Raw genomic sequence first — 72089 nt, 5'->3', positions numbered from 1 at the left:
AAGAAAGAAGGAAACAGTTATAGAATATACCACTGGGGACAGCTATAGACCTATTTATGTGCTATTTTTAGCCACGGATGATGAAAATATAATTCGGTTTATGTAAAAAACTTATTCTACTGGAGTGGTTCTCAACAGAGAGTGGTTTTGTCCTCTAGGGGATGACAATTTTGATTTGGGTAATCCGTTTGCATCTAGTGGGCAGAGACCAGGGATTCTGTGTGCTATGCACAGAACAGCCCTCTACAAAAATAAATAAATAATAAATAAATAATAAAAAAGAAATTTCCTAAGCCCCAGGGTCAGTGGTGCTGAGGTTTCGGCACACCGCTTTGATGTACCATAGAAGAACACAAGCATGTTGTTACCAGTAGGGCTTTCTGGACTTTCAACAATCTCTCCTCTAACTTGAAGGAAGGAGAAAGGGAAGTGTAAGAAAACACTCTCCAAGCCAGATGTGTGGCTGCCCGGGGGAGGGAGCAGGTGTGGCTCCATCACATTGGCCATGTCATGTGTGATGTCATGAGCTTGTCATGCAGCAGTGGTCCACTCTATAAGAGGATGAATCTTCTGGATGGAGATGGAGGATGAATCACCAAGATGCAGATCATGTGGGAGCGCAGGCATCTCGCTAAGGTACCATTTTCTAGTTCATCTTCCCTTAGAGTTTGGAAGGTAAGTATCACACAGAGCCACATTACCCTCAGATTTTTGTTGTTGTTGTTGTTTTTGCAGAAAGATGTGTGCAAATAAAAAGCAATCAGATAGGTGTCCTATATTTACCATTAACCTTCATAAATGAGGGGGAAATTTTCTGCAAGATTAACTGACTTAAAAATTCCCCTTTATTTAGTCTGAGGCCTTCTTATCTTTGCAAACTAAATTCAGTAAATGAACATTTGTTGAACCAGGTTACAAATAACTCTATTTGAGAGGGAGAGAGATGGAGCTGAATGTGATTCCAGGGTAGGATGGGTCATTTGATAACTCCAGAGGAGAAATAAAAGGTGGAACTGGCCAAGGTGTGCTCACTGTGGGTATAGTTCTTACTTTGGCCCCAGAGCCTCTGCTTTTGCTGTTCCCTTCAGAGAAGACAAACATGTCTGTCCACCTTTGCAAATGCTCTGTGTGTAGATGTAGGAGTGTGCTCAGCTCTGTAAGTGTACACGAGCCAGCAAGTATGTGGAGCACACTTGTGTTGTTCTTCAGACTCTGCCAACCTTGCTTTTTGAGACAGGGTCACCAGGTAGGCTAGGCTGCTTGGCCAGTCAGCCCCGGAGTTCTACCTGTCTCTGCCCTCCCATCGCTGGGAGAACAGGCATGTGCCACCCTGTCAGGCTTTCTCCTCTTCATGTCTGCATGGTGAGCAATTAGCTAAGACCCCCTGTCCTGACTGGAAAAATCCTCTTGCCATGTTTCTGCTGTTATTCTCCTCCTCCCCTGAATTCCAGTCACGCCATGGACAAATACTGATCGAATCCCTACTAATTCTGGGCTCCCCTTTGGGTACCACAGACACACAGAGGAAATGAATCAGCTAAGTTTCCTGATCTCCTGGGTTTGCCCTGTGTCAGGTGAGCGCAATGATAAAGCCAATACAGGACGAAATCACTCACATCCGAGAAGAAAGGAAGGGCAGAAAGGGTAGGCAGAGCTGGTGGGCAGTGTGGGGAGCAGACTTGCTTCCGATAACCCGGTTTAGAGGGCTGCACTGAGAGGTGGCCTTTGTGGAAAGGCTGGAAGGGGATGGGAGGCTAGCATGGGGGTGTCCAGGGAGGCGAGCATTGGGGTGTCCAGGAGAAAGGGCGCACAGCATGAATTGGTGCTTGGAGAAGGATCTACAGGCAATGTTTAGGAAGCTCTACATGTCTGCATCATGTGCCTGGTCAAAGTAAAGTGGTGACAGGTGGGTAGTGGGTGTCCCGGTCCTCCAGGTTTCTATGATCATTGTGGGTTGGTGGAGTATAGTAGAGTAACAGAAACCATCGCTGAGCAGAGGAGTAGCTTGATGTGACTTGTGTTGATCCTGCGGAGGGGCAGCTGAGTGCAGAGTTCACAGTCACAGCCCAGCGAGAGTCACTGCAGCCAGGGAGGCTCCAAGATAAGACATCATCTTGATGGATTCTTCTTCTTTTGTCTGCTCACTTGGGCTTTTTCTATGCTAGCTAGGTTGTTTGTTTGTTTGTTTTCCAACCAGACACAAACTAGAACCATCTGAAAAGAACGAACTGCAGCTGAGAGAATGCCTCCATTAAATTGGTAGGTAAGCAAGCCTGTGGGGGCATTTACTGAATTAACGATTTGTGTAGAAAAGCCCAGCCATAGTGGTTGGTGCCACACATGGTGCTGGAGCATATGAAAAAGCAAGCTGAGCAAAGCCACTGAACAGTGTTTCTCCGTGGTTTTTGCTTCAGTTTCTACCTTCGGGTTCCAGCCCTGATTTGCCTCAGTGACCTGAAGCAAACTCAATTCTTTCTTCTCTAAACTGTTTCTGGTCATGATCTCCATTCTGGCAACAGAAGCTGTTCCTAGCAATAGTTGCTGATTTATTATTGTCACTGATTGTGTGTGTGTGTGTGTGTATGTATTACTTCAGTGAGCTTCCTGAGTCCTGTCTGTCGCTCCAGGTTCATTACACTCAAGCACTGTAGCTCCCATAAACAGCTGCTCTTTACTTTCCTTCTTCAAGGCATCACCCCTCCTTCCATGATGAGTCCTTTGTGAGAGGGGCTTTTCGTTATGGGGGTTAGAGCTGGATGCAACTTGATGTAGGTAGAATGCCTGCTCAGTTCAGATTTGTGCTCCCTCACAAAATGGGTTAGATGGGTTTCTTGGAGCCCAAACACTGGGAGGATAATTACAACACTGTTTCTCTTGTTTTACATGGGAAATGTAACTCTAGCCATCACTATATTACTACTTCTAAGTGATAAAATGTCTACCTTCCATTGTCATTATATGGCACACCTGTTGTGGACTGGGGGACCTTTGTCCCTTGATTCTGAGTTCCAGTGTGGGTAGGAAGAAGTTCCCTGACTCTGGCTAGACCTATATTAGCTAGTGGGCTCTCTCACAGGAGTTACAGATTCCATTTCCTCCTGAAATTTCAGGTTGCTATTTTTCTAACTGCTCACTTGACATAGCCTAGAATCATTTGGGAAGGGATTTGATGAGGAATTACCTACATTAGGCTGTCTTGTTGACTGTTGATTTGTGTGAGAAGACCCAGCCCACTCTGGGTGGCACCATTCCCTAGGCTGGATCCTGAACTATTATGAAAGTGAAAGTTTGGTGGGCATAAGGAGCAAGCAGACAATGTTTGTTTACTTTTCCCTGTTCTTCACTGTGTACTAGATGTGACCAGCTGCTGGAGTTGCTGCCTTGTCTTCCCCATAACCATGAAGCAGGAACTATAAGCCAAATAAGTCCCTTCTCTAATTGCTTTTAATCTGGATGTTTTATCATAGTGACAGAAATGCAACTAGGATGTCTCATTAATGTAACCAGGTAAATCAAACAAGGAAGAATATGGGTAGAGACTCTGTCACCCTGGCTGTCCACAGAAAAGCCAGAGTTGGATCATCTATTTCCCATCCTATCTGAATATTGATTGATGTGGGAAGACCCAGCCCATTTGTCTTTATATTGAGCAATTCCCTTAAGAGAAGTCAAACACCTCCCTTATTTGGGACATTTTTATTTTACTGCTTTTTCTCTTTCAGAGCAACAAAATAAACTTCATCAGGTCTTAGTTGCTTATTTTGTAACTTCTACCTCCTAGGACACTTTTGCCCCCTGTGTTTAACATGTGGCTGGTACATGCTCTCAGCAAAGATGTCTTATGGGACATAACACAGTCCAGATGTGTCACCATGAACAGAAAGGGGTCTTAGTTGGCTAGTGTCTTTTTTCAGGATGTTAAACATAACAGTGCTAACTAAGCAACTTATCAAGCACAGAAACTTATTCCTTATATCCTGGAAGCTTTTAAGTCAAAGATTAAAGTACCAGTAGATTTTATGTTTGGATCCACTTGTTACCAGGCTTGGGGACACAGCTTATATAGCAAGCCAGGTTGGCAACTTGTTTTCCGTAATCCAATTAAGCAAACCAAATTAATCGTGAAAAGCAGACAAAAGGAGATTTATTCAGTGTAGCTACAATGGGAAATGAACCAAAGTACCCAGTAGAAAAAGTTCCAATCCATCTTTAGAGTCCTGATTTGAGGGTGCCACCCAATCACTATATGAGCTCCAAGATCTTCCTGTAACAACCTGACAAGTTGTAACTCTTGCTGTGTAGATCAAGCTAGCCCAGAACTTACAGAGATCTGCCTCTTGAGTGCTGGGATAGAAGGTATAGGGAAATACATGTTTGTGAAAAATGTTCCCAGCACAGTGACTTCGGGAGGACCGACTGCCAGTGCCCATGTGCCTGTCAGTGAAATACAGTGGTATCTGAAGGATCTGGGATCTTCCTTTCTTGTCTCTGAGTCAAAACCCTTCATTGGACTCCAGGCTCTGTCTCTTCCATATTCCACAAAGACTTCTGTTCACCTCCTCCCTCAGTTTCCTCAAACATTTCTCTATTATCTGTGTTTGTCTTGACCTAAATCTCTACCATCTAACACATATGTCTCTTGGCTATATATTTATTTGCCTACAAGACATTTTCCCCCACAGTAATTATTGTGAACTATGAATGTTCATAAGTTTTAAACCATTCACAAATGAATCTCAACCTTAAAAAATTGTTAACTGAATATTCACATTGTCACATTTCTATCTTTTGTGCAGAGTGCAGATTTATTGCTTTAACTTAAATTTAGGCACATTTATGTGTGTATGCCTGTGTGTATACCTACCTGTTTGCCTGCAGAGGCCAGAAGAGGTGGTTGAATCCTGTAGAGCTGGAGTTTCAATAGTTGTGAGCTGCCCAGTATAGATGCCAGGAACTGAACCCAGGTCCTCTGAAGAGCAAATGCTCCTCACTGCTGAGTTATCTCTCCAGCCCATGAATTGCCTCTCAATCTTCCACCCTGCTTTACATTGTAAACACAGAGTAGCCAAGACTCTACCTTATCTGTTTGTTTACTTGATGCCCAGCCTGTGGCATTCTGTTTAGGCTTACAAATAACTTTGTGGATTTTGAAAACTAGATTGAGTATGGTTGCTTTGAGTGATCATATAAATCGACGGCCTGGCTTTGTCCGGTGCACAGAGAAGGCACTTAGAAAACCCAGGGAGTAATTTAGACACTGGAAGCTATTCTCACTTGTGTCTCTTGGTCTTCACTGGTTAAACTCCAGACTGCAATCAACCCTTTCTCAGAGGAGTAGGTTGGAAGCTAGTGGCAGCTTGGTGGCTTTGGGTCTGCAGATGTTCGCTTGCAAATTCAATTTAAGACAACAATGACAGTGACAAAAACAATGACAACAACAACAACAACAACAAAAATGTACCTTGGATGTTTTCTGTCTCTCTATTTATTTACTGTGATTTATTCGAAATGCATTTCATGTTGCCAAAATAGGGGCCTTGCCCACCACCTGCATCTTGTCTGAGAAAGAAAGAAGACCCCTCCCATCCGATGAGTTAATTGCGCTGACATGCCTACTCCTCCCCAGAGATCTGATAAACTAAAATGCCGCAGAGCTTTAATGCAAGCAAGCAGGCAGGAAACAAGAGCATGCGCACTTGTATAACAAAAGTTCTGCACAGGCCAGATCTGAGAGGGCAAAGCGGCTCGCATTCATCAGTCGGAGGCTCATCCTGGGTCAGATCTGTGCACCGAGCTTGAACCCATTTCTCAATACTCTGGCAGTGTTTCCCAACCTTTGTGCTCCTAAGCACCGTGTGGTCATTTTCCTTACCTGTTCCATCCAGTAATGTTTTTCCTTCTTCTTCACATGTGGATGGGTGATGACTGCAGACAGAACACCGATGCAGGTGATGTGTCGTTCCTTTTGTCCTTGCAAGAGACAGTGGCAGCCACAGCCACTTTTCTAGAGGGACCTAACCAAAGCTGAGAACGGAGCCTGTTGCCAGGTTTTTAGGTCAGATTCTCCAAAGCAGAGCTTGTGAGGATGGGTTATTGGCAAGGGATTTATGGAGAACTTTCTCCAGAGGAAACGGATGAACTGGGAGGAGCAGGGGAAGAGGAGGGTAGGAAGCCCGTGCGGGATCAACTACCACAGCAAATACACGGAATCCATGTATCATGACACCACAGAAGCCCCACAGTGAAAACCACACCACGGATGCTGTCGTGGTTTGAATGTGAAATGTTTCCCAAACGCTTATAGTTTGCAACCCTTGGTCCCCAGTGAGTGGTGCTGTTTGGGGAAGGTATTGAACCTTTAGGAGGCGGAGCCTTGAAGGAGGAAGTACGTCACAGGGGGTGGGCTTTGAGGTTTTATAATAAAGACTTTACCCTCCCTTTGTCTCACCGGAACTGTGATACAGTATACTCCCCTCCCCCCCTTTTTAAAGAAGTCTCTGAAAAAGAGCTGCTCAGTGGTGGAACACAACCCCATGGCACACTTGGTATCTTCCCCGTGAGCAATAACCACACACTCCCACCAATCCACCCCCAAATCCCGTGGTAGGTGCTTGAAACAAGTACAAAAAAGACAGTTCCACTGTAGGAAGATCCGACCCATCATCTCCTCTTTGTGTGAATACCTGGGGTGGGGGTGGTGATGAGGGAACGTCCTCTTTAGTACTGAAAGACCGAGATAAATCCTGACCCCCTAACAGGCAAAGTAGAAGATCCCCAGCAGGTAGAGTAGAGCCAAAAATGTATGATAGCAGGTTCAGTGACTCTGTTTCAGGGACTGGCTGACCATAAAACCATAAAAGTTAAAATAACACATCATAAACAATCTTGAGATTCTTCACTGGTATTTTTGGCATTTTCCAATGACGTACTCCCTCCCCCCTTGGGTTGTGGTATTTTCCTTTAAAAACCCCTTCTCCCAGCCACCCGGGTTGAATTCCTCTACCCTTGCATGGGATACGAGTCTTGACCCAAGTGCACTGGTTTTGTTAATAAACCTTGTGTAATTGCAGCAAAGAGGGGTTCTCATGAGTTCTTGGAGGGTGTGTTATCCCAATACTTGAGTGAGGGTCTCCCCTCTGCGGGGTCTTTCAGTACCAGACTTCCCTGTCCTCACTGTAAGTGGCAGGTACTCCTTTGAGATGTCAAGTAGTGAGCACAGCCCACACTGTTTGGATGGAGAAAAGATGCTATACTTCTCTGTACTGTACTTTGTGGCTTCTCTGCTGGGATGCTGGTGTGTGCTATGGGGTGTACGAGGCTTTAAGAGAAGGAGCACGTGAGAGGAATGGCAGATGGAGATAGTAACCAGGATTCAAGAGGGACGAATACATTGGGAAACAAGGCGTATCATGCCTACAGGGTCAGAGCTAAGAAAGGACGGACCTTCTGGTCTCCCACATTCTGGGGACTACTGAACACATCCAACATTATCTGCAGAGGGGTCTCAGTTGATACAGCTTGTAAGAAGGATATCTGAGTCCCAGGTTTTGTTTGTTTTTAATTTTGTGTGTGAGGTATGGGCATGCGTATTGAGGTTGGAGGTAGACATCAGGTGTCTTTCCCCAATCCCCACCCCCAGCCCCATCGTTCGAGGCAGTGCTTCTCCCTGAATACAGCGCTCACTGATTCGGCTAGACCTCGGGCTGGTGCTTGTACACACTTTACGTAAGCTGTCACTGCTTCAAATGTTTGACTAAAAGCCAATGAAGCAAGTGGCTCAGAATGACATGGCCAGACTCACTAACGAACTCCCTACTTATTTAAAAAAAAATAATGCACTCTGTTTACCACGTGGAGGAACCAGGGCTACCCACTATTCAGTTCCAGTGAGCCCCATCCACAGCATCTCCAACACAATAACCCGATGATTGAGCGTCTTTGGATCTACTTAATGTAATTTGAGTGGGACCATGTTTAAGAGAGTCATCTTTATAAATTGTCACATAAAATTGCACGTGATCTGAGTAAGACTGAACCTCACACCATCAGTCACCTCACGGAGTGGGGAAGGGCTCACGAAGCCACACCCCTTTCTGGGAATTTTCATGGGGGAAGGGAAAGACATTGTCTTTAATGAGGGATCACTGTTAAGGCACTCCTGTGTTTGCAAACAAACCTTTGTCCATGTTGCCATAAGAGACACTAATGAGACTCATTGGGTCGTGAGAGTAAGGCCGGATGAGTGTAATGGCTGTCAATAAGATCGAAATATATGTATGAAAATGGGTTACAACAGACCCATTAATGTGTATAATTAATAGATGCTAGCGGAGCAAAAATGGTTGCTTTTGGTAATGTTTTGATACATGCATAAAGAAAGCCTTAAATGAGCCTGGCTTAGAAGTGAGGGGGCGGCTATTTTCCACACAAACGCGAGGACCCGGGTCCACATCTCCCGCACCCATGTAAAAGCCCGGGACTGTCTTCCAGCACCAGCAGCCTGGAAACAGGAGGCAGAGCCAGGAGCATCTCTGTGGCTTGCAGAAAATTCCTGAGTTCGGGAGGAGACAGTGTCTCAAGGAAATAGCATGAAAGACAGAGAGGAGGGCTCCCAAGTGTCTGTCGCACGTACAGGAGCATGCGCACATGATGCACGTGGAAAAGAGAGAAGAAAGGGGCAAAGCCCAGCTTGCTCTGCTCCTGAAGGTCTGCAAGTGAGATGGCCACACCCCAGGAGGTGCGACGTTCACACTGACTCTCCTCTGGCAGCAGATTGTTAAATCCCCAAGCTGGTCTTCTTACTCACAGCAGGCAACATGGCTGCCACAGTAACTCAGCTGGTCTCTTTCCCCGGTATTGACTTTACCTAAGAAACCAAATTAATTATCAGAAGGTTGCTCTGCTAAGTATGGAATTAGAAAGAAAGGAAATTGGATGGTCTTAAGGGATTGCTCTCACAGGCTTGGATAAGTCCCGATAAATTGCCTCTAAAAGGGAAGAAATGTACTGCTGTCGGAGACACTAGCTTTGTCCTAAGCACCTTCGCCTTGAACCTGGATGTTGACCCAGGTTTATCATCTAAGGCTTTGGTTTACGCTTGTCGTGATCATATTACCCGGTTTTGAAAAATCTAAATTGTATTTTACATCAAGGCCGTTTTAAGTGTGCCGTGTGGCTGTGTCTAGGGAAGTCACTTAAGCTCATGGATAACAGATAATCTTCCGTTAGAAATAAGTTCTTATTTTTGCCTTTCTCCTTATTCCCAGGTCTGTTTCTTTCTTTCTTTTTTTGTTCTTCTTCCTATTTTCTATTTTTTTCTCCTAATTGCAGTCTTCCTCAAAATGATGATAAACACATAGTGGTAAAATACATCTTATATCATTATGGCGACATAAGCCGGCACTGCAGACAACACTGGGTCTTTTCCCTTTCAATTATTGGCTACATTAATTAAAGCAGTCTGGCTCTTCCTCATCTTACAATGTAGAAAATGGGGACAGCACAGACACCCTGCCACAGACTTTCTGCAATGGTCACCAGAGTGTGCAGGCAGTTTGCCCATAGTGTCACTCAGAGAACGGGTACACGTTCTGAAGAGGCTCAGAGGCCCATGCTTCGTCAAATCAAGAACATTTCAAACATAAAGGCGTATTTTGCTTTTCTAATGAGTTGATTTTTGCACTTACTTTTCAACAACAACGTCCTGTAGAAATGTTGGTGCCTTGATCTGAAGCCAAGTGGAACCAGCAACTGTAACAGAAGTTGCTTGTCACGTACTTACAGGGAGGGACAGAAAATGCCAGTATCGAATAGACAGCTTTAATTACATTGGATGGGAAAATATGCACGTTCATGTACACCTGTCTTCCTGTCTCATACAGAATCATGGCCTTGTGTTGGGGTTTTCTAGAGGAACAGAATCTATAGGCTGAAAAGAGAAGAATTTTCAAAATCAACTTTCATTGTGATAGGAACGACAGTTAACTCATAACCAAGAGAGGCTGAGAGACTGTGGTGTGCAAGTGGAGGCCAGGGGTCAACATCTAGTGGCTTCCACAATCATTTTTCACCATTTTCTTTTCCGACAGGGCCTATCACGGAGTCTGGGCCTTACCTATTGTCTCCTGCCCAGACTAGCTGGCCAGCAAGATCCAGAGTCCACCCGTCTTTGTGTAGTCCCACAGTGGCTGCTTCAAACTATAAAAGCCAATGATTTGGATGTTGTTTGGTCCATGGAGCTGAGTGAGCGCCTCAGTTGTTCCAGTCTGGTGCCGCAAACCTGAAAGGTTTCTGGGGGGGTGGGGGCTACAGGTCTTTAGTCCACAATGGAAGCCTGGAAATGCTATTTCTGGTGTAAGCAAAGGAACCATCAGCAGGAACCACAAGGGAATCAACTTAGCAACAAGAGGCAAGGCCAAGCCCACAAAAGGCAAAGGAGCGTCCATCCAAAATGTCCTTTTCTGGGCAGCTCCCTCGAGGTACCGCCCACTTGTGGAGTCCCATGTCAATCAGGGCAATCAGGATTTATTTCATATTAAAACTAAAAATCACAGTGTTTGTCTCCAGGGAAAGTAATTGGGAAGTTGATTTGGGACCTGAGATTTCCCAAGACACTGTTTTTAGTTTAGAAGAATGACTGAAAAATTATAGCCATTCAAACTTGATTGCCTATCTATTAGTTCTCTCTCTCTCTCTCTCTCTCTCTCTCTCTCTCTCTCACTCTCTCTCTCTCTTTCTCTCTCTTGCTCTCACCCTCTTTCTCAAATAAAATGAGTCAGAAGAACTACAACTGGTGGTACTTTTGCCTATGACCAAAGTTCTTATTTTCTTGCAAAAATAGCAACTTTGAAAAAAACAGAATTCATCTCTTTGATTTTCACTATAGTTATATAAATAAACCAACAAGCTGCCCAGCCCTGGATTTGAACCTCCAAACTGTGAGTCATCCAGACCTTTTGTACCTTTAAGTTAGTTGCCTCCGGCATTTCATTGTCTTAATGTAAAGCTAGACTGGAACATCTTCATAACTTGGCAAGATGATGTAATGAGCAAAATGCTTTTGTTAAAAAGAGGAAAGATTTTTCATAATGATTTCAGATTTGATAGTGCAACCAAGCTCCCCAAAACATGTTGGTCTGAGTATGCTACCAAAAATAATAAAAAATAAAAAATAAATAAATAAAGGTTGTTTTTAATGTTAGACTTACCTGAAATACTTCTTGAAGCCTTCTCTACTTTCTAAACTATACATACATGCAAGACAGGATTTTCCTCACTGCTCAGCTGGAGCACATGTGAACAGTCTGAATGTGCAAGATCCAAGAAGCCAGCTCTTTGCTGCACAACAACTTAAAATACATTATATTATATATCTTACTAACTCTGCTGTTGTTTGGGAACTAGGATTATGTTTATGCACACATATGCTATACATGTCACTGTGAAGCAGATCTGACATTGTCTATTATTGACTTATTATCATTTAACATGATTTTATAAATACCCATATTTTAAAAATTCCCAGTTTCAGTTTCTACCCTGACCAATATTGATCAATATGAGCCAGGTAAATCAAAACTCTATAAAGCTCATAAAGTCTTAAAATGTTTTTGCTTCCCATTCTGCATAGTATTTGGGACTTTAAAGATTTATTTTTATTTTCTAATGATGTGCATGCTCATGTTTCTGGTTTGGGGTAATGCATGTGCGTGAAGCCAGAGGTGCTGGGTCTCTTGGGACTGGAGTTAGATGGGGGTTGTGAGCTGCTCTATGTGGGTGCTAGGGACTGAATTCAGGTCCTCTGTAAGAGCATCCAATGTTCTTAAGTAGTGAGCCATCTCTCCACCTTAGCTCATGAATCTTTTAGAGGGTAAAGAAACCCTGAGAGCTAAAATCTTAAGAGTTGCTGCTCTCTGACATTGTTTAACACTGAGAAGGTCCACAGTCCTTAATCCTGTCAGGCAGTTACTCCGATGACTGCAACTATTCGCTCCTCCATTATAACTTTAAATATCAGTTAACTAAATTCATTAATTGAAATTTGAAGTCTTGTGTGCCCAGCACCAAACCACTATGTTCTTTGCATGCAGTATGTAACATAAATAAGACACAGTTGTAACTGTTAGATTCCTTTTTACAGAAAATAAAACACTGTAAAGACACTTTAGGCTTTTAAGCAGTCACATAGCTACACAGTAGCAAAAATGAAGCCCCTTCCCCAGGCTGGCTTTTACAAGTCTTCTCTTAATGACTTTTTCTCCTATGCATATGTGATAGTTAATACTGACTACAAACTCAGCAGCCTCTAGAGGCATCCGAGAGACAAAGTTTAGAAGGAGTTATTTGAGGTGAGAAGATCCACTTTGAACTCAAGTGGTACTTTCTCTTGAGGTAGGGTCCTGGACTGAGAAGAAGGCAGACAGCGAGCTGAGCACCAGTGTCCATCTCTCTCTGCTTCATGACTGCACGTGCAGCATGAGCAGCTATCACAGGCTCCTGCTGCCTTGGTTTCCCCACCATGATGAACAGGACCCTTTTCTTCCTTAAGTTACTTTGCTCAGGGAAAGGAGCCGAGAGAGTGTGGGACATTGGTATCTAGCATTTCTCATTGGAGAGTTTTGGATCCCCATGAACTTGGAGTCAGAACTTCAACCTTCCCCGCCCTAGGCAACCCAAGAAAGTTTCTTTATTATTTTCTAGAACCCCCCCCCCACCAAAAGAGTTCTCACAGAACCATATCCCCTTCCATTGGTGGCCACCTTCAGCACTCTTGACTCTGTTTACTGATTACAAAACCTGTGTTTGGACCTTTCTCAACATAGAATGATGCCTCGGATGTGGGAGCTTCTTCACCATCTACTGAATCATTTCCGCATGGGCCCTGGGATGCCAGCAACCACTAAGTTCTATCAAAATTGGCTAACTAATGTCCAGGACCCACCACAACGCAAAACTTCTTTAAACCAAGACTGCCATACTTTGATAGAGCAATTTCTCCGGAAGGATACTGTCAGTCATGTGCTCAGAGAACTTACCTGGCTTCCCATGCACCCAGAGGAATAGCTCCAGCTTTCTGAAACTATCCCATGTTATAGCCTCTGGTTACAATGGCAGGTCTAGCAGCCTGTGGCCTTACACACTTCCTTCATAAAAAGGGTTCTTAGCACCTATCATCACAGAAGGATAGGTGGGTGCAGGGATTTGATGAACTAGTCTGAACCTTCAGAAGTACTGGGCACAGGACCATCTCTAGATCCATGCATGGCCAAGGGATCTCCTGGAAGCATCAGCACACTTTGTACCTTTCTTATGTGTCAGGAGGAATGAAGAGGCCCCTCCTGCCTCTCAGCAGAACCAGAGAGGGAGGGTCATAGTCCCAGCATGTGATCACTATTCCAGACAGAACATTTTCGGCAAAGCCATGGTTTCTCCCAAACATTTCCTCTTGTGGGAAACACAAATCTAAATACTGACAAACATTTAGCACATTGAGGGTAAGGTATGGATTTAATTTGGGGAGATCTACTGATCCTTAGGAGTAGGCAATGAGTAAGCTCTGATGTTTAAATACACCAACAGTAGAATCTGGAAGTCCAAGAAAAGGAAATATATAAGTGGTCTAGCCTGAGATATCAGGTCACACTCATGGTGGGTGTGGGGTTTAGGAGTCTCTTGCACATATTTCAGTGCCAAGGTGCCCGGAGACACATTTTTATTTCTGGATTTAGAGCACAGTTTTGGCCAAAATAAAGATTCAAGCAAACCATGGCCCTGATAGCTCATTGGTCAGACCACTATAGTGCTTGGTTGTTTATTGTATAAGTACACCCAGTGTCAAAGCAATCATGTAAACAAAACTTACAGAAAAAGCAAACCCCTGTCCTCAATCCGGGGGCAAGGAGGGGGGTGCTTGTGAATGGTGGTCCCAGGAGGGAGTCCACGGGCTTCTATTTGCATGTGACCTTTTTAAAACCCAAAGGTAGCATTTCTCAGAAAGCATGTGTTCATTTCCCCAGCATCTAAAATGGAGGGAATGGATCAATTATCGATCAAGGTAACTAGGGTCACTTTCCTTAGGTGGCTTCCACCAATGGGAAGCTGCCACTTTTCAGTGTCCCAGAGAGGCTGACCTACTTCTGATTCCATGAGCCTGTAGTCTGAAAGGCCATTAATCTAGCCTTGGCTCATGTTAGAATCTTGAGTCTTCGATTTCTTAAATGCCAAAGGTGTGTCAGGTTGTCTTTCGAGATGTTGGCTATCTCTATCCATGTGTGCAGTGGTGGTCAGGAGAGAGCTACATCAGTAATTTACTTTTTCATGGAGACATTCATCTATCCAAAGGCGCCATGATCCATATACAATAACACACACACACACACACACACACACACACACACACACACACACACCACCTATATTTGGATCTTTGCTGTGGATTAAAGACACAATCTCCCCACTTCCTCTCTTCTTGTCAAGTTCAGGGACAAACAGGTCTGTGTTTGCTGCGATGTTGACAGTGTCGGATGTACTTGCTGGGAGTAGAGTTGGAGAAAAACATGAAAGTAGCAATTTCTGCTTGTCATTCTTTGCTGTGTGTCCTCCTCATCTAGCGGATGAAATCTGATCTCTTTGTTGTCACAGCCGAAGTTCTTTCCAGCACCTCCAGTTTCTTTTTCCAGTCTTGCTTCTTATCTTTCTCCAGATTCACCCTTGACCTAGGAGAACAAGCCTCTCTGCATCTCCCTTTATGGCCTTTGTGGATGCCCAGTCTCCCCTGGCTCATCCCTCCCAGCCTTTCCGTGTTTGACTTGGACATTCCTTCTTCAGGTAGTCCGACTTGACTCTCCTCTGCTGCTGGAGGGGCTCTTCTTTGATATTACTATAGGAGCTTGCTCGCCTCAGCTACTTAACTTCCTTCCCTTCCTGTAGTTGCCTCCCTGGCTCACCCATTCCCCCTTCTCCATCAAGGCCCTCATTTGGATGAATTGCCCTTGTGAAAAACGCATTACCAGAGATAAAAAGATGCGATTCTCTTGGACCACTGGTTGGATGTCTTCTGTGTCCCCCCCAGCTACTCCACAGTGTCCTAGACACCCAGCTGTGGGTTCTTTGTTCTTTAAGCTTCCTGTTGACTGTAGCTATTGAAGACATCCAATACCAGAGGTGGCTGTGAGACTTTGGGACATTCGCTCCCCCTACCTCCTTCCCAGGTGCATGCCCAGACATGGCTGTGTCACTCCTGGTGATGCCCACGGGTCTTTTATTTTCAGTCACCTGTCCACGCTTTGATGGGATTTGTTACTGTTACTCAGGCCTAGGTTATTGATCACTTTCCTACTCCTGATACACAGCCATGTCTTCTTGTTGATGTCCCTAAAGATTCAAGTCTGGGTACATAGCCCTTCCACACTTGCACATATGTGTGTGTGTGTGTGTGTGTGTGTGTGTGTGTGTGAGTGTGTGTATTGTTCCTGCTGAGACCCTAAGGACAACCATTACTTTTAATTCTCAGACTCTTGAGACAATTACATCTTTATCTCCTAAACCATAAACACCCCTATATCTTCGTGAACCGTACCACACACAAAGAACAGGGTCCAAGTTTCCCTAAAAGCCACTGTTGAATTTTGTCTTTTCAGGAGAAGGCAGCTCAAAAGTTGCTAATTCCAGGAAAGCACTTATTTTCTTTGCACATCCTAGAGATGAGACAGGACTGTAACTATCAGGGTGGAAAATTTCCTTCTTGTCATGGCTGCAGATAGCCATTATCTGTTCCAAGGAAAGAATCCTGAACTGTCTAAGGAATCCACTGTACACTGTCAAATGTCGGAAATGTGCTCTTCAGCTTTGGCGTGAGATCATCTGCTCCTGGAAGCTCCCACTTCAACACCCATCTGTCTAGACCTTCTCTCCAGGACACAGGTAAAATGCAAGTTGTCTTTTAATAAGCCTTGGGACTTTTGTTTAAAGATGTGATTACCCAGAAGGCAACAGGAACTGTCTACAATTTCATCTGTCTCAAGAGTATCCTACCCCCAAAGACAGAGAACAAGACTTCTACAGGAAATCCTGGCCTGTAAATTAGACAGAAAATAGAAGTTGTATGCGTCTGGGATCCATCCAGGACTGGAATTCATTCCAGTTAGAGTGAAATTGGGGCTTCCATCAGAAATCTCCACCTATCTTTCAGATCAGTAGCAGGCCAAGACGTGAGTAACATTTCTTCTGCCTGGGTTTTGTTATTGGATGCCTGAACCAAGATAAAGCTGGAACATCAAGGCTTGTTGTGAATTCTGTTGTGGTCACTTTCTCATGAACCTTGTAGTCTTCTCAGCTGTTCTCCACACCTTATCCTTTCTAGTCACCTGGTCCCTCTTAGACATCTAGCTCCCTAGTTACTCATCCTGCCGCCCAATCACCCTGTTCCCCTAGTCACCCCATCTCCCCTAGTCACACTGTCCTCCTAAACAGCCTTAAGGTGATATACATGGTATCTTTATAGCAGAGCAGACACCAAGGCTAGTGACATCAGAATTTCTTCAGCCTAGTGGTGAAGCCATCATGTGTGATTTCTAGGTCCTTCCAGACCCTGTCCATTGCCTTCTAACCCCTCTACACCCACGTGGGTGGAAGAAATCAAGTCAATGGAGGCTGGCACTCTGTCCAACACCCCTGCTCTACTTTCATATATATCTTAATTGAATTGGTTAAAACTCGAAGGTCCAAAAGTTGCCCATTCAGTCACCTTTGGTTCACTAATGGCCGTCCCTCTAAGGTCCCTGAAGAACATACAACCTCACTGAATCACAATTCTATGACTAGGACTTTCAAAGACACATAAAGTAAAGATTGATTTGGCAGCTTGTAGCATGCCTGGAAGGAGCTGGGTTCTTTAAAAGATGGGGTCTGGGTAGAGGAAGCTAGGTCACTGGGTGGCCCATGAATTAGAAGCCCAGCACCCCTTTCTCTGTCTTTGCACTCTGGAGCAATCATTCCTGCACCTTCTTTCTGCCATCATGTGATGCCTCACTCCAGGCCTAAGGGCCACACGAAAGAGACCATGGACCAAAATCTCTGAACATGAGCCACAAACTACCTTTCCTCCTTACAAGAGGATTATCTCTTTTTTTTTTTGTCCCAGTCACGGAGAATCAATTGACACACATACTGGGGTGTCACTTACGTAATCTCTGATGGCATCTAATCCCTTCTGCGGTGTACAGGGTTTCATGAACGTGAAGGAAGAGGGACGAGTTCCACCAGCACACATCCCTTCCCGCCATCCTTTGTGGATGTAGGGGTGAGCTTAGCAACGATCTTTCCCGTTACAAAAGGATACCATTCCCTTTCCGAGTCCCCTCTCTTCTTGTGTCTTTGTTACCTTCATTCACATCAGCTGCGTTCTTTAGAATGTGGGTATCCTGCATAAGCAGCCCAGGGCCCAAGTTCACCACCAGGCACTGGTTCTGTGAAAATGTCCTTATTCATATTACATTCTGACATGGTGCCCCGATGGCTTGCATCTGTGTCGGGGAGGGTCGAGTGACTTCTCTGAAAGCTGGCAATAGTCTCCACCCTGTCAGGACAACTGGTGACAGCTCCCGACATACTCTAATGCTCCCAACAGGCCAAATGAATCCCTAGTGAAGAGACCCTGACTCAGTGACAGAACTTTCATCTGTGTAGAGATGAAGTCATCAGCAAGAAACACAGCGAATCCTCCTCTTCAAGACCCATGGAGTATGCTCAGTAGTGGCTCTTCTTCAGGAACAAGATGCTCTGGAGCCCCAAGGCCAAGATAGCCATGTGTTTATTTTTCCCAAAGCCATATCACCTTTTCCCTCGTGGGAGCTCAGGGTCTTACCAGACCCACTTCTGCATGCCTGGAGCATCCAGGATTTATGAATGCTGCAGGGACACACATGTCTTTGGTTACTTGGTGCTCAAAGCTCAGCGCCCTGTCTCATGTGCTCACAAGACAAGTTGTTGCATTAGGATCCATAAATGAAGAAGCCAGGGAGTCAGATGTCTAGATGGTGCCAGTGATAGGTGAGAGAGATGTGATTCAAAGGGGTGTTCTTTGGATTTCAGACACTGGTGGGCTGATCATTATTGCTTCGCTAGTCATGAAGCATAGGTCTGAAGCTCTCCTGGGAAGAAAAAAAAACAGAGACCACCAGCCAGAGCTCATATCTTTGAGTGATGTACTCAGGAAGCTGACATGACTCCACTCGGCCAACCAAGGACAGGAACTCTGGAGGTGACCGATCTTGAAAGCACAACACAGAGACCACACAGTGACCTCTCCTTTGGCGCATCTCCCTGACAGTCTAACGTCTTCGCTCCATGTAAGAGCAGAAAGGCTTGATTTGAGATGGTTCCATTACTACTGTGGCACTGCAGCCGCCTTGCTTAGCCATGGCCACAACAATGGTTCATTTCTCAACACTTGTGGCTTTTTAATGAGTGTTCATCACGTGGAGAAATCTATGGACCGATGAACAAATATATCTTGACAATGACGAGATTGGGAAGATGGTGTTGTGGGTAGAGCATTTGCTGTGCAAGGCTGGGGGACCTGAATTTGAATTCCCAGCACCCACATAAAAAGGCTGAGCATGGAAATTTAAGTCTGTAATCCTAGTTCCAGGGAGGTGGAGACAGGTGATCCCAGACAGTCCAAATAAATGAGCCCCAGGTTCAGTGAGAGGCCCTGCCTAAAAATAATGTAGAGGGTGACAGAGGAGGAGCCTTGTCAGCAATCCCTGTCTTTGGCAGACAACATGTGCATGTGAGTGCCTACACCCACATGAGTAAGTGTATGTACACACAGGGAAGTAAATTGTAACTCGTGTTACCTTTTTCAGAGCTTTTTGCCTGTGATCAGAACTTAGTGATGGGTTTTGGATTTGCTCAGAGCCCAGTGCATTTCTAGATTATTGACAAAGAGCCTCAGAAACATTCGGACTGCACACACTGTACAAATACTTCTCCTGGTGTCTGTGGAGTGAGGGCAGAGCTCATGACAAATCACATGTGAAAAGGAGAATCGGATGGGGGAGACATGGTGACAAGCCTGAAACTCCCACAGAATCTTTCCTCTTGGGATGGGATGAAAGGCCAGTGTTGCTTCCCACATGGCTTTTTTATTTATCAACCCGAGAGCAGACTTAGGCTAGATGCTTCACTGGGCAAGTCAGCATGGATTTCCTAGCTCCATTCTCCCTGTACCAGGATGCGCCTCTGGTGGTTATTCGGTTGCACCCCAGGTGGTCATCTCCACATAATATTTCTCTGTAGATAAGGTTAGCTAAGCCAAAGCAAGAACACTAACTAGAAGAAATGCGTATGCTCTAGTTATTATGTTTGCTACATAGATGTGGGGGTGTTGCAGTAAGTATTAAAAAATAAAATAATGGTTCTCTCTTTATCATCCCCGAGGTCCCACTCTGCGGGCCTGATTTTAGCTCGCTCGGTGTAAGCCGCCCCTACGATCTCATTTTGTCTGTGTGACTCTCTGGCAGTTTTACACTGCCTGTTTACCGCCTCCATCCTGGGTGTTTCTTTATCCCAAATCTCCACAGTAACACCACTCTAGTGCCCAACAACTTTTCATACAGGTTTATATATTTAATTCTCAATCCACAAACCCTCTACATAACAAGATTCCATCAAATAGACAAAGATACAAACTGCCCTTCTATATGAGACATTAGACCTGTAAAATCCTTAATGTTCATAGTGATTTAATGCCAATTAAGCCCACCTGGGTCTAGTTCATCCTTCTGGATCTCCATCTTAGAATATCTCCTCCCGGTCCTCCTCCTTCCTCTGACCTCTGACCCTCTCACTCCACCTCTCTTACCCAGTCATTGGTTCTCCTTTATTTCACTAATTAAAATGGGAAAGTTCAGATGGAATCACCTCACCAGTACATGACCAGGGACCCTTCTTGGGGAAGTGAAATCAGCATCAAAATTCGAACAGCTTCAAAACGATCTACATGGGGGAAATGGCATATGCGATACACACATGGGCCGAGAGTGAGAAATGCTACTGTCCTTGCTAAGAACAAAGATGGAAGCGGCTTTGAATTCTGAATTCATCCTTTCCCGCTAGGCTGGCCTTCTATGTGCTCTTCGGATCTTGTGAGCCCAGGTTCTTCCCAGGTGGAAATGAGGGCAGTGTGGGATTAGCTTTAATGAGATAATTCGTGAGAACTCTTCCTTTGTTCCCTGACATGTAGGAAACACTTCAAACAGCGCTGCCATTGGCTGTTACACTTCTGCCTCGTTTCCTGTTGGCTGATGTCACTATTAGTTGAGTTGTTGACAAGCTCTGGTAACAATGCCAGAACTGAAGAGTCAGCCTTCTCTTTTCGAACGGTCTGGTTTCATTATCTCCACCCTTAGTGGCCTTGACCAGACAAGGACTCCTGCTGGCCAATTATTGTCTGATGGCTGGGCAAGCAGACCGACTCGTCTAAGATGATTTTTCATGGCAGGTGTTCCTCAACATTCTCCTGGTCTACAAATAATGATCCCATGTGAGAAGTCAGTTCCTTTGGTGTCCGGCTCAGAAGAGGTCGGATGCAGTGAGCTGTGGAAAATCATGCTGTCATAGTTACAGATGGCTTATTCACATTCTGCTTGGTCAAGAAGGGTATCTGGTTGTCTGCCATGACCAGTTCTGGGCTACGACTATTAAGGAGGTGTTAGAATCCATTGTATCTCAACGGATCTAAAGTTTAGGACAGCGGCAGAGAAGGGCTCTAAGTAAAATCTGGGCTTCAGAGTTCTGTTGTTTCTGATCCCTCTTCTTCTTTATCCTCTCCCTTTATAAATTACTTTAGAGGCTTACTTGTTTGTATTTTACTGCTTTCTATGTGTGAGTATTTGTCTATATGTATCTGTGTGGCACATCTGTGCCCGGTACCCACAGAGTCCAGCAAAGGGCATCAGATCCCCCTGAAACTGGAGTAATGGATGGCATAAGTTACAAATTGGAGGCTGGCTTGCATGCAGTATGTCTTTCAAGCTGGTCTCCAGATTACAGTGATCTTCCTGCTTGAAGCCCCTGAATTCTGGGATTATAGGCATTACCAATATTCCCAGAAACCTCACTGTCTTATTGACTTCAGTCTCCTCTGCCCCTCTGATACTCCAAGACCAAAGTTAGGCCAACCCCATCATGCTATTTCAAAAGTGGCAACATGCTGGGTGTTGTTGTTTTTTTGGAGGAAGAGAAGGGATTTGGAGAGGAACCCTGGTCCCACAGATCTTCTCTGTAGCGTTTATCAGTCCATTTTCCAATGCTATATCCAAAAATACCCGAGACCAAGTGATTTGTGAACCAAAAAGTAGATGTTTTGTTAACTTGTGCTTCCGGAGGCTGGTAAGTCTAAGGACACTAGGACATCTGTGCAACCTCTGGGGAAGCTCTTTCAGCTGCATCAGAGTGTGATGGAAGCCTTACACTGAGAGAGAGAGAGAGAGAGAGAGAGAGAGAGAGAGAGAGAGAGAGAGAAAGAAACAGATGCTCACCCTGGCTTCTGTCTCACTCACAACATCCCAGAACAACCCCACCCATGACCTCATCTAACATAATTACCTCCCAAAGCCGCACCTCCAAATACCAACATGCAAAATAGGGGGAAACTTTGAACACAAGACTTGGGGTACATGTTCACACCCACACATCATGGTGGGTGTCAGAAAGGAAAGTGGAGTCAGAGGCCTTCTTGATGATCAGGCATGTCTCTGTGGGAACAAAAGTCTCTCTGCTTCCCCTGGGATCCAACAAACAATCTCTGTTCAGGAGCTTAGGAACTTGACCACCTTTGACTTAGACAAGAGAGAAGACTGTTCTGTTTCCTTGTTCTCCAACCACAATGGCCTCCGCATAGACCCAGCACTTGGCGTCTCTCTGGCTTTTTGTCTGTGATGGCAACTCTTTTGTGTGACTTACGATGTCATGTGTGTGTTTCAGCTAAGAAAAAGGAGTGATCGGACAAGGGTGAGCAGGTGATGACTCCCCACGGCCCAGAACCCCACATCACTCCTCCATCACAGCCCTGGTATTCATTTTCTAGGCACCGCCATGCTGAGGACCATGAGGAAGACTGTAGGTAGAGTTTCCAGTACCTAACATCAAGAGAAAGCTTACCTAATTTTCTTGCCCATGAATATCAATTTTTGAGAAAAATACATTCATTGGCTTACGTATGTGCTTGTACATGTATTTTGTGTATTTTGGTGTTTTGTGCTTATGGAGACGGAGTAGCCCAAAATAGTCTCCAGCCTGAGGTATAGACCAGGGTGGCTTTTCCTCATGACCACTGGTCATGTCTTCGAGTTAAATATTGGGATTACAGGTACCACCACACTGTTTTTATTTTATTTATTGTTACATGTGAAGCCCACTATTGAGTGCTGATAGACAGCCGCCCCACCTTGGGGGAATTTACAGTTTAGAAGGACAGCCATGGGTAATGAGAAAATGTAGAATGCCAGCAAGTAGGCAGTGTTGAAGCTGAGAAACCTAGCTGTTCACTAGTCAGCCATCAGGAGCCGTATTCTCTGGAACGATAATTTCCGAGCCCCGTTGAGACAGGATTCTTTCAGCCTGACTCTTGAGAGACAAACGCTAGAGTACTAGACAGCAGGAGAAACGGAAGAAGCCGGAACTGTGCGCAAGTGCGTGGGAGGGACTTAGAGGCGAAGCGCAAACCTTCCATGATGTCATTTTAATAAAATCAAACCCAAGAAAAACAAATAATGCATGATTTTAAATTGCATACAGAAGGAATAGAAGCACATGCCAAAAAGGGGGGGGGCAGGATATGAGATCAGATCCATCTGCATCACTGAATAGAACACATTTTAATCCCAGGGTCTCTAAGCCAGGCACATCCAAAGGGGACTTGGGCTGGGTGGGTCCCTGGTGAGCTGCAGAGCACCTGTCTGCCTTTAGGGGTCGCCCCAACCTGGCTGCAGCTTGGATTGGCTCGCAGGCCCAACAACCACGTTTCTTAAGAAGCCTGACACCTGTGCTTATATAAGCAATATCTTAAATTTCAAATGTTGGCGGTGGTTTCCAACTTTAAAGACTCTGGAGAGGCGAACAGTACTTTGGGGGGACATGTTCAACCCCTGAAAGGAAGCACTAGGAGCAAACCGTGATTCTGAGCCCACACGAACGGAGAATGTCTAATTTTACTTCTACCATATTGCCCGCTCTGAAGTCAGGCAGGAAACCCATCCATCCTCTTTGCTTCGCCATCCCGGGAGTGAGCTATTTCCAATCTGCCGCCGCCCTCAGGGCGGCTGCGCAACTCTCACCTGCACTTCGCACCTCTAAGTTTGGAATGTGTGAAGGTGGTGTGAGCCCAGGGGAGGTGGGGGCTGCAGCCAGCCTAGGCCTCTACCCTGGCAGACTCTCCATGCCCCCTGCCAGCTTGCAGGGATGGTGGCAACACCCTCATAAAGACTCCATGGGAGGAATGGGTGTTCTTAGCTGTCTAAGGTCAATGTGGTAAGATCCGTGCTGTGCTGACCGCTGCTGGGATGGATTTCCACAGAGAAAATATGTTATGCAGAATCTCGACGCACATGAATGGTGTGAAAGCAGAAGGCAGATTGGGGGGCAGGGGGGAGACTCCTAAAGTACTGGGGAACAAAAGAAACTCTTAGGTGGAATCTAGATTTAGCTAGGTATTTGTGGGTATAAGCACATATATGTATATGCATGTGTATACATACATATGTGTGTACCTACATGTCTATTTATGACATGAAAGCACAAAGGGGCTATTTAGAAGGAGGAGAGGGGACCAAGAACAGAGAGGGAAACGTGCTGAGGCAAAGTAGAATTAGTAGGGTCTGGGGAGACAGCTCAGCTAGTGAGGTGCTCTCTGAGGAATCATTCCATGAAAATGTGGAGTAAGTCCATCCTCAGAGTCCTGGTGATAAAGCCAGGGGCAGCGCTCTCTGCAGCTAGAAGACTGGGGCTGGGGAGATGGAGATAGGAGTCTGCTAACAGTTCCTGGTTCAGTGAGAGACTCCGTGTCAGACATAGACACACGCACACACACGCACACTCACATACACACACTCTCACACACACACACACATATACACACCAGCTATACTTGTGTGTTCATAACTAAAACATTAAATACAGAGTAAATGGAAAATAATTCAATAGCATGCTGTCTACTCCACAGTATGGTTGTGGCATTTCTGTGCATGCAGAGGGTCTCAGCTGCCGTCTACCCCTTGCCCCAGTCACCTGGAGCTATCTGAAGGTATTCTGGGTCACTTCACCTGGAACAAATACATGATTCAAGATTTGAGGAACATGCCTCAGATCGCTGATGGTGGGCTGAGCTCAGTGGCACAGATAAACATCTGCTATTATACAGAATAGCATCTTTTCTTATCCCAACACTCCAGTGAAGAATTATCCCACATAACAGCGAAACTGCCCCTACCACTCACCCCCGCCAAAAGATAAATAAAGCTACAAGCTGCCCAACCACTGTGAGTTATGAAAGGTGTGTGTTGGGGGCAGGGCACAGAGAGGGATGTAAGGAACATGAATTTACAAGACATGCCCTTTAGCTCGAGCTGGGATTTGTGGCCACTCTTTTTGGTTTTATTAAAGCATAGTGCTCGCGAGCAGAAGAGGAGATTTGTTATTCTAAGACAGTTGCAAACCAAGGCACACTATTGTATAATCTGGCATTCTCCCCACTGGGGAGCTATGGCGCATTACTCAGGAGTGACAGAACCAACGAGCTTCATCTCCCAGGAGGCCCCTGCATCTGTTATAGGGAGCGGGCACCATGGAGATCCGCCCCCGCCCCGCCCCCCGCTCCCTGCCCTACCCCCATGGAGGAAAGCCGGTGGAAGGTAAGTAAGCTGCAGGTCCATCCTGAGGATCAGGTAGGATGAACCAGGCACTAATTCTACTGGTGCTGGAATAAGGATCAGAGCGTTTCCATCTGTGTGCCAAGAGCAGTATCACAAGACACGAGGCAGGCATTTGATTGGAAGTCAAAGATTCAACTCAGTAACTACTATTAGGGGAGTTCCAGCTGTGCCTCGGTTTCTCACCACATCTGTAATATTGGCTAAGAGCTTGGCTTGGGTCTGGGACTTACAATATGACCCTCTTAGACCTTGGTTTCTCCTCTCTGAACCTCAGTTTTTTTACCTAAATAGTGGGCTTATGGTGATGGAATGATCAATGGTTTAAGAGCTAAGAGAGTGTGCTACTCTTACAGAGAATCTGTTCCGTTCCCTGCAACCATGTGACGTGATTTACAATTACTAGTAACTCTAGCTTCAGGGAAACTGATGCCCTCTTCTGCCATTTGAGGGCCTATTCATTTCTGTGTTCACACACACACACACACACACACACACACACACACACATACACACGCACACCATTTTAAAGTCTTTGGCTTATTAATCAACTCAAAATTCCACTGTAATGATCAAAGGGACGAGACTTGTCCAGCAGATGTGAAGGACCCAATGGCCTCTGGCAATCAATGCCCCTTTTTAGCATCCAAGAGTCAAAGAATCTGTTCTATTGTGGGAGCTCACAGATGGGTTTCTGTTGAAGTGGTATCATGGATAGAGAAACACTGTAAAAATCCAATCTGTTTTATCAATATCACATCATGAAACCAATGTGACCATCAACCAAAATTTATTGTGCAGATCCTTAGAAAACAGAAAAATGTTACTCCCAGCTTGTAATGCCTCCTGCTTAGATAAGGTATTTGCAAGTTGCTTTAGTTCAAACCCTTCATTTTACCAAAAGGGGAGAAACCAAAGTAAGTGGTCAAATGTCCAGGACTCTGCCTATTCTTTGTACTAACAGGTGAACTTGCTAGAGTTCGACAACAGAGGCACAACATCTCTGATGTGATCATCAGCCTTTCTTTCCCTCTAAATAAGGCTGAAAACAAAGTGAAAAGGAAATAAAACCAGTCAGGGGAAAATGCTTAGCAGGGACACGCAACATGTGGGAAATCCTGCTGCAGTGTAAGAGTTGTCAGTCTTTAGTTAGAAAAAACTGGTTGAGGTGATGTGTTTCCATATATTCCTCCAACGCTTTGGCACATATGGGGACATATATATCACTTCCATGTTACTTGTAAAATACCCTGGCCGCCTGAGAGTCATGATGGGGAGTCCGGAGATTTCCAAAAGTCATCACCATACCATTGTATTCCTGGGGACACATGAACAAATATCTAATTACTGTCAGACAGAAGATTGATGACAGACCAAACATAATGACACCAAAGTCCTACTTGGTGAGCTAATGAGTTTATTTTGGAGTTACTTGCAGGGGCAGGGATGATGCAAAGTCATCTGTATCATTGAAAGGTCACTGCAGGCTGGCAGGGTGGGTGTCAACTCTAGGAAAATGCAGCCATGGAGCTTTCTGCACAATTGGCAGGCACTTTGACAGGTCAGAGTCTCCTTTCCTCATCAGTCCTTACTTTGTATATAAAGTTAAGGGTCCCTGTACATCTGTTAAGTTTCAGGGGCTTCCTGAGACTTGTGAATTGTTTTTGCTTTCTGAGTCTTTAGAGGCTTTCCTTTGGGGCAGGATAGGACTATATAGTAACCATCTGTTTCTGGACATCACGGGGAAGTCCTGGACAGGCAAGTATCATCCCTTGTGGTTTCAGAAAATAGGCTATCTGGTTATCTAGAACTTTGGAAGAGATATGATCCCACAAGTCAGATGCTCCGTGGTTAATTTTGATTTGAACTCCTCATATTTCTGGGATAAGTACAGGAGACATAGCTCCCGTGCTCTGATGGCACTGGACCAGTTGTTCTTAACCTCTGAGCTGCACCAGAATTCCCTAGAGGGCTGATCTATAGACAGGAGAACACATAAACTGCTGGTCCCAATTCTTAGGGGTCTAGTCTCTAGCTCTGTAATTTGCATCTTTGATGTAAGATCACTGCTGCTGTTGTGACAAATGCCTGTGGTTCAGGAACCATAATTTGGCATTGCTATCATAGGTGGGTAGGACTTGATTTGGTTTGATGGCTTTGGGGGCTAGATGATACTCAGTTTTGGAAGGTACCATACTATAGCAAGCAGCATCTCTGAGTTGGAATAAACCAAAGTGTCTGCTAACATCTCTCTGTGCTTTTCATGAGCTGCAGCCAGCCCTCACCGAGGGCTCTTATTTGGGGATGGAATGACCCAGAATCCAATCCTAGTCTCATAGTGTTACCCAAAAGACCAAGGAAGAAGAACTGTAACTGTGAATTTCAGGGCAGCTGAGGCTATACAAAATCTTGTCTCAAATAAAAGATAATACAACAAAGTATAAGACGGCAATCTGCCATTCCCATTCCAGCTGTGTTCTTGCAGCCACTGTTGGAGTCCGGAGAGCTGCTTCATGCCCAAACAGCTGCTGTTGGAGAGTGATAGGTGCTGGCACACACGAGGGATCACAGATTTTTCTCTGCCTGTCAGCTTTTGAAATTACCCAGCAATCCCAAAATGAATTTCCACTAATCTGACAGTTTTGCCTCGCCTGACATGACGTACTGTATATTCAGTGGTCAGTGGGGACTATTTAATTGTAGTTAAGTCTGTACTGCTCACTGCGGCATTGAAAATGGAGCTGTGTGGAATCTGGTTAAACTTCCTGACTCTCCAGGCCCAGATGGGTGGGTGGAACACAATCCTGTTTCTTGAAGCCTTCTACCTGGAAGCACTCACTAATTAAATTTTACTGGCTAGCTGCTCTGATTCATTCGCTTTCGAGATTCATAAATAGCAGAATCAAAACTCAAGTTGAAGTGCTCTGTCGTCGGTGGAAGGTTCTGGACAGCAGACGTAACCAGGGCAGACTTACAAACAGACTAAAATGAAAGGCAAGCCGGAGTGACACAGCGGAGTACCGTCTGCCTGACTGACAGTTTTCAAGTATCGTTTGACTTTCTTCTTACAACATTCCAAAGAGAAAGGGACAATTTCTGCCTCCCTTTGACAGCCGTGGAAGCAGCAGAGAGTGAAAAAAAAAATGTTGCAGATATGTAGCAGGGCAGGCCAAGATGTGGAGTCAGGTCTGTGCCCTAGCAGAACACATTTTAGAGGACCATACAACTTCCCAAAGATGCTACCCAATGTTAGATGAGAGCATTTACATTTTTACAGGTAGCAAAACTGGAATCTAGATGCCCTCGAAGGATCTCTCCTTCTGAATGAAGTCCTTCCAAACTCAAGGAATTTTCTAACAACGATTCTTAAGTCACAGGCTGCTATAACGTTCCATTGTGTCATATTTAATCGGGGGCCTTCTGATACCTCTGCTGCGTGACACAGATAACTCAAGAACAATTTTGATAAGTGTTCTGGAGTGCAGTCAAATCTAGAAGACAGTCGAAAATGTCCCCAGGAGGTGTAGACACCAGAGCTGTGCAGAAGTGTATAGATCCGCCCACTCACTATTAACTTTCTCCTGTGGCGGCCATTTTTCCAGGGCCTGGAAATATAGGCATAAATCAATCAGTGCCCGTGTTCACCAAGCTTCCGTTCTAGAGGGCAGGAGGGGTTGATTGACTAGATAAACAGGTGGAATCCTCCATACATCAGGTGGTGAGTTGAACCAATAAAATAAAACTGAGAAGGGAAAAGGAAGGGCTGGAACGCAGACAAGTTTATGGACGGAGCAGGCAATACCTGAACAAAGATATACAGGATACAAGGAACATGTCTTTTGAGGGTATGGAGGGAGGGCGTTCCAGGGAGTAGGATCCACCCCTGTGAAATGTCTTTGCTTGATTATGGAAGACAAAACCTGATGCTTCTGTGCTACTGTCCTTAAAACATTAACAACCCATGGTACAGTTGACACGCCATTAATTGCATGTATAAAATGCATGATTTTGTGTTATAGGAGGGTGCCCATGAAATCGTCTCCACTGTCAGAATAATGTATAAATTCTTCGCTTCCAGAAGTTTCTGTGGTGACCGCTCACTCCCATTCATTTCTGCTCAGGCCCCTAGTCCCATGCATCTTCTGTTCAGCGACATAACTGCGACTCGGTTTTCATTTCACAGACTCTTGTATAACTCTATCCTGTCCGCCTACCATCCTTACTTGCTTGGCTTCCATCACTCTGTGCCATCCTTTGTAAGCTTTTTCTCTGCTGTGGGCATCCAGACTTCCTTTTGTCTTCATTGCTAAGTATTCTTACATCATGTGGACATTCCACAAGGTGTCTGCCCACTCGTGTGTGGCTGGATGTCTGAGTCATTTCTGATTGAGGCTTTTGGACACAGAGTTCTGTGAATGTTCACCACCAGATCTTTTTCTGTACGTGTGTCTTCCTCCGTCCTGAAAAGGCAAATCTGGACCAGAAGATGTAGGTTTAATGTTTCTCTAAGATGAAAAGTTGTTTCCCAAAATGCATGGACCATTTTACACTCCCTCAGCCTGGTGTGAGTCACGCAGCTGATTCTCCTTGTCTTCAGAGCCTGGAAGAGTCAGCCTTACCATTTCTAATACTGTGGAATTGTGGGAATTGAAGAAATGACTCAGTTGATTATAGTGCCTACAGTGTCCCCTCAAGAACCTGAATTTAGAACCATGAGGAATAAACCATATGAAAAGGCAAGTAAGCCTAAGTCAGAGGCAGAGCAGTCTCTCTGTCAGTCTAGCTGACTTGGTGGCTTCCAGGTTTACTGAGCAGGCTTGTCTTCAAAAATGGGCTGAGGTGGGGTGGGGAGGAAACAAGGAAGATACTCCTGGCCCCTGTATCCAGTTATGCACATTAAGACACACACAGAGACACAAACATACATACACAGATATACACAGACATTCAGACACATAGACACACACAGAGACAGACACATACATACAAACATACACACACACAGGCATGCACACACACTTGCATGCACATACAAACAATACAGCACAAGGACACACTCCCAAAATAATAACTGTACAGCCTCATCCCCCCTCTTTCTCGTGACCATCAGCAGTGATGTGTGAGCCCATTGTCCTCCACATAACATATTTGTTCAAATCCTTTCTCCAATGTTGTCGTCTGTGACATTCTTCTCATTAAGTCTTAAGCATTCTTTGCATGATCTGCTGCCATGGCTTTTATCAGATGTACAGCTTACAAATTCTTTTCCATATTAGGTTTGTCTTCATCTCCCTAACACTGTCTTTTAAGTCTGACCAAATGTGATTTGGCGCTGTTTGCCCCCATTTTAATCCACACCTTTAGTATTGCACATAAGAATTCTCTGCCTTGGTCTCTTTTTAAAAAATGATGTTTTCCTCTCACCCAGCAGAAGAGAATGAAGTTCTTTGCATAAACTGTTTGCTTATGCAATCAAGTTTATTCACAAGTGATGGCCATGGGTAATAATTTGCTGATAAATGGATTAGAAAGAACAGGTTCATTGTTGACTTCCTAGACCTCAGTCTTCGAAGTAGATAAAGCTGGACCCTTAGGCTGGTGTGGGGATTACAGCTACTTTAGTGGGGACACTTGGTGACTCACAGATTCTATTCTCTGATGGCCAGCTCATTAGAAGATCAAGTCTAGACCATTCCTTTCGGTCTTTTGAATTTCCTACTGCAAGTGCAAGGAGTTCTGTTAGGTCTATCTAGACTCCTGCCCAGTCCTTACACAAGGTAGTGGGGACGTGAATAGCAATGTATTCTCTTCAACAGTGTTGAGGCTAGACTTAGACCAGAATTACAGGCAGGGCACAGACTTTGAAGGGAAACATGCTCAGGAATGTACAAGTGTTAAGAATCCATTTAAGTGGAGCAGTGATCGGGGCTCTCCTTACCTGCCCCGTCTCACCCTAGTCCTGGCTTTAATCTTCACTCCGATCAGGGGTGTGGCCCAGATAGAGACTGCTTGGAACCAGCTCTGAGCCTCTTCCCTTTGAGCATGTGTCCAAATCACCTGGATTCAGAGGGTCTGGGATAATACTTGAGAGTCTGCCATTGTGACAATTCCAGGTGACGTTGACATGGCTAGTTCATATGGCACTGTTTTGTGAGAGAGAAACAGTGTATGGACTTTGCCCAAAGGAATAGCACAACTCCATCCCTGTCCCAGTGGGAATTCATTCCTATGATACAAAGTCTCAACTCATTTAAAAAAGATAGGAAAATCTGTGAAGGGAGACAGCCTTTTTATTCTCTAGCGTTGCATAGCTTTATAAAGTTGTTTTTTTGATTATTTGTTTGTTTGTTTTAAACAGGGATCATAGAGTCAAACAAGGCCATTTGAGACCCAGAATGCTCCCTGCAAAACCAGATTACTTGTAGATCACGTCTCAGGAATTTACTTATAGCTTTGCACAGAGGAAACAGAGATGAAACTAGAAAGGTCTTGGAACAAATTTAACAGTCAAGATGACCACCCTGTTTCCCATCTAAAATCTGGCCTACATCAAAGATGCCGTAGGACTTGTCTTCACTTCATAGTATTCCATTTCTTGGTGAATGCTTGCGTGAGATGAGGGATCACTCAGCTCCTATAACTGCTTCTCCCATTCATTTCTCCCGTTCTGTCTCCACTGTCCATTTTAAAAAGCACACTGTCCCCTCTCTCCCAGCCCCTTATGCATCTGGACATCTCTGGTGTAAAGGCCAGTTCTCTTGCTTTCAGTTTATAATATTCAAAATAGGCTTTATCCATCTCTGTAGTAGTTTGCATAAGAATGTCCTCCACACTACAAGGAAATTGTGCTGAAAACTGCATGGTACTGGTACAGAAATAGGCATGTGGATCAATGGAATAGAATAGAAGATCCAGAAATGAGCCCTCATGTATATGGTCACCTGATTTTTGACAAAGGAGCAGTAAACATTCAATGGAAAAAGGACAGCCTATTCAACAAATGGTGCTGGTCCAACTGGCACTCAGCATGCAAAAGAATGAAAATAGACCCGTTCTTATCTCCTTGTACAAAGCTCAAGTGTAAGTGGATCAAAGATATCCACATTAAACCAGATACACCGAAACTATTAGATGAGAAAGTAGGGAAAACCTTAGAACACATAGGTACAGGAGAAAATTTCCTGAACAAAACACCAATGGCTCAAGCTCTAAGGTCAAAGATTAACAAATGGGACTTAATGAGATTGCAAAGTTTCTGTAAGGCTAAAGACATCGTCAAGAAAACAAAACGGCAACCAACAGAATGGGAAAAGATCTTTACCAACCCCACATCAGATAGAGGCCTAATATCCAAGGTGTACAAGGAACTCAAAAAGCTAGACACCAGAGAATCAAATAACCCTATTAAAAAATGGGGTACAGAGCTTAACAAAACGTTTTCAGTTGAGGAACACCGAATGGCCGAGAAACACCTGAGGAAGTGCTCGACATCCTTAGCCATCAGGGAAATGCAAATCAAAACAACCCTGAGATTCCACCTCACACCAGTCAGATTGGCCAAGATCCAAAACTTAGATGACAGCAGATGATGGCGAGGCTGTGGAGAAAGAGGAACACTTCTCCACTGTTGGTGGGGTTGCAAGCTAATACAACCACTCTGGAAATCTGTCTGGCGATACCTCAGAAAATTGGATATAGTACTACCTGAAGACCCAGCTATTCCACTTCTGGGCATATACCCCAGAGACACTTTAACACACAACAAAGATATATGCACCACAATGTTCATAGCGGCTCTATTTATAATAGCCAGAAGCTGGAAGGAACCCAGATGTCCTTCAGAAGATGAATGGATACAAAAATTGTGGTACATATATACAATGGAATACTACTCAGCCACCAGAAACAATGACTTAACCAAATTCTTAAGAAAATGGCTGCATCTAGAGAATATCATCCTGAGTGAGATAACCCAGTCACAAAAGAACAGACATAATATGCAGTCACTGATAGTGGGATGCTAACCCCAGAGGCTTGCACTCCCCCAGAAACAACTCACAGACTGTATGAAGTCCAAGAAATAAAGAAAACAAAAAAATATACATATATTTACAAAACAAGAAGAATTTTACTATTTCCATGTTGCGTTTTGTTTTGCATGTACTCTACGCTTATTGTAACTATTAGGTTTTCAATGCATACTGTCAAGCCCTTGAAAAAAATCAAGTACTGACTAAAAAAATATATTCACATGGTTTTATGTAAAAATTATTTCAATGTCTGAAAAAACAGTACTGACAAAAATGTATAATTTTAAGCAAAAAATGTTTAAAATTTGTACATTTATCTTTGTTTTGTAAAATAAAGTCGTTTAAAAAAAAAAAAAAAGAATGTCCTCCACAGGCTCCTGTATCTGAATACTTGGTCCCCAGTTGGTAGCATTGTTTGGAGAGATTCAGGTCTGGTCTGTGGGAGAAAACCTTCCCAGGATTCCCTGTTCAGAGTTTGTCCCTCTGCTTTGTGTTTGTGTTCCAGATGTGAGCACTCAGCTTCCCGTTCCTGCCATCAGGGCTCCTCTCAGCCATCATAGAATCTGGAAGCAGACGTCCAAATGAACTCTCCCTTAAGTGGCCTCTAGTCATGATGTCTTATCAGAGCATTAGAAAGTAGCTTACAGAACTTTTCTACCCCCTTTGGCTCCCACAGGGATCCTGACATCTTCCTGGATAATCAGAATGCTTTATTATGCAGACCCCAATGATACGTGGAAAAGTGTACACCTCCCACCACCCACCACCCACTGCCCACCGCCCACTACCCAGCCTACTCTGAGTGGCTGAGCAGAGAAAGCAGCAACACTAAAGGCTAACAACACTCACCCTGTGTCTACTGTCTCCAGCACAGGGCTTTAAGAGTCAGCTTTGCTGAGTTATCTAAATCCCAAGAGTGAGAGGCACAGAGACGCTGAAGGAATATACGGGGAAGTCATACCGCCTTCCGGTGGTGAGTCTGGAGCCACAGAGCTCATAGAGTGAGCATCCAAACTCGAAGCCAGTGGAAGGGGCAAAAAAGCAGAAACTAGGGAGAGCCAGGGTCCCGTAAGTAACAAATGAGGTCTTGGGTCTTTTCATCACGTGCTAAGACTGGACCTGCTGATCATAGAGCCCATTTTGGGGGGATTGGGCTGAAATGACTTGTGTGTGTATGTTTGTGTGCGTGTGTGTTACATGCATACATTGTGTGTACACTCATTAGAGCATGTACATCTAGAAGCAAGAGGCCCATCTTTTCTCTCCTCCTCTATCATTTACTTACCTTATTTTTTTCTCACTGAACCTAGAATCTGATGATTTGTTAGACCAACTGGTCAGTGAGATCTCAGGATGTCTCTGCCTCTGCTTCCCCAGAGCCAGGACTGTAGCTGTGTGCCAGTGTATCAGGAATTCTGCATGTGAGCCAAGGAAATGAACCCTGGTCCTTGTGCTTGTGTGCGAAGGACATTGTCAGCTGAGCTGTCTTCCTCGGCCCCAACTTCTCCATATTTTGAACTGTGTGTAACTACAAAATGCAAAGATAAGCATATTCCTACGTGCATATATAAATGGATGGGTGAATCCATGCATAGCTTTAGAAGAGACAAATTCTCAGTTATGTCTGTAGGTGATTGGTGGCGGCATTTGCGGCCATCTGCCTCATGAAGCCCTCCTCCGTCTTGGACTAGGTAGATAGAGAAATAATAGATCCTGATCATCCTCTGCATACAACACCGGCTTTTAGTGCTCCTGCGAGCCTGTAATGCATTGTCATATCTAAACTCACAGTAAGCAGTTAAGTTCTCACGACGGACGGATGATTTCCAGTTCAAATGGTAGACGAGATGGCCCCGTTTGAACTTCCTTCTTACTTTACTTGCATTTCCATATCTTGGTAGAGCTGTTACGTGAAATTGATCCCTCAGCTTTAGGGAACAGGGCGGTTTTGGCACCGTTTTGTGCCATTATCGGATGCACTGTTATTTGTCACTTTGTCGTGACATCCAGCCCCAGCTCCTCTCTTGCTAATAAACCTCGATTTGGTTCTGGGCGGCAATGCGCTCAGACCCACAGTAGTGACAGTGATGGCTGTAACTCACGTATTTCTCACCATGTCCCAGATGCTCACTGAGAGTGTATGTAATGGATTTGGTTGCTGCTACATGCTTCGTGTCACCACTGCCCCTGGATTCTGTGCAAATAAGGGTGAACACGATGCTCCCCTGCCTGGCAGGAGGTACGGTATCAGGTGAACAGCGTAGGGAGGTGTTTCTGGGCCAACTTTGCAAATGTGGAGAATTAACTCCATGTCTCAGTGACCATGAATTTTTTTCCCCTCTGGATTCCTGGAATGAGGTCAATGGTGACCACTACACCGGATTGGTCACCAGGTAAGAGAGCTAAGACCTACAACACACTTAAGAGCAATGCTTTTATCAGTACTCAATAGAGAGATGTCTGACCCCACCCCCAGGGGAAACCTGGCAATGTTGGTAGATATCCTTGATGGGGGAAGGGAGGCATTCCAGTGCCCAGTGAGCAGAGCCTAGTGATGCTGTTGATTTTCTCCCGATGCACTCACATCCGTGGTACAGGGCTCAGGAAACCTGGGTTAGTCTTTCAACTATGTTACTCAGGAGATGTGAGCTTTTGGAAGACCATAAACTCCAGGAAGGTGTGTAGAATGTCTTCCCAGCTTCCTGTTGGATCCTTGGACTTCAGGTCACTGTTGGCACTTGGTAGACTCAATGAATATGTGTTACATAAACAAGTAACAAAGGACATGGCTCTGGGGACTTTAGTTTGTGATTACTCATTCCCTCTCTGGCTGTGTGTGTGTGTGTGTGTGTGTGTGTGTGTGTGTGTGTGTGTGTGATTAACCCCTTCTCTGCCGGCCTAGCATGTGTGATCCCATTCTCTCTTCTCTGGGTCAGTGTGTGTGATGGCTTCTTTTCCTGTCTTGTTTCTCTCTGTTTGAATCTCACTCCCCATCAGAGGAAAACTACAGAAACCGTTTGTCACTGTGGCGTCCCCTGTGCTGGTGGAAGAGAGACAATCCAGATGCAATCCATGTCTCTGAATGTTTTGGCCATTGCACCAGCCTGGATAACCTGATGCTAACACAATGTCCTATTTAAAATGGCTCTGGGAGCTGAAGCAATTCCTCGGTGTCGGTGCTCAGAAACACCAGTTGCTCTTCCAGAGGATTCTCTTAGGTTCCCAGCACTCGTTTGGCAATCACAACTGTTTGTAACTCAGCTTTCAGGGGAACTGATAGTGTCCCCTCACCCCTACAGGGGCTTACATAAATGTGACACAATGCATCCATACATGAATAGATACATACATACATAAACACAGGTACACAAATGTTTCACATACAGAAACCTAAAAAAATGATTGTGTTAAGGTAATCTTGGTTAGTTTCCTGTAACCACCAGGCAAACCCATTCTTAGCCGATCTCAAGGAAAACCAATCCCTCTTTAGCTCAGTGATATTCTTTGACAGCGCAAGTCCATTGAGGAAAGGAATCCCACTGTTTGGTTAATTTGCCTCCAAGAGCTCTGCTTATCACAGATACACCAAAATTTCCAACATGGGATGAAAATATTTTGTTCTATTGGAGCACAGGTACCAAATGGACAGACTCAAACGACACAATGGATCACGTTTTGGAAGTGTGAAGTGACTCACAATCTTATCGTAGAAGAACTGTTAAGACTTATCCATATCATGGTCTTCTAAGCTATGTTTGTCGAATGCCTGTCAAACATTTGAGAGGGAGCTCGGCTAATGTCTGCCAGAGAAGGAGACAAGGGCTAGGCCTGGTTATCAATCTTCAAGGAATCCAACCCTCTGAAAGAAATGTGGTTGTCAGCTGCTGGTTACCAGGCAGTGACAGAAGGCACATGCCTCTGGTGCACTTACTAGGCATTTCTAAGCTGCCTGGGATCAGGAAATGGATTTTCAGGAGGTTTGGAGCCTCTGTTCCACAGTAGCCAAGCACTCAGACTACTTGGTGTGTTCCTGCCGGGCATCACCCAAAAGCTTGGCTTGTTTACTACTGAGAAGATGCTGATGTGGTGTTAGCTTTCTGGATTATTTGAGGAAATGAAATGAAGTTATAAATGTGAGCTAAAGTCAGCCTCAAATATTTGAAGACCTTTGTCAACAACAGGAAAATGTGGGGAAATTACTTTTTCTGCAGGTAAAACTTTATCTTTTGATGCCTCATAATTTTTGGAAAGTTGGACCTTTTTATGTTCTTTGTTGGTCCAAGTACCTGAAACCCTGTATTTTCTGAGTAATCAGAACGCCTCCCCCACACCCCCTCTGTACCCATGCACCTCCAGCAACTTCCTAGCAGCTGAGATGTATATGTTTGATTTGTGGTTGAAATAGAAACAACCTGCTAGTTAGGTCCCCCTTATTAAACAAAACACCAAAGACTATTAAATGTTAAGGATAGAAGAAACACGGAGCTCACAGTTTGGAGCTTTTGATCATTTGGGCCAGCAATGGCAGTTTGCTTCAGAAGAAGCATTTGGTGGCTCAAGTCTACTTACCTCATGACCAGGAAGCAAATGAGGATGTAAGATTCCATCACCCCTCTCAAAGGTACATGAGGCCCTCTCGATAGGCATCTCACAAGTTCCGTTGCCTCCCAGCAGTACCTACTTGGGGACAGAGCCTTTAAGTACTTGTATAGCCTACATATTTGTCACCAGGGAGTAGATGGGTCAGTCATGTTTACATAGGCTAAGAAACCAAGGTTACAAAAGGAAAGACATGCTGATACATGGGACTACATGGTTAAGTCCCAGACCATCATGTTAAGTGATAGAAGTCACATGTAAGTGACCATACATTGTAGGGTTCTATTTCTACACATTGTCCCCAGAAGGCAGATTCATACAGACATAAGGTGGGTCAGTGGCTGCTGTGAGTGCTGCCTAGCTCTCAGCATGACAGAAACTGGATTCACCTGTGTAGAAGAACTTCAACAAAGATGCTCCGTCACACCGGCCAGTAGGCCAGTCTATGGGATGCTTTCTATGTGAGAGGGCCCAACCCAATGAGCTGCGGGGTTGTATAAGAAGCACACTGGGCGAACAACGAGGAGCAAGTCAGTAAGCAGCATCCCTCCACAGCCTCAGCCTCAGCTCCTGCCTCCAGGTTCCTGCCTTTGTGTTCTTCAGTGATGGAGGAGTGTGACCTGGAAGCCCAACAAGCCCTTTTCTTCCCAAACTGATTTTAGTCAGTGTTTTAATCACAGCAAGCAGAGATGCTAACTACAACATATGGGTTTGTGTGTGATGGAAAAAAGTCCCACTGTCAGAGATGTGAGAGATATTTTCGAGGTGCTATTACCAATCTTTTGTACACATATTATTATTACTATATGTAAAACTATATATTTAACCGTATATAAACATTATATATATGTATATGTATATATATGTGTATATGTATACTATGTGTATACATATACATATACGTATATGTATATATATGTATATGTATATATATCATGATGTTTATTTTTAGATGGCTGTGCACATTTACTGAAAAAAAAATAAGTGTGATCAGTGAATTTTATCTTATGTAAATTGTACCTCAAAAGGTTAAAAAAGAATGAGCTTCAGAGTTAAATATACTTTCAAGCACGTAAGTTTTCAAGCAGGGTGTGGCTCCCGTCAGCCATTTGGTCCATAAAGACGGTGTTCTAGTTTCACCCCATTGCCTGTAACACCACACCAACCAATAGTAACTTAGGGGAGGAGGTGGTTGATTTGGCTTCCGGGACACAGTTTATCACTGAAGAACACCAGGGCAAGAACCCAAGAGAACGGAAGCAGAAGCCACAGAGGAATGCTACTTACTGGCTCACACTCATGAGCCTTCACGTACAGCATAGGGCACCATGCCTAGGAACGGTGCCAAGGACAGTGGATGAGCCCCTTTACACAATCATCAGCCAAATAGTGTTTAACAGATGTGGGCACAGCTCAGTGGGCTCTGGGTGACCCCTCAGTTGATGTTGCCTCTCCCCAGGTAACAAGAGATTGTGTCAAGTTGGCCATGAATAAACAACCTTGACAGATAGTTTCTGGCTGAGTCAAATGGAGCGTTCGTTCAACTAAGCTGAAGAATAACACTGACAGATCCTCTAGGGATTCTGGGTATCAGAGAGGGGCGTTGGATGTGTTTGAACATTAGGTATGCCAAGGGCTCTGCCTTCTGGCCTCTTAGTAAAGTGGGAGTCATAATTTGTACAGCATAACTTCATCTACTTGCAGACGTTTTTTGCAGCTTTTATTGCAAAGATTATCCAAGTGCAAACTCACTGTGGTAGTTTGAACGGAAGACGGCACCAATAGGCACATATATTTGAATACTTAATTGCCAGTTTGTGGAACTGTTTTGGCTAGGAGGTGTGGCCTTGTTGGAAGGGTGTGGCCTTGTTAAAAGAGGCGTGCCCTTGTTGGAGTAGCTATGTTATTGAGAGTGGGCTTCGAGGTTTGAAAAGCCCACAGCATTCTCAGTTATAGCTCTGTCTGTCTCGCAGTTGTGCTCAGTATTGGGAGCATGCAATACCAGTACCTGCCTGCTGCCACACTTCCCACTAGGATGCCACGCACCCTCTGGAACTGTACTCCCCAATGATCTCCTCCTCCTCTCCGTCATGGAGTCTTCGCACATCAATAGAAAAGTAACTAAGACACCCACCACACAACTGCATTTTTTCCCCTATAGCAACTGGATTTGAAGATTGGCTATTAGGTTATTCTAAGTCTGTAAACTAAAGATTCCTGAAAATTTTCCTTGGGAGTTCATATAAAAGGTTTTCTACAGGTGGGTTTGTACATTTTAACCTTTGACAGGCTGCGAGAATCCACGTTCTGCGACCCCATGTATAACGTTTTCTTTTTGGTCTCAGCCATCAGGGTTAGAAAGTTCCATTCACTGGCATATATACATACAACCCTGACACAGGCTTGTGGTGGGTAGGAGGAGGCTCAAGTATTGCAACACTTGGTTCCCTGGTGGCGGTGCTGTTTGTGCAGGTCGTACAACTTTGCAGGAAGAGGTTATGGGGGCGGGGTTTGAGGTAGGTCATGGGGGCGGGGTTTGAGGTAGGTCATGGGGGCAGGCTTTGAGGTACAACACAAGGATAGGCTTTGAGGCTCCACCACACTTCACCTCACTCTCTGACTAATGTTTGCAGGTGAAGGTGCAAACCTCTTAGCTTTCTTCTCTCACCACCTGCCACCCTGCCTCCCTGTCATGACGGACCCGTAACCCTCTGCCAAATAAACCATTCCCTCTGTATGTCACCTTGGACCTGGTGCTTTACTACAGCAATAGCACATTAACTACAGAGGCATGATATTAGCTTTATTTCCACTTTAACTGATTTTCCCCCGTGATCTGGTATATGGTTATCCCATTTATAGTACGCTTAATTTAGTAAGCTTTCTCACGAGTTAGACAATAGATGGGTTGGGGATAAAAAAGCACAATGAACGCAGTTTACTGTACCTGCCACAGTGCTTCTGTGATTTAAAAATTAACCAACACAGGCGGTGTTGCTGGGGTGGCTGTCATAAATATATGTACACAAGCAGGCACCCGCACGTTTGATGTATGAGGCACACACATATAGGTGTAAGCATGAATCCTCAGCTGAAAACTGGAAGCAGCTAGTGAAAATTTGTTGCCAGATTTAAATCTCTAGAAACAGGTCTTTAGAAGGGACACATTAATGCAAGGTAGGTTTTACCAGGAAACACTTGGCGATAATTCTTCTGTTATCAGCCATACATTACCAGGTTAGGTTTCTAAAGAGTTGTGGTTGAGGTTCCATGATTCATATGCAATTGTTTCTTTGCAAATGATTCCTCATGACCTTGGTCAAGCTTCAATGACATTTAAGGCATAAAGGAGGATCCCATCAAAAATGCCCCTTGGAGTTCCAAATTATGATTGGTTAGGCACTGTATTACTGCCTCCTGGTACCCAGTACCCAAGTCGTGCGTCTGTCTTTGAAAACCCGTCTTGCCATCATTGAGATCAGAGTAAAATTGAACTTGCAATTAAAAAATAAGCTTCATTTTCCCCTCCCCTCCTGCCCAGCAACCTCTCGACACAACCAAATTGAGGGTCATCAGGAAACAGGAGAAGAGGTGCTTGCAGGATTTTAAAGATGCCTGGTAGGAGCATTTCTTAATTGAGCCGTGCTTTCGAGCTGAGCGGAATTGTTCTTATTAAAAATTCAGTAAGAACAGCAGAGAAGAGCATGGGAGGCTCTTCAAGATCAGAGCAGTGTGAGATTCTCTTAAAAGGCTTACATTAGGCCCCGCGGCTCTGCAGCCAGCGTCTGCAGACCTCACCTGTACAAAATGCCGCATGCTTCCCGCTTTCAGCCCCTTCCCTAATGTGTTGCTGAGGAGACGTGGGCTATTAAAGGCGGGGCAGCAGCGGGTTGTTCTCCCCGTGTTCTTTGAGTGGTGGCTGGCATTTCTACAGGTTATCTGACCAGCCCCGTTACTCTCTCAGCTCCGCCCTCCTTGGTCTTCCCTTGGTTTGTCACTGGGGTTAACAGGTTCCATGTGTCACTGTCTCTCCCACTTCGCCACGACCTTGCTCTGTGTCTTGGGTGAATGGAGAAGTTCTTGTCTTATTTCGGCTTCTCAGACATGAAGGTGCACACTTACCACCTGGAGGTGGTATCAGGAAATCACTTCAATTCAGGCATCTGGGGTGGAGTCTGATGGTCCGTGTTTCTAAAAGCATTGTTGCGGTTGACCTCTGAACTCTTCTAAAGACTCACAGTCGCCTTCAATGTACTCCTCTGTCCCCCAAAACAATAGATACTAAACTCCTTTGTTGTTCTTGTCTTGAGACAAGTTTTCCATGGCTGCCCTTGAACTCATGTAGACCAGGCTGGCCTTCAACTCACAGAGATCCACCTGCCTCTACCTTCTGGGTGCTGGGATAAAAGGTACTTTTCAAGTATGCCATGTTTGGGGTGGGGTGGCAGGGGCAACACATAAGCTGAAAGTAAATCAAGACAAGTCAAAGTAAGTCAAGCAAACACACAAGACCACAAACAGCCTTACTATGCACATTGAGTTGGTTCAGTCTGGTGACTTGTCACTCCTGATATTGTTCACAACACAGGTTTGTTGTGCCTTTATAATGCAACTTGGGTTTTGAAAAACCAGTGAGATCAAAATGGAGGAAAAAGTTAAGACACTGGGAGACAGTCGTCTGCCAACTTGACACAGTTTAAAATCACCATAGAAACAAGCCTCTGGCCATGTCTTTGTGATATTATCTGGATATTAAAGTGCGGAGACACACTCTAAATATAACTGGGCTGAAGGCATCAGGCTGGATATAAAGGAGAAGGCAAGCTAAGTACCATCTCCATCTCTCCAACGCAGCCCTGTTGTCCACCGTGAGGACTGTGTCCCCTAAAAGCATGAGCCACTTCCTTCAGCTACTCTTCTAGGCTATTTTGCTACAGCAGGAAGATGAATGACTAAAATAGAATATGAACCCCACACGCACATGTGTGCACACATGAATGCACACATACACAAAAGGGAGGGAAAGAGACTGAGAGAGATGGAGAGAGGCACAGAGAGGTGCTTGCAGCCACAACAGTCTTCTCATCTGCATCCTGGCAACCCTCCTGAGCCGCCATAGAAAGAGTCTCCTAGTGAATCAGGAGGATTGTTTTAGTTTTGCCATTGTGACACAGAATCTCTCCTGTCTTTACCTCCCTCCCGCTAGGATCACAAGCCTGTGTCACCTTTGCTCTCCATCAGAAATCGTAGTATAGGCTGGGCAGTGATGAAAGGCACCAAACAAAACAGCATTTCTTTCTTTTTAAAATACGGGGTGCGACTGCCTTATTTTGGAACCCAGGATTAGAAAGGGATTTCTTTAACAAGGTCACAGGATGAGACTTTATTGAAAAGCATCAAAGGTTTTTTTGTTTGTTTTGTTTAGTTTTTTCAAACAATGGTGCCTTGGATAACAACTCCTGGTTATTGATAGAATCCCAGTTGTATTTTCCTTTCCAATATAGTGTATGATTTAAAACCATTCTTTTGAGTAGGTATGCCTGGATAGGATATGTATACAATCCCAACACCTGAGAAACAGAAGCAGGACTGTGAGTCCCAGGTCCACCTGGGTCGCACATCATGAGTTGCCTGGGCTGCATATTGAGAACTGGTCACTGAAAGTAAACTTTATGTTGCTAATGGCGCTCAGAATTCATGTTATTCTGCATCCAAAATAGCATTTGAAATGAGTGCTGCCTCTCTGCTGCAAACCCACCACCAACAGGAAGACATTTTACTGAAATGTTTGTGCAAGTGTGAGAAAGGAAACACATGAGAAAGGCCACCACCGTATTGCTTAAACAGAAAACGGTCTTATCCACCTGGCAGAGGAGATCTGGACAAGGATGGTTTCTGCTTTAGGAAGCCCCACTGAACCAGATCTGAGGTTCCAGAACAGAAAGACATCCTCTATGGTGGTGTGGCAGTTCTTATAAAGGGAAATAAATTTATTTGGTCTGTCTGTCTTGACAGTCCATCTGCCTGTGCAATTTTCTTTCCCTGAGGCAGTAAAAGTTAACAACAGTCTTACTGAATAATAAAAAACAGTGACTCCTTGTTCGGTCTTGTTCTACAAAAGAGGAAGATGCAAGAGTAGGGGTTTTAGAGCCACATGCTTGGTCCCAGTCTGAGACTCGGGAATCATGATTCCTGGAGTCCCTGAAATTGCTTACCGTATTGTTTACTGTGAGTCACAATGACATCAGCTGGCCAGGCAATGTGAGCAGTCTGCATCACTTCCTACAGGGCTTAAAGAACATCTTGGGAGTCAGGTAAGCAGGAACTCAAGAGATGGAAGACTTGTGATGGGTGTGAGATGGAGATGTCTGGGCAGGGCAAGGCTGTTGTATTCCTGAACTCAAAGCAGTTGAGATAAGAGCTTCATAAGATGAGGTTATTACGGGCAATGGGAAGGCTCATGGGGCCTTACCCCTTCCCTGAGTACTTACTTATTTGATGTTGATGGTTGATAGGAGATGGAGAGACACATTATTCAGTGATGTAGCCACTGGTAAGGTGCCCATACTGCTATGAGCAAGCTCTCACCAGCACTACCACAGAGAACCCCAATAAAGCTCATTGGCTACACAGACAGACAGACAGACAGACACACACACACACACACACACACACACACACACACACACACACAAACACATAAAGAGATAGACAGAGAAAGAAAGGAAGAGGAAGGAAGGACCTTGGCACAACTGACTCCATGTTGGCAGTACCATTTAGGACATAAAACTCAGCATGTTGACAGAACCACCTGCTAAAGTAAAAACAAAGCCTACTTCACCAAAGGCCATATTTCTGGGGAAAAAAATCTCTAAATGACTTAACTTTGACTTTTGGCTTCCGTAGCTCTGCTTCTGGCTAACTTCTTGCTAACTGCGTGTCAACCTAGGGTGTGGTGTTTGTGCTTAACAGCTTACCCCAAGAAAGGCTCAAGGCTCCACGGGGATCCTAAACATCCAGTGTAGTTTCTGGTTGGCTAATAAAGACTTCCTATTGGCTTAAACCTGTGTCTGAATAGTCTTCTCTGGTGGATACTCAGAAGGAGACGTGGTTAAGGGGACGAAGATGACCAGTGTGAAAAAAGAAAAGGCAACAAAGGTGGACATGACTGGAGTATTTTTTATATGCCTGTGTGGAGATGCTACAGTGCAGCTATTATTATGTATAATTCATGTATGTTAATGAAACATCGAAGACTCTTCTATGTCAACATTAAAGGTCTACTTCAGCCGATGACATGTACATAAAGCTCACATTGGTTTAAAAAAATAAAGAATATACAAGTCACAGAATTTCAAAACCTTCTTCTGCAATGCTTAATACTTAGGGCCACACAGCCTGGAGAGCCCGGCATCTCATTTTTGGGATAAACATCTCCAGGGTCCTCCGATGAGTCACGTTCCTCTTCGGGCTTTCTTGGTGGGCAAGAGGTCCAGTCGTGAGACGCTTAATGGATTATAGCAGCAGAACCACCCTGCCAGACTGCTGTGGTAGTCTCCTCACAGATGGACCACATGCCCTGTGCCCTCTTGTGTCTCACGGCTGGGTGACCAGCAGGGAGCGGACAAGCACAGGGGAGCGAATGACGTGTTCTTTTCTGATTTTGTGTCAGTGCTTTGGAAAACAGACTTCTCAGTTTGTGTTGGGGGGGGGAAATCAACACTCCCTTGTCATATGTGACAGTCCTTTGACCATTTCAGAATATCCCTCCTTTGATAAAACTCTGAATTGGATGATGCCATTGTTCCCGGACGTGAGTTTTCGATGAGGACGGAGGAGGAGATGGGGCCGCAGCCCAGGCAGAGGTGAGAACCGTAAGGGGTGAGAAGGGCCATGTGTCCTATAGATCTTTGCAGGAGCATTTGCAGTGGCGGTGGCTGCTCTCAGTTAATGGGGTAGTGTCTGCCTCTCTAAAGTGAGAGGCAGAGACATCACTGCTGGACAACCAAAGGACTTGGATCCCAGCATTCTGTGCACTGTCTGATTGCAGAATACCATGGCATCTCATTGCTGGTCCCTGCCAGTCTCCACCGGGGATTTTAAAACTAGATTAGCTTGGATCTAAGACCAGGGATAAATAGCAATGTACCTATGCACATATATTTGCATATTCAGATTTACACAGATAATAGACTCGATGTCCTAGGAACCATACCTACATATTACGGTTGGCAATGAATTTGTAGAATACTGGATTGTAAGTTACCAAGTATTCAGGATTCCAATATTATAATCCTTTTCTTAGTGTAACTGACATAATTATTGTTTTCAATGAAATCAGAGATTTTTCTTTATGCAATCTATTTTTAAGGAGATAGATATGTGCAAGCTTACTGCACACAAGCACCTATCATATAATTACGTTCTACTTTCATATCTCATGCTGTGGTTTCCTTTATGTCGTATTGGGGCTTTCATCCAGAAGCTGGGGGATGAGAGGAAAAAAATAAAAATTTTCTGTCTGTCATAAACATTAGTGTAGTTGTGTTATAGCTGCCTTATATATAAGTCAGACCCTTTGTGCACTTTAAGTCTGGGTTTTTTCCCCCCACATTTTAACCATATTCACACATCTGGTGACTGCAGGTGTGTAACTTGTAGTTTCTATGCTGCTTAATTTTTAAAGCATAAGGTGCTTAGAAAGGTTGTGTGTATGTGTATATTTGCATGTGATGTGAGTGCATGTGTGTGTGCATATGTATCTACACATGTGTGATGTGGTGTGTATATATGAGTGAATGTGTGTGCATATATGTTTATGCATCAATGTTTAAATGAATGCATACATGTGTGTATGAGTATGCATGTATATGTGAGTGTGTATTTGTGAATACATGTATTTGTGCATGTATGTTTTTGTATTATGTGGCTGTATATGTATGCATCTGTGTTTATATTTGTATGTGTGTGATTCTGGGGTCTATGCCCATTTGTGTGTACATATATGTGTGTGTCTATGTGATACATGTACATGTGTGTATGAATGTCATGTAGATGTGGATATTCGTGTGTCTGTGCATGTATGTATATGTATGTGTATTCGTGTGTATACATTTGTGTGTAAGGCATGTGCATGTGTGCATATATGTGATGGGAAGATGGCGATTGGAAGATCAGTAGTTCAAGATCATTCTCATCTACATATGAGTTGGAGATAGGCCTGTGTTATCTCCAGGAATCTTTGATAACCTTTCTCAAAACAAAAATCCACCAATACATTAATTCCTTGGCTCATGGTTTCTTTCCTTGAATGCATCAAGTGTAACGTCCTACTTCCTTCTGGCATGAATTGCACTTCACAGATAGTTAAATGCTAGGAAAGTTTTCTTAAATTATACATTTTCTTGAATCATCTTGATTCCCTTCCAGTTGGCCCCCTCCATTGGACAATCTTGTTCTATAACCAGCGTTGCTGCTTCCCTCCTGACCCTCAGCATCCAACTCTTCACACCTTCATCTTTGGGTTTTCTCCTCATTTTTATTTTTTTCTTGTTCTAATGGCACATTTTATTATGTGTCTTTGTGTCTATGTACATGTATGTCATGTCTGAATGCAGTGCCTATGGAGGCCAGAAGAGGGCGTTAGCCCTCCGGAGCTGGAGTCAGCTCTGTGGTCTTTCCGATGAGCAGCAATTGCCCAGTTGTCTTTGCAGCCCCAACCTCTCAGGGCTGTTTTTAATTTTCCATTTAAAACACAGTTTGTTGGGATTATAGTATGATGACATCATTTCCCCTTCCTTTTCCTCCCTCCAAGCTCTCCCTGATACCCCTTTCTGCTCTCTTCCAAATCTGTGGCCTCTTTTCCCATTAAATGCTGTTACATGCATATGGTTACATGCATGTGTGTGTGTGTGTGTGTGTGTAAATATATATTGTTAAATATGTAAGCATACCTTGCTTATTTATACTAGGGATATGTACCCAGTTTATATAATATTTTCATGACACAGTCTCAAATCAGACTCCATGTTCTGGTTGTCACAGCCTTTCCCTCTCTCCTCCACCATGTTCCCTGAGCCTAAGATCCAAGAGTCACGTGTGAATGTCAGCTGTCTCTGGGCTCCACAACTCTGCATTTTGATTGGCTGTGGATTTCTGGAAAGACCTTCATCTCCAACCTCTTAATTTTTAAAAATGTTCATTTGTAGATTTTCACGTTAAGGCCTTTATGTGTTGCGTTAACTCTTCTGTTTACTGCTATTCTAACCGTGTGCATTTCCTTACTTTGCACTCCACTTTAAGCAGTACTTTAGCCTTTTAAACATCATACTCTCTCCCTCACCTTTGAGGGATCTAATTCTGATTTGTGGTTCCAGACCTTGGATCATTCTGTCGTATGGCAGAGTAGGCCACAGTTTTGCTCTGTCTGTGGCTCACCACCCCTAACACCTTTATTATTATAAACATGTTATTGTATATTATACTACATTGTATTATATATTATTATATATTATACTATATCATATATTATAACACACACACACACACACACACACACACACACACACACACACACATATATATATATATATATATATATATATATATATATATATATACATTCCTGTCATTGTTCTTGGCTCTCTCTTTTTCCTCCTGTAATGTTGCATGGGATCTGATCTCAATATTTTTCTGTTGTCATCCCTATGTGAAATTACTGTCTCTGAACCTCTAGAAGGTTGCTTGAAGAATGCCTCTGGTCTCTTACTTCACATGCAGTGTGTACACATGTGCTAGTTTCTCTCAGAGATATCCGGGGCTCTTATGCTAAACTCACTAACTACCGCCCTTAAGTAGACTCGTGATTCCTCTTCCTTCTGGGTCAATTCTACGTAACACTTTGGAAGTTGCCTCTGAAGGCTCCAGTGGCCCAGACAGCCCCCTCCTCTTCTAGAACCAACACCAAGGCCAGTGAGACACTTACCTCAGTAGGTAAAGACTCTTGCCACTAAGCCTGACAGCTACGAGTTCAATACCTGGGTGACAGAAGACAAGGGGCCAACTATCTCTAGCTACCCTCCAAGTTCCATACACACAACAGGGCATGTCTATGATCATGTGCATAAATACATACAAAAACACAAAATAAAACAAACAAAATAACTAAGGGAATAACAGAACTTTAAAGACCTACCCCAGCCTCTTGATTTCATTAGTTTTTGAAAGGCCTTAGGGATCCTGGTTTTTGTCTATGTCTTTAAACTTGCCCCTGGTCTTCCAGTGAGGTCCTGTGAGCCATCTAGGGCACAGACATTTCATGTGCTATCTTTGTACACCATCTGATCCATAGAGAACCCAAGCTTCCATTCACACGAGTCCACTTGAAATATGGAGTTTGTGGCCAGGCCTGATTCCTCCCCTTTTAGTTATATGTGGCCATGAGGCTGTCTCTGTGCTGTTTAGTTACCTCATTTCTTCTTATAGGAAGGTTTCGGGTGACAGAAATGTCACATTGTTACTGCGATCCCTATCTCACCCAAAGCATCTTAAGACTGCTTAACTGTCTGGCTGACACCTGTGAGCTTAGTGATTTCAATGAGCACATACTTACTTCCTTGCATCTCTGTAGGGCACAGGTCCTAAAGAGTTTCTGCAGGTTTAAAGCTAGCCCCCAGTGACATTCTTTCTCCAGCAAGGCTGCATCCCCTGAAGGTATCATCATCACCCACTAGGGGCCAAATGTTTAAAAAGTGAGTCGTGGGGGCCAGTTTTTGTTTAATAGTAGATTTATTTCTATTCTTTACTTTCTAAATGGGCTCTAATCTCATAATCTTCCCCTAATAAATCAGAGCACAAGTGATCAGTTTCACAATAGGCACTGCTCCTCATGGGACCCCATTTATTTATTCAGAAATATATGTCATAACGAGTGAATGAGACACTAACACTCAGAGCTAGGAAAAGTAATACTGTCTATTAGGCAGAATCAGCATTTGTTAGCATAAGTAAGACTCGGAGCCTTGATTATAAGTGTCACTGTGTTAAAAAACATTGACTGAACCCAGTGTGAAATTACAAGTCTGCAATGCAAACACGTTTGGGGAAACGCAAACACATTTATCCATGCATTAATTCACTCGCTCAACAGCGATTCAGAGAGTGCCTAGCTGGGACCGAGTCTGCTAAACAGCAGGGATCCCAGGGCAGCTACAGACAGCACTGGCCTTTGGGAGCTTATGTTCTGGTACAGGGGGTTAGAAGAACATAGAATACTAAGGATGATGGCCCTTCATTATTGCAAACCAATAGAGGTAGAGACTTTAATACTAAGAAGGCAATGCCATCAAAAGAAACCTTTAGAGAGTTGGTAACAGAAACCTACAGACATTCCCATGGCTGGATCCCATACCCACATTGTTCTGTGGTTGTTTGTAAGAGTCACCTCCTCTTTCATCACCTCCTCTTTCATGGCTTATACTTTTTTTCTGTTTCAAAGAGGTGAATGTATTTGCATTGATACTTACCAAATGTTTACCAAATGAATAGATATTACTGAGTTTCATTTTGGTCCATTTTATTCAAATTATGTACTGGTGATTTTACCATATATATTTGGGTCATTATTATTATATTTTGATTATTACTGAGCGATTGATTGATTATATTTTGGGTGACTATTCATGGTGCTACTACTACTAATGGCTACAATATAATAAGTTTTAAAAGAATTTAATTACATGAATCCATTTATTTAGAGTGCGTGTGTGTGTTTGTGTGAATGTGCTCGTGTGTGAAGGTCAGTGGGCAGCTTACTTGAGACTGCTTTTTCCTGTAGCCATGTGGGTCCCGGGGGTGGGGGGAACAAGCCATCAGTTGACAGAAGATGCCTCTACCCACTGAGCCACCCCAGCGGCCCCTACCGAAGGCCACCATCTTCAAACTTCAGGAGTTTGTTCACCTGTCACTCATTAGGGAGGTTTCCTTGGCTGCTCTGTGTACTAAGGACACGGATTGCTGTCTAACAGGGCTTCCCTGCAGTGTTCTTAATGTGTATGTCAGGGCACGCACGCGTCTTCGACTCTCTGCGCCCCTGTCTGTCATTTTCTTCCCTTGCTGTGCCATAGCCTCAGAAGCAAGATGTTAAACCAGTGTTACCCATGTTCCTCCCTTCCTGTTGCCGGGTAGGGTAAAGAATGGTACTGGATGTATTGGCTGGATGCATTGGTTGAATCCACTCCCATCCCTTTCTTCATCCAGGCTCCCTTTCTTCTCTTGATTCCTAATTATTTCTGTATTCTGAGAACATTTACAGAACCAGCCGAGACACCAACTAATTGATTTACAATGTGCCAGACATCACACCGCAGAACAATGGGGACATGAAGTAATGGGGACGGCCCCTTCTTAGGAAGCGCCCATTCTTGTAAGCAATCAGCTATGTCTACTCCATACAGTGTCCTCTGATTCTCACATCAGCCTACCGATGGGCAAGGTGTCCCCAGTCGACTAAGCATCCCAGGTCCAGAGAGGAGAGGCTAGTCACCTGTGATCACACAGCTAAGCACGGGCGGGCAGAACGAGGTGATAAAAATATTTCTGCAAATCAACCTCTCTGACGTCTCAAGTACACTCGTAGCTGTAAAACTAAACAAACAAACAGACAAACAAATAGATAAATAAATCTGAGTGCTGAAAATCAGCTGCTATGCTTGGACAAACAGGAGCACTGGAGTTTAAGTTGGTAATTTTGTAAAAATTTAAAATTTTAACACAGCCTTGAAAATAAGAACATTAATAAGAACGTTGACTAATCACAGGGACTCCCCATCCTTTAAAAGTAGAGGCACGAATGTCCCAGAGGTGTTCTAGAATCTTGTTTTTGAGCTGCAACTGAACACACACAACTGTGTCCCCTTACTGTTGGTTGGGGATCGCTTCACCCCCCTGGGGATTGCTCCACCCCCTCCCCGAGATCACTCCATCCCCAGTGAGGATCGCTCCACCCCATAGCTCCATTCCCCTGAGGATCGCTCCACTCCCCATCGCTCCACTCACCATTGCTCCACCCCCTCATTGCTCCACCTCTTCCAGCCTGGGGGCTCGTTCTTTCCCCAATCTCAGTGCACATGCTCCAGAGATGGTGTCTCTCCACTTCAGGGCCAGAGCACATGACCCCAGCTCTAAATTGAAGCCACATTTCCCCCATATCCCTTCCCTCACAAGATGAACACTCGTTCCGAATGAGCTACAACTGTCTGGACAAGAATAAATCCTGTGATATTTGTGGGTTGTGGGTGTTAAACAAATTATTATTTCCTCAAGGAGTTTCCTTGGGAGGTGTCATGGTTTGGGGATGAAGTCTTCGACGGCTGAGGTATGAAAAGCTTGGCTTCCCATTGGCTGAGCTACTTCAAAGAGTTCAGGAGACTTCAGTGGGCTTCCTTTTCACCCCCTTTCACTGTTTCTTTCATCTTTTTTCCTGCTCCCTCCCTTCCCTTTCCCTCCCCCTCCTTCCCTCCCCCTCTTCTCTCCATCTCTTCACTGCAGTCTTTCCCTTCCCTTCATTTCTATGGTCAGTATTTAAAAAAATAAAATGCTTTGATCAATTTCACATGTCCATATAATGCATTTAATCATATTCTTCTTCCTACTCCTCCCCCTAACTCCTCCCAGAGCTACCACTACCCCACCCTCCCAAAGTTTATATCTCCATATATATCTGTGTGTGTATCTATCTATCTATCCATCTATCTATCCATCTATCTATCTGTCTGTCTGTCTGTCTGTCTGTCTGTCTGTCTGTCTATCTATCTATCTATCTATCTATCTATCTATTTATCTATCTATCCATCCATCCATCCATCCATCCATCCATCCATCTATCCATCCATCCATCCATCCATCTATCCATCTATCCATCCATCCATCCATCCATCCATCCATCCATCTATCTATCTATCTATCTATCTATCTATCTATCTATCTATCTCAATTCAGAGTGCAATCTGTGATGCTCATATACTCACAGGTATTGGTAGCCACTGGCTGGAGTGTGGTCGGCATACAGTGACCACACCCTTGTAGAAAACCGATCCCCCCCCCCAGAAGACATTCACCGTACATAGCTCTTCAGCTAAGGGTGGGGTCTCCCGAGCCCTTTCCCCCTCTGGACATCTCAATTTTAACTCATAATCGATTTCAACACCCAGCTTGCTCCAAGAGTTTAGCATTCCCTCCAGCCATGCCTTCCTGCTCTCCTGGCCTCTGGCTGCTAGGGCCATATACTTTATTTGATGGTGAATGGAAATTTATCAAATGGTATCCTGAAACAGGTTCCAGGAGAAACCTCAGCTCCAGCTTTGTGCCTCCAGGCTGTCTGCCCACAGACTCCCTCTTCAGGAGCCATCTTCTCTGGCTTTCTAATTGTGTATGCAGCCTTCTCACTGTTCTCTCTCCCCCCTGCATCCCATTTGGAGATCTCTAACAGCAATTGACTGGGTTTTTATTAGTTCTTTGGGTACATTTCCCATTTCTCAAGGATCTCTCATCAGGGGTGCTTTGCCAGTAATTACTGCAGGGCTGACGACTTGGAGGAGCTTCCTCTCAGCGTTGAGTGATGGGGGTTCTTAATAGTGCTGCTTTTTATTTTTGAAGGAGAAAAATTAAATCAAATGTGCTGTTCATACCGGGCTTATTTAGTCAGTGAAAACACAGGAATCATTTTGTTCAAATGAGCCGGCTTCTCCATTACTCTGTCGAGTCATAGGGAAATGAACAGGCCCTGTGTGTATTTATCACTTCCCGGCGGGCCCTCAGCAAGATGGGGTTCTAGATGGCCTGAGATCCAGACAGGATGAGAGCCAACAAGATGGAAAAGAAGACATTCATCGGAGTATTACCTCAGCCTGGGTTCAGAAAGCCAGGGCTTGGAGCCAGAGGCAACTGGCTGTGTTCTTATAAATAAAGCTTTACTGGAAGTCAGTTTGTACCTCTTTTTTTACATATCACCCCTGGCTGCTATGCTAGCTCAACAGCCAAGCCAATAGGCATATATAATATACATATAATATGTGCGTATAAAGTTTGCGCACACGCATATATACTACATATAATATATGGTATATATCTCTGCAGTGTCTGGCCCTTTACAGAACTGTCTATCCTTAATCTACTAGACAGATGGATTTGGGACATGTACCTTTTAGTATCCCTCCATGGCTGGTAAATTTTCCATGGCCAGTTCGCCTGCATCACTCTGTCACTATGGAAGCATACTTGACTGCAGCGCTCATATTTGAGGAGGGCAGGGAGCCCCTCACATTTCCTCCACCAACATCCCTTACTCGGTTACAGAGAATGGGCCAGCAAGATGGTTTTAGAAGAAGTGGCATCTGCTGCCAGATCAACATTCTGAGTTCATTCCTTGGGGCTCACATGGTAAAAAGGGAGACCAGGCTCAGGAAAGCTGTCCTCTGATTGCCACAAGAGGGACAGGACGTGTGTGTGTGTGTGTGTGTGTGTGTGTGTGTGTGTGTTGTTTAGATCATCCACACAATGGGTGGCTCTAACACAAAGGTTGGGGACTAGTCGGGGCCAACCCAACACTGAGGGTCTGTCTTAGTGGACTTGATGTGACTTTCCCAAAAATGAAAAATGAAATGTCAGTTTTTTAAAAGCTAAAACCTCTGTATCTCCAGGTGTCTGACACTGATCAGAGTAACATTTATGCCGGGCATGGAGTTCTACTGTTTCAGCTGAAAATCTAACTGAAGGTGAGAAAGAGAGAGAGAAAGAGAGAGAGAGAGAGAGAGAGAGAGAGAGAGAGAGAGAGAGAGAAAGCACCCTTATTTGCTGAGTAAATAGCTAAATGGAAATGAAATCAGGCAGCTGTTGAGAACATTTATGTTCAAGTATTTTGCATTATTAGTAGCAGGGAACTTGGGGCCTTGACTCACCTGTAGGTACCCACGTGGTGGAAGACAATTGATTCTTCTTTATCGCTTGGAGACAACTGGATCATTCCTTAAATTGTTTCAGAGAGTATGAACTAGCATTCAAGACGCAGAGCCAATGTGGAGGCACAAATCTTAAATCCCTGCACTCAGAAAGACAGGAAGACACTGGATTGGCATTGAGGCCAGCCTGGTCTATAGAGGAAGTTCCAGTTCAGCCTGAACTTCCTAGTCAAACCCTGTCTCAAATATGAAAAAAGCAAAACCAAACCAAAAACCAACAAACAGACCCTCCCCTCCTCAGAGCGAGGAATGGCTGCCCAGGCTGTGGTCAACGGACAGGAAGAGGAATAACAGGAATTGCCAACAGCCTGTGACTCCACACTGTGTCACGATTTATGTGCTCTATCCGTTAAACATTTTCCCCAACTTTTCTTTACACCTCCATTCTTCTTTTATATTTTATTTTATTTTATTTTGTGCCCCACAATGAGTGAGTAGAGGCCAGAAGACAGTGTGTGATGGTCTGCTCTCCTTCTACCACACAGGGCCCGAGTGCTCAGCTTAGGTCATTGGGTTTGGTTGCAACTGATTTTTACCTGCTGAGCGGTTTGCTAACCCTTCCCTAAATTCTTGGAGGGGGTTGGTGCTTCTCCTCCTCTTTCTGGATGAGAAAATGAGGAATAGAATATTAAACTCAGGTCTACTCCACCATCGGCCAGTGGTTTTCAGTTATGATTTTTGCCTCCAACCCTGGACTCGGGGAACCTTATCAATGGGTAGATGCATCTCAGATTGCATGAGTGAAAAGCAGCCACAGACACCTATGAGGAGAGGCTCTGGGTACTACTAACACCGACTCCTGTCGCCATTGTCAGTGGGTCATAGTTTAGGAGACCCTGTTTTATACCATGCAGGATTAATACACATCTATGCATCTAGATCTGCAAGTTGATACGGAGAGGGTCTAGCCTCTTCTTCACCCAGGACAGAGGTGTCTGGCTCCATCTACCTAATGGCTGTGGACAACGCTCAGTTGGTAAAGTGCTGGTTTTGCTATCAAAGTCCCGAGCTTAAGCTCCATATCCGTGTAATAAAAAGTCGGGCTCGGTGGAGACATGGTCGTGATCCCAGCCCTGAAGAATTCAGAGACAGGTGGATGCTTAGCCTAATCAGCAAGTTCCAGCCCAGTGAAAGACCTGGTCTCAAAATCTCGGGGCTGTCCTTCTGGGGGGTAGAATCTAAAGCTTCCACTTTTACTCACATGATGACTCTCTGAACCCTTCCGTATCTGCTTCTACTCAAACACAGCAGGTGTTGTGGTCAATCTCAAAACGCAATAAGCCCATGCAAGGAAAACGCGACTCAGTTGTATATTTATAAACTGTACGTCTATATTGGGCAGATATACACCACTTTCTTCCCCAGCTATGAAATCCATGCTACTTGCAGTTTCTCCAGGCCACTCACTTTTGCTCCATTCTCCTTCCAACAACTCTCCCTCTGCCCTCCCTCTGCCCTCCCTCTCCCCTCCCTCTGCCTTCTGCAAAGGCCTCCTCCTCCCCTCCTCTTCCTGTCTTGCCTGGAAAACCCGCCTCCCTCCTCATCTTCGCCCAATGATTGGCTATTTGTCACCTTTTTTTAGCCAATCAGCTAATTAAGGGAAATTCCTCTACAAGCAGGTCCTCCAAGAAGGATGCTGGCGAGAAAGCAGGAGTACAGGGCGTTCTTTAGGAGACCTCTCTGAGTTTTGACGTCTCCCCCAACTAGACAGCTGGGTGTCTCTCCAGGTTCTGGGAAACATATTTGTGACCTCTGTTGTAGATCAGCACCGACCGAGCTTCATGCTGTTAAGTTGGTGTGGTGCCAGGCATCTCTGAGGATCCACGGAAACATAAGGACAGACTTTTCCCTCAGAGACTCTACACTGCGGTTGGGGAAATGGGACATATGCACACACTTGGAACGTGAAATAATCTTAGTAAACAAATAGTTTTAATAAATAAAAAAACTTAATACTAAGAGAAAAAGCAGGGCAGGAAACGATAATGCAAGAGGTAAAACCGATTTTTCAAAAAAAAAAAAATGCATGTATTTATTCAGTGTGTGTGTGTGTGTGTGTGTGTTTAATATTCAGTCCACTGCTCAGGAAGAAGACCTTTCTGTAGTCAAGTACATTCAGATATCTTCAGGTAAAAGATGGGATTGGAGAACAGCAACGTATTTTAAGAGAAGTGGGAAAGTTAATGTTTGGGTGTGAGGCTCTTCAGACTGCTCAGCACGTGTGTGAGCTGTCAGTGTGAGGACGGTGGCCACCTGGGCGGAGCTTCAGAGAGCAGGATGCAAGGGTGAGGGTAGGACTCAGTCTCATGTGGAGTTTGCACTTTCATCCGTAGGCAGCAAGGAGTCATTGATGCTTTTATGCCAAATTATACAACTTCCTAGCAGCTTGGCCTTCCGTGATAACTCTCATCAAAGCCTTCGTCCATGTGGCAGACAGCCTTTCCTGAAAGAAAAGTCACGTGATCATGGACGGACTTCCCTCATTTCAAACCATTAGATACCTTTCTGAGAATCTGAGCCTGCATTTTATACTACAGGGTTTAGTATGTGTAAGTCAGGGAGAGACCCCAAAATAGAGGATATCAACACTGTCTTTATAACTATAACACATGTGTGCAAAAATGACATTCCATAGAGACATTGTGAGCAGTATTGATACTGTGCTGGAATTCAGCTTCTGAGCATGGCTGTTGCCGTTTTAAAATCAGATCAGTGACATGCACCCTCAGGAGATGATCGAAAAGTTGGACCAATTCCCTTAGGAAAAGAGAAAAGGGCTCTAATGTTCACAGGCCCTGAGCCTGTAGAAGTGGGTAACAGCTGTTGGTAGAGGGAGGCTCATTAGCCTGTGGAATGGATGCCCAGGTCACACAAGTGCCTTTAAATAGCTTCAATCAACTCAGAAGTTCACCGTAGACTTGGCCAGACTCACTTGCTTTGATCTGTTGTTTCCATCTCTTTCAGAGGCAAATAGAAGTAGACACCTCAGGAAAAGACACACAAAGGACAGGGAGCTATATATATACAGAGGTGTCTTTGTTTATGGTGAAAGTTGATCTGCATCACAATTATGGAAGCCAGGAAGCTTTATCATCTGCCACCTGCAGCTTTGGACCCCAGCCACACTGCTGATGCAATTGTAAGGAGTTTGAAGGAGGTTAGTGGAACGGTGTGGGTCCTTGAGTCTAGAGCCCTGGAGATCTGGGGTTCTCATCTCCGAAAGCCAGAGCATGGACAGCATATTTGGGAGAGAGGGAGTTGCCAAGCCTCCAACTATTGTTTGTCTGGCCCTTATTGGCCTTCCTAATGCTGACTCACATTGGCAAAGGTGGTTTCCTCCACTGGGTCCCTAGTGCTAATCATGTGCAATCCCCCTCACAGATACCCAGAGTGGTGTTGTCCAAGTTCTGTGGGTGTCTGTCATCATTGTGGGGCCTTGGGTGATGTAGAGCCTTTCTGAGTGGAGGTATCTTTGTTCCTAAGTCAGTTTTCTCTCTTGAACACCCGTTGAGATCTGCTGAGGCTTTCCCCTGATGTATGTCAAAGGAATACAGCTCCTTCTCTAAGACCAGGGACATGCTTGGCATGAGACATAGCTTGTGTAAGACTCCCCAACCCCAGATTTTATCTTCCTTATTCTCATCTCCTGACACCTCCCACTTAGGAACCTGTGGCTGAAGAAGGCCCTGGTCCTGGTCATACCTGGATCTTGTTTCTGACACAGGCACCTTGTACTTTGCTCAGCCTCTGTGTTTGATTCTTGTCATCCCCCATTGTCTACACTAAGATCTCAGCTCCTTCCACCTCCTGGAAGTGTTGTGACACAGTCTGGGTGTGTTCTGCGTAGTTCTTAGCACTGCTTAAAATTAGCCTATTTATATACTTTGCTAGCAAGTCAGTCTAAACTATTAGATTTACATGGGGGTCATCGCTGGGGTGGTGGAGGCAACTGCCATCCGGTAGATGACACAACACCATGGGTCTTAGGATAATAGTAATAGAAAATAATAATCACATTGAAGGTCACTGAAGGGTAGGTTTCTTGGTGCTCCAGTGGACATGGGTGGCAAGAAAAGGAGAATAGAGACATGGCATTTCTTCCAGAGTCTCTGCTTTGTAGGGAACGCTGGGTGGGTCGATAGTTCCCTGGGATGTGTGTCCTGGAAGGAGGGTGAATATAGTTTTACATGTATTGAAGCAAAGTACTTGACAAGGAAGAGAAAGAGGAGAAAGAAGGGGAGAAGGAAAAGGAGTAGGAAGGAGAGGAGGAAGGGCAGGAGGAAGAGGAGAAAAAGGAGAGGAGGAAGAGAAGAAAGAGGAGTAAGTGGTGGAGGAGAAGGGAGGAGAGGAGGAAGAAGAGGAAGAAGAAGGGAAGGAGAAAAAGGAGAAGGAATAGGAGAAAGGAAAGGAGAATAAGGGGGAGGAAGATGAGGAACAAGAGAAAGAAGGGAAGGATAAAAAAGAGGAATAGGAGGAAGAGAAAAAAAAGAGGAGGAGGAAGGGGAGGAGGAAGAGGAGGAAGGCAAGAAGGAAGAGGAGAAAGAGGAGGATGAAGAAGAGGATTAAGAAGAGGAGGAAGGGGAAGAGGAGGAAGAAGAGAATGGAGAACAGAAGGAAGAGGAGGAAGGAGAAAAAAGGAAGAAGAGAGGACAAAGAGGCTATTAATTTTCTTTTTCAAACCCTTTCAGAAAACTCTGTGCTCCATTCCCAGAAGGCTCAGCTGTAATCCCAGGTGTGAAAACCGAGTAGCAAATCCCAGCTTTCATGAGGCTGGTGGAGGAAAAGAGGAGTCAGAGATGAAGCCCAAATACCGGGTTTTAGCTTATGGCAAATAGATGCATTTAAGGAAAGAAACAAACAAACAGCAAAACCAAAACGCCTTACAAATCATGGGAAACATCTTGAGGGGCATGTTAAAAGTGTAACAGACTCGATTCCCAAGAGGATTTCAGCTGCAGAAGTTCGCAGGTTGCTCAAGCCCATGATGTAGGAGGCAGACGGGAAAATGTGGCAATCCCAGGGCTTATGAAACTCGGATAAGTCGGGAGGCAGCTTCCTGTTATTTGGAAAGAGTGGCTGGTCTGTGGGGGAAAGGAGTTTACAGAAATGTCTAAAAACAGCCATGTGGTACAATTACAGGAAGTTTAGTGTGTTGGCTTTTGTTTATTTGTGTTTTTCCCCATGGAGAACTTAGGCGAAAGGGGACTTTCATTGCTGGGGAAAATTTTATTGCCAGGCTAAATATTCTTTTCCTCCTTGCAACATGCTAATTGTGCAGAGATGAGCAGGTGAGGAGAAATGGCCTTTTCAGACACCGTAGCTCCTTACAATCCCAGAGGAATAGGTAGCTCCGTGTTAGGTTTGTAAATATGTCCCAGAAAACGAAAAAGCTATAAACATACGCATAAAGGGTGAGGAGTCTGATTAAGAAGTGAGCATTTATATTTTTACTAGGTTTTATTTTTAACATAAAACATCTTGAAAAAAGTTTTATGATTTAGCATTTATGAATGACTAAATTTTAAGAGAATTGTAATATTTTTTTAGGGTATTTCAGCGCCATGACTTATTTCTTATAGATTCAGATAATGACATTATAAATCTTTCTTTGGAGACAATTTCTAAGGCAGAAATGGCCTAGTCCCCATTGGCTTTCGGGTTCAGCTCACTGACATATTACAAGCAGGCTGACTGTGGTCATTAAAACCCGATCCGGGATTTATTGCACCTCTTTAAAGTCTCAGTACTCCGAGAAGTATTGAACAGGAAGGAATACAAAGTGAAGTTACAAAAGGGGAGCGGCCAGGCAACCACGGAAGAAGCAGAACTCATTTCTCCACCCAAGACCACCACAAGCATCATTAGAGTATCTGAACCTGGAGCTGGAGGGCTTGAACAGGGCAAAGTTGTGTTGGCTAAGGCGTCCCACAGGGCAGAGTTCCGAGTTAAAGGGAGGTTGGCATGAGACATCCTCCAAAAGGCGAGGTGCTTTAGAATACTTTCTTGGGGAGTGGTTCACACTGGAGCAGTGTTCCTGTCTCCTCTACCGGAAGTACACCCGTCTTCTGGGAAAGCGAAGGTCTCTGCTTTGTATGGATACAAACAAGAGCTTTCTCCGGGAAGAGGGCATTGCCTGCTGTGTTGGTCCCTTTGACCGATCCCTCTGTTCCTTAAATGGTATCTGCCATGTTTTTCTAGAAAAAGATAGCTCAGCCGTATTCAGGTGTTGACTTGGCCCAAAGGAATGAAGTGGGAGAAGGGACCGGGTGCTCACTCATCAGGGTGAATGTGTCCCAGGCAGGCCAAAGGCATCTCTTCCTGGAGGAAGAGTGTGGCTTTCACCCTTGACCAGGAACATAAAGTGGGTCTAGAACCACACCGCACAATTCTTCTTTGTCATGTTGTTTACTGAACAGAGCAGAGTTCACCGCCCCACAAGCTCAAGGAGAACTCAGAAATGCTTTTAGCACCTTGCACAAGAAACAAGATGAAAGTTTCGGGGGGGTGTTTTCTTCACTGTTTGAAGTTTCCCTTATCAAGCCAAAAAATAAAATAAAATAAAATAAAACAAAATAAAAAAAACATTAAAAAAAAAAAACTATAAACAAATGGAACCTAGCAGAATTATCACATCATTCTGTTTTTTTAAATCACATTGTTCTCAGTGCCTGGATCCTGAATACAGAGCTTTTAGAGTTTTCTCATTCATAGAGTCATTCTGCTGCAAAGCATTCAGGTGTCCGGCCCGTTCAGTGTGGTTACATTGTTACTTTATAAAGGTCAACGAAAATTCAGATGAGAGCCACATAGAGGATGGTTTAGGCTTTTTGGTCTGCATGATGTCTCTTGAAACATGTTAAAGCCTCAGAGCAGTTATAGATGGTGTGTAACTAAGAATGTATGGAGGTGGACTAATAAAACTTTATTGACAGTAATGGACTACGGGACAAGGGTTTATTGATCTTTTAAAAGAAAAGCCAGTGTTTGAAATTTTGGTATATGCTCTTTTTTCCTTCTTTTCTTTCTTTTTCTCAGTGTTCTAGATTTTTTTTTTTTTTTTTTTTTTTTTTTTTTTTTTTTTTTTTGGTTTCTTTCTAGTAGAATTTGAATTTTGTGGGAAAGGTAATCTGTACGGTGTAACCTGCTAGTGTATCCCGAGAGACCAAGGCTAGCATGTAGGAACAGCCAATTAGTGCTCTGTTTGTACTGGTATGTTATTTTGATTAGTTAAGAAAGCCCCTGCCTTCTATGGAAACTTTTGAGATACACCATCAAGAAGCAATGTAATTAAAAAAAGGAAGAATCAAAAGTCAAGTGTGCTGGACTGACTGAAGATGTTCCTCGATGTCTCAGGGGTCGAAGAACTGGTCTTCAGATGGTGATGCTGTTTGTGACATTTAGTCAAGACTGACTTTGCTGGGGGTGGGGTGGGAGGATGTCCTTAGAGCTGGGTTTCATTTGCATCTGATGCTTGTTGCTGGGCCTCTCCTCCGCCTTCATGGACTCCTGTTCCTCTAAACTCATACGCTCCAGAAACCTTGTCCTTCCATAGATTGCTCTAACCATGGTGTTTTGTTACAGCAACAGAGACATCACTAGCACATCAAGTGCGATCCCTAGAAGTCTGTAAGTGAGAGACAGCTGAGACAGGGGGATGGAGAATTTGAGTCTGGCCTGGGCTACAGAGCCAAACGCTGTCTGGAAGAATATAAAACTAATAGACAAATAAAAGAATTTGTGGATTATTTTTGAGGAATCTGTGTGGTTTTTGATGGCCTGGTTTCTGGGGAGCGGGAAAACCCCTGTATCAATGAGCACCCAGGACAGGAAAACAACCAAATTGAGGCTATGAGTTGCTCAGACCCACAGGAATGGCAAGAGCTTCCCTGAGGCAGGCTCAGGAAATCACAAAGCCTTTTCTGTCCTGAGTACAGAAGTTAGTAAGAGGTTGACCCTTAGCTAAAACCAGCATTCGGAGAAAGTACCTAAAGCAGCTTCCCTGTCCCACATGACAGCTGCCTGAGATAGCTCCTGCAAAGCCTGGCTACTGAGATCCACTGACACACACACACACACACACACACACACACACACACACACACACACACCACCAGCTTACGTTGCCGGGATAAATAAAGGAGCTGGCCTGGGCTGTGTCTCCACAGAGCATCTGACCTGCTTGGTACCAGAGTTTGTTTGTCTGTCTGCCATTTCTTCACTTCTTCACTCCCCATCACCCTATCAGGTTGGTCCCAAAGCCACACAGGTCACAGGCAAATGAGGCCAGGAGAACAGGGACTGACTCTGGGGAATGGACACCGGGCAGGCACAGTCTAGAGAAAAGGACTTGTCCCTGGCTTTCCAAAGAGGGGCTGTGAATCTAAGTACTTGAGATAAGGTTTGAGAAAGGGTGAGAAGGCAGGGCGAGCACATGCATGTGTGCACACACACATATAGACATACACACATATACACACACACAGAGACATCACACACAGAGACACACATATAGACACACACAAACACACACACACAGAGACACATATATACACACACACACACCACCTCACACACAGATACACACATATGGACACACACACACACACACACACACACGACCTCACACACAGACACATATATGAACACACACACACCACATCACACACAGAGACACACATATGGACACACACACACACCACATTACACACAGAGGCACACATATGGACACACACACACAAACACACAGCCAAAAGCCTGGGAAGGAGGCCTATTTTTACTCCGAGCTTGTGCTGGCTGGTCTGAGGTTGCCTGGCTCACCATCATGAGCATAGGAAAAAGCATAATTCCTCTGCTTCAGAATCTGTTCTTCGGGCTCAGTGCTCTGGTTCTGAAGAATCTGAGCGATAAAAGTCTGGGTAGAATTGCATCCAAGAGCGATGCAGGCCCTTCTGCAACACTTTATGAGACTCACACAAAACAGGTCGGCTTAAACAGCCCTCTGGGGAGTGTGGGGCTGCACTGGTGAAAACCAATCCAGAAGCTACCACCTGAGAGTCCTTTCAAACACAGAAAACTTGTGCTTTGCAAGCAGCCCTGGCAGAGATGTAGTGTGTGTGTGTGTGTGTGTGTGTTGTATGTGTGTGTATATGTGTGTGTGCACTTGTGAGTCGTGTGTGTATGTGTGTGTGTGTGTGTGTTGGGAAAAGGAGGCTCCTGGTTCTGGAGTTTTCTGTTTGTTTGTTTAGCAGAGTGACCCAGAGAAGTCAGTGCTTTACTTTCCCCTCTCAGTTGGGTTTTGGGGACCATGCAGAGCCACTGCTGGCCTAGGAGTCAAGCTGCACTGCGGGTAATTAAGAAACCAAATCGAGAAGTGTGGAGAGAGAGTGAGCAAACCCCTGCAATGAACAACCATGACCTGGGTAAGCATAACCATGTCAAGACCCCCAATGCCCCCCACCCATGGCAATGAGTGCCAAGGCCTGCTCCAGATCAGACTCTGGGAATGGCAAATTCCCCACGCAAATAGCTACCTTTACAGGAAGGCTGCTGTCTGCTAAGGCTCTTGCTAAGGTTCTTTAAGAGGTAAAGCTTTACCAGTGAGTTTTCCTTTTAGCTCCCCACTCCCCTGTGCACCAGAAGCTCAAGAAGAAAGACACAGTAAGGGCCCCCAATGCACCCTGATGGGAACAGAAATAGTTCTTAAACCGAGTAGAATATTAACCTCTCAAAATAGGAAACAAAGCCCTCCCATAGAACTAACCTCATCAGGCACTGAGGTCCAAATCATGGACTGACCAGTAGGCTGCAACAGTGAACGAAATTGTACTACACCTATCAGTATCCAGAATATCCTGCAGGGCCAGGAACTTTCTGTCACACCAGAGTTTGGCCTGGATGAGATAATCCTAGTTCTGAGGCCAGGAATATTGAGAGGAAATTTATCAAGAAAGGATGCTATGAGAGAGATTTGAAACCCATTTTTCCTCTGGTTGTGATGAAGTGAATGAGGTTTGAGCCAATGCCGTGACCTCCATAGCTTCCGACCTAACCTCATCCGCTCTGGGGACACACACGTACCACCCCATTGGGCTTTCCTACATGTATTCTGGAGATAAAACTCAGGCCTTTGTGTTTACTCTGGAAACGCTTCATTGACCGTGACATCTTACTGGGCCTATAGAGTGACCCTTTTCAGTCCCTGTCACCTTTTAGCAGAGTTGAGGTAGGGAGTGTTCATCCCATTCTCTGAAATGTGACCGTGAATGAGATTCTCATGATAGGAACCATTGCTATGTCCCTGAGATTGCTTGAGACACGAACTGCTGATTGTTTAGAATGGTTTCTGACACCGAAGAGAGAGGGCATCTCCTTCCCCTGGGGTCGACAAGCTTCCTTGGTGATCTTGTCAGAGAGGAGTGTGATGGTTAGAATTATCAACATGACAGAATCTGGAATCACCTTGGAGATAGTGCTGTAAGCATGCCTACTTAGGCTTATCTTTATATTAGTTGATGTGGGCAGGACTCTTCCAGGGGCAGGAATCCTCAACTGTATAGTGTAGAGAATGTGAGCTAAGAACCACTGTGTAGCATTCATGGCTCTCTGCTTCCTGGTTGCGAACACTATGTGACCAGCTGCTTTAAGCTCTTCTTACTGCCTTGAGTTCTCCACCATGACAGATAATACTCCTGAGCTGTGACATAAAATAAATTTGTTCTTTATTAAAAGGTGCTTTTGCCAAAGAACTTTATGACATCAATAGGAAAAGACACAGAGACAAGAGGTGTGGGCTGTTTCTCCTATCATGTCAAAGGACACGAGAGAGATCAGATGCTGCAGGGGATGGGAGCCTCTCAAGATGTCTTCCAAGGAATGAGGAGCAAATGTACACCAGGAACCCCCTGCCAGTCTGAGACAAGAAAGTGGGGGAGAAAACGGCACAGCTGGAATTAGCAGATGATAGTGTCGCTTCTGGTTAAAGTTTTAAGATCTAGACAAACAAAAGATTCTGTTTGTCTGTTTGTTTGGTACTCTTTTTGCATATATAAAAAATAATATCCATTCTTGCGGTGACATTTTGCCTGGTCATTGCTTGAGTATCTTAGAAAGAGTCATTCCCACCAAAGTTGTTGAAAACATGGCTACAACATGCATACCATTGTTCTTTCTTGTCCATTAAACATTTGTAATGATATCCCGGATTTGATAGGTAGGTGTTTTCCCCTACCCCTGCTTGACTGACAGCCAGGGGATAGCAAAAGACCAGGAAAAGCCTAAGACACAGGGGAAGATGCCGGGCACTTCCTCTGGGTGTTTCTTCTCTTCACACCTGTGCCATCTTTCCTTAGCCCTCCCCATGTGATAGACATTTTCTCCTGGGACCCACCTACTCTGCATTTAGAATGTTAAAGACCCAGGATTCTACCCTCAGCCGTGTCTCAGACTGGGAAAAGCTTCCTGATGTAGGTTTTCTCCAAGCACTCAACAGTCCCCATTCCTTGAAAGACATCTTGATGCTGTCCCGGCCCCTGCATTACCTGGTCATTACATGCAGAAGATGTAGGAGAATCCTGAAATGAGGCAGACAGAGAGCAACAGAGAGCTGAGACTTGGGCCATGCTTTGTGTGTGTGTGTGTGTGTGTGTGTGTGTGTGTGTGTGTTGTGTAAAAAAGCCAGAGGTCAATCTTAGGTCTTATTCTTCATGCTGGCCACTTGGTTTATAAGACAGTTTCTCACTGGGACCTGGATCTCCCTGGGTAGAACAGACTGGTTGGTGAGTGAGTCTCGGGGATCAGAAGTCTCTGACTCTACAGTGCTCGGTTCTGCCCAGCTTTTCTACATGGCTTTTGGGGACTGAACTTGAGTTCTAGTGCTTGTGAGGAAGGCACTTTACCCACTGAGCTAGCTCTGCAGCTTCTTCATCTTTGAGTTTAATATGGCTCTTGTTTGCTGTTGGTTTAAGGGATTCTAAGGTGGCAGGGCCAATGCTCAGCACCTCTACTCCACAGGTCACATTTCCAAAGCCTTCACCTTCTGCATTCATTGCAGAGATACTGCATTTGATGATACTGAACAAGAACAAAGCCTCCCTGATCTCCTGGAGCTTATTATCTTGCTGGGGATGTCTACAAAAACCTGATCAAGAACAATCAACGAGATAATGGAAATTGTGGCCATGGCCCTGCAAGAAGTGAAGAGGATGCTGAGAGAATTTGGGGATAGACCGGAAGGGAATGGTTAGGGAAACCGGGTAGTGGAGGTGGACTCTCCATGGGGAAAAAATGCCTTGCAGGAATCCAAAGGCCTTGTGAAACATAGCTGAGAGCCAGAGAAAGCAAAAGTCCCCAAACATTTATGCCATGGCAAGGGAGGCACAGCTGTGTGTGACTTGCTTAAAGACAGAGTAGCAAGAGGGCTGGAAACATCCTGGTGGCTTCATGTCGCCAGCCCGAGTGCGTATGTGTGTGTGAGTGCACACTTATATGTGTTCTTGTATGCATGCACACATGTATAGATGTGTGCCTGTACATGTATGCACACACACACATGTGTATGTGTGTGTGTGTGTGTGTGTGTGTATGTGTGTGTGCAGGCACACATGCACAGAGGCAGTTTTGTTTTCCCAGGTCCTCATTCTCCTAATGTCTTCACACAGCTGTCTCACCTGAATGCCATTCTCTAAATGAGGCAGCAGCTTTGGATTCAGGGAAACAAAGGGGATGGTTGTCATAGTAACCGAGGCCACCAGGAACCATGGCAAGCATCTCCTCCTCCTGTTCTGAATCCCACTCTCTGGGGAAGGTTCCGAGATCCCCTCAGCCATAGGAGGATTCTGTGAGTGGTCTTGCTTTGTTGGGGAGCACTTCTCACACTCTGGGCTCCTTTACCAGCCTTCCTACAGTTCAAAAAGCTGTTTAGTCTTTGGTTACCAAGGACAGAAGCTGGCGATGAGACAGGCTCACAGACCAGGCACTCCTTTGGAAATATTTTTGCCTTCCTTCCTTTCCTGTTACTGATCTGACAATCTCAGGGATATAAAACATGCATCGGGATGTAGTTGAGACATGGTGCCTGACTCTGTTTACCGGGAAAATTTGTAGTGTTGTTCCGTGCATGCTGTCACTGGGGCCCGCAATTCCACCACTGAGCACTCACTCTTCCCTCTCTTAGGAAGAGTGATTTTTTTTTTTTTTGAAATATTCATCATGTTCTGATCAATTTGAACAGATCAGGGTATCTGTAAAAAGATAATGCTTGACAGCAAATGAATTGAAGCTCTTTTAATTGGAATGAAGTTCCCTTGTGAGAATTTAATTTTTTTTATTGACATTTCCAGGAATCCATCCCAGATAATTCGAGACTTCCTCATGAAATGACAGCCTCTCCTATCTTTTCAGACTTAGAAATGATTCCTATTTTGGGGTGATATGAAAGTCTTTCTTAACTTACACTGTTGCAGGCATCTTGAACGCTGTTCAGGAGTTCCGTTGCCCTCTGGCCCGTTACTTATATTCGCCGTTGTGTTTGGGACGGAAGAAAGAAGTTTCAGCTGAGTAAAGAATCCAGACTCCTCGGAACTGGGTTCTATTTCTCCCGCTTATGGTGGTGATTGCATGATGGGTAATGCCTGGTCATGCAATGATGGTGGGCGGAGCCCATCTTACCTGCCCTACAGGGTTAAAGACTCCTGGGGAGCAGCGGTTAGTAAGGCTTCATTCTTCCCACTCTTGGGCGCTTGGTGACACCAGACGCTAGTGACATTAAAAAGAATTCCACAAAATCACACTAGCTTCATTAGGTCAGGCGATTTCTCCCTCCCTCAGTTGAGAGAAGAAGAGAGGTGGGTAATTAAATCTTAGGACGCTCTAGCTAAAGATGCTGGGTTCCCTGCAGTTCGAAACTTGAAGTTTCCAGGTTGACGAGATGGCTCAGCAGGCGAACTCTCCTGCCACCAGAGCCTGTCCACCTGAGCCCACCCCTGCAATGGAGTCTAGAAGGCCACTCTGACCTCCACAGGCTGTGTCCTACACATGTGCCATAGTAACGAACGCCATAGTAACTGAAGCAAGGACACCTCGGGGTTCTGATGGGGTTTTAAGTGGTTAGATAATTTGGTGTGTGGACGCAAAGCTCCACCCTCCCTCTGAGCTCCCTTTAAGAAGATGCTGTACACGGCCCACTCCCACCGGCACTGGGGCTGGGAACGGGAGAACTTTCTGGGCTGCACCGAGCTCTCTTCGAGCCCTCTCTCCTGCCTTGCTCTGAACCAAAGGGCTGGTCCCCTAGCACGTTCCTGAGTATGGGGGCAAAGGCAAACTAATGTGTCTATAAGCAAGACAGGTGAGGTGGCTGTGGTTTGAATGTGGACTCTTTCCCCACTGGTGCATTTGAATAATTAATGCCCCCCCCCTCCGCGCCCAGGAAGAGGAGGGAAAGGTGGGGGAGGAGAAGGGAGAGGAGGAGGTAGAGGTGGAGGAGGAGGTAAAGGAGGAGGAGGTGGAGATGGAGTGGGAGGAAGAGGAGAAGGTGGAGGAGGAAGAAGCTACCCAAAGGAAGTAGGTTTCTGGGGGCGGGTCTTGAGACTTTGTAGATGTGCCCCACTTCCTATCTGCTCTCTGCTCCCTGTCTGTCTGCTTCCTGACTGCAGGTGCCATGCTACAAGCCGGATTCCCTCCCCACCGAGGTAAACTGGAGTCCTCAGACTGTGAGGTAGTGGAAACCTCCCCTCCTTTAATAGACCTCATGTCAGAGGATTGGTCACAGCATGGGGGGAAGTAACTAAGGGAGAGCTCTGGAGAAACCCTCAATACAGTACCCCAGCCTCTGAAAATGTTACAAATTGTTAACTGAATAGTTTGAAGACCTGAAGCATCATCCGTCTCCCATCAACACTGACTGCTGCTAGGAACTGTGGTCCCCAAGGAAGACGGAGAACTCACTAATCAAAGTCACTATCTATCATCTTGCGGAAGCAGGGCCGGCCCTTGTACACAGTGGCATGGCCTGGTATAGACGCTGTCTGTTTTTCTGATTGCTGCCCCAGGCCCCTGGAACTGTGAGATTGTTCCCTCTGCGTTGGAGTGTTCACTGACTTGTAATACTGCCATAGGAAATGAAAAATTCACTTGTGTGGGAAGGGCGTGGAGAGGGTGGGTAGATTGTAATGGGGGGTGAATCCGAAAGGATGTGTAACATGTTATGGGTAACAGTGATAAGTTTTTGTTATTTTTAAAAATAAATAAGTATGTCATTCATGTAAAGGCAAAACCACATTAGCCAACATTTATAGGATCAGTAAGTTGGCATAGATATTCCACAGGTTTTCAACACGTATGTAGAAGGCCGAGTCTGAAGAAATATATATCTGTACATGAATAGCACCATATCAAAGCACAGAACAGGACCTGAGTGTCATCTACAGCCTTTGAGTAGGTTGGGGTGGGGTCTGTGTCAGAGGAAGGCTCATTGTGATTTTATCAGGCTATTTGAAGGGAAAAGCCAAAGGGGGGGGAGGAGGGAGGGGAACATTTTAAGACTTTGTTTCCACCCCAAATGATTAATAATACTGAATTAAACTGGCATCTATATATTTTATACACAAGAGGCAAGTGAGAAATGTGAATGGAATGTTTACATGTGTGTATCATCTTTACTACGTCTCTACACATAAAGTATGAACTTAAACATTGTTGACTATATGTATTTAGGGCAAGGGGTACTCAGCCTACACCCATGTTCTAGAAGCACAGAGACAGTTGTGCCGAGGGATTAAGGAATTGCTCATGTCATACAGCTGGTTACAGACCGTGTGTGTGTGTGTGTGTGTGTGTGTGTGTGTGTGTGTGTGTGTGTGTGACTTTCTGTGTTCACATTTCCTGAAAGATGTAGACATGTCAATCAACCCAAAGGGGGCAGTGACAACAGACCAGAGACATGATTCTGCCTGAGTTGGGTTTAGCGAACTAGATGGAGTATTGGGGTCACCTACAGAAGCATGGGTGACTCCAACACAACTGATCTTGCCAAAACTGGCATTCCCCAGAGGCTCCTGCCCAACTTGCAGGCAGCTCCACTTAAGAGTCTCCTCTCCCCAGAAATGGTTCCCTGCTCATAAACCCGTGAGGGGTTCCCATGGGTGGCTTGTAATTTTCCAAACTTTCTAAGTCTACAGTGGTATAAGTTTCTTTCCTCACTCTCAGAGAGAACATGGCAATTCACAGGACTTGGCCCCACAACGGGAACACTGGTGTATTCGTTTACACACCACTTTCTGCTCTGGTGGGTGCTTAGACATGCAGCATTTTTAAGGCTGCAGACAATGAAGAAACAAAGCAATCTCTGGATCCAAGATGGTGATGCCTTCAGAAAGCTCTCAGGTTTTACCTCCTCTGTGCTTTTGTTACACACGATGGAACACTCTCCTTGTGATGGCTGTGAAGAAACTCCACTGAGGACTTGTTTTTGTTTTTAGGGGAGAACTGACCAATAGTTTACATCAAAGCCCAGTGGAGCCTGCAGTCACGTGCTAAATAAAAAAATGCATTGGTGGACAAGCAGAGCGCCAGAAGGTTTCTATCTACAGCTAATGTTTTCTAAGCTTTGCTGGGTGTTTTCTCCTGGCACCACGGGGTCAAATGTGCCTGCTTTCTGTCTTGGGATGCCAGTTACTCAGTCACAGCTGAATTTCAGAAAAGCAATACATAGCATTGAAGAGATGTATGTCCCAGAGATCACATTATGGATTGCTCATCTCATAGGCAAATTTAACTGGGCATCTCACGTTCCTATTGGCTATAGCTGCCTATCCTAAGAGGGCCTGACTGCCCCTTGGCAGGACACAACCCAGGTGAAGCAGCTTTGCTCACTCATTTTCCTGGGAAAGAACCATTTCCCCTTTTATATAAATAATGTAGAACTTTAGAGATAAAGTGTGTGAGGCTTGACAAAGGTAAAACGGAGACTTTACAATCAAATGCACTTTCTCCCTGTCCCTAGTTCATTAGCGAAGTCTAGTGACTTAAATTAGCCAGCTAACCTCTCCCGCCACTGTTAGACTATAAATCAAGTAGGTGGCTACCACCGAAGGAGTTGTAGGGCTTGGAGGAAGGTTCTCATCAAGCTAAGAGGGGCAGAAAATTTCCTATTACCATGTCGTGCATAAATAGAAATGCTCAAAGCCTCACTTACAACGCATTACCTCTGTGCAATTCACTTGCTAAAATCAAAGAAACAAAATGGGAACAAATTCACCACTTTGCATAATGGAGGAACACACACACAAAAGGAAAAAAAAATAGTAAGGACTCTGTTCAAACAAAGACCACAGGTAACCAGGTAACCAGAGACAGACAGTATCATTCCAACAAGGAGCTGAAGTATCCAAGGTGCTTTGCTGTCTGTCTTTCTAACGTTATTTTTGTCTGTCTCCATGATTTTATTTTGTGTGAAATTTTGAGAGATGAAATTCCATTTTCTGTTAATTCAATGGTTGTCACGCTGCATTTCATCAAGCGCC

The sequence above is a fragment of the Micromys minutus genome (assembly GCF_963924665.1).
Source record: "Micromys minutus genome assembly, chromosome: 11".
Taxonomy (NCBI): Eukaryota; Metazoa; Chordata; class Mammalia; order Rodentia; family Muridae; genus Micromys; species Micromys minutus.
This window is presented reverse-complemented; position numbering follows the sequence as displayed.